We start from the raw sequence: 71,851 nt of genomic DNA on the forward strand, positions 1-71,851 counted from the left end.
CAAGTAACCAATGAAAGACCATTATTCATGGGCATGAAGTAGAGAGTCAGTCCAGTGGCTACTGCCCGGCGTCAATTGACGACGGGCAGTGGAATCCGTTCCTGCCCGTCGTCAAGTGACGACGGGCAGTAGAATCCGTTCCTGCACGTCGTCACTTGACGACGGGCAGTGGAATCCGTTCCTGCCCGTCGTCACTTGACGACGGGCAGTGGATCCAGTTCCATCACCTTTGGCTTTGAGCAGGCAGGACCGCGCTTTCCAGCCCGCGCTATTTGATCTGTCATTGGTCAACTCCAAGGCGACGATCACGTGACATACGGGAATGACTCTTTACTCAGTAATGGCAGCTGACTTTATTTTCGGAGAAACACTACTGGAGTGTCATTGTAGTAAAAAGCAGGGAGTCGTAAAAGCCCGGGAGAGGACACGCCACACATTCCCAGAAAACATCTTTGCCTCGCGCTGCCGGGGAACGCTGCCAGGGAACGGTGTTGCGAGGCAAGGAAATTATTATTTTCGAAAATTGTGATGTCTTCTTTAAATACTAATTGGGACATTCTCCGATTTCTCTAAGAGCACGGAGACGATTGCTCCGTCGAGTCTTCTGATCTCTATTTTCATCCTCAATTCTTCCAGCTGCCTCACTCATTCTCTCTCAGTTTATCGAAGTTAATTTATTCTGAGGGGCTGGAAATGCAAGATAAATCCCTAATTGTACTTCAATTTTATTTGAGTTGGGGTGAACGAAATGAGATTTGTGGAAAATGACGCCACTTCCCGTGTTAGCCGCTGGTCGTATCATACAGCCCATATTCCATTACAGGTGATGGGCGAACGTTCGTGTTGAGATCCGCTGAGCTTCCTCGTACTCGTAGAGTTGAATTTGTGGCAGAAATTGCACTGAATTGCAGTCAAATGGTTGTGAATGAAACGAGATTTGTGGAAAATGACGCCACTTCCCGTGTTAGCCGCTGGTCGTATCATACAGCCCATATTCCATTGCAGGTGATGGGCGAACGTTCGTGTTGAGATCCGCTGAGCTTCCTCGTACTCGTGGAGTTGAATTTGTGGCAGAAATTGCACTGAATTGCAGTCCAATGGTTGTGAATGAAACGAGATTTGTGGAAAATGACGCCACTTCCCGTGTTAGCCGCTGGTCGCATCATACAGCCCATATTCCATTGCAGTTGATGGGCGAAAGTTCTTGTGGAGATCCGCCGAGCTTCCTCGTACTCGTGGAGTTATGAATTTGTGTCAGAAATTGCAATTAAATTGCAGTCGAGTGGACTTCTGTGCGTGTGTTGTGAGTGAATCGCAACGGCTCCTCCCTTCCTTCAGCATCGTCAAAACACAACAAAGAGCATTATTACGCACTCGTTCCATGATTCATGATATTGCCTGGATTCTTTTAAAAACAATCAATGTGTGTTCCCTATCTATCTACATTGTACATGGTTGCAGGTCGTTATTTATAAATCTTGATAATTTCAACACTTTTCTACTCGTACACTGAGTACGCGGTGACTTTAGCTGTTTAGGAAACGGAAGGCTCAGCCTCCAGGTTGGCCAGAAAGGTTCTCAGTGAATCTAACCGAAGTCTTGGCGAGTGTACAAAAGGTAAACCTATCATTTGTACTTCATAACGGAATTTTGCACAAAAATGCGCACACACGCACGCACGCGCGCGCGCGCACACACACACACACACACAAACACACACAAAAGTACAAGCACATGTGCACATACACACGCCCCCCCCCCCCCCACACACACACACACTCAACTCCCCACCCCCTGTACCATGTGTACTGATTTTGACAGACAGACAAACAATCATGTTTATGCTTCCTTCGCCACCAGTTTTGGATACCGGTAATGGTGTCAACAACGAGTTGTAAAATATTGGTATTTTAGGACTCCCTGCCCTGAAGACGAGCGAAGCGTCGTGGATCGAGCAGATCCGGCCGCGCCGGCCTAGCGTGCTTCACTTTCTGGCCGAGGCAAACATCGTCCGCGTGCGCGCATCCCGTGTCCTCTCCCGCGCGCCCGGGCTTTTACGACTCCCTGCATGGTCGTGATCGTACGCGCACGCGGACGTGTCTGACACGTGAAACGAAAAGGCATGCTATTAGTATTAGGCGAAGGACTAAGTAAAGGGACCGTCACTTAATTTTTGCCGACTTATCGCCAAAAAAATCTTTCCTAGCATGCGGCGGAGGTACATTGAAAAAATAAAGGACCGTGCTTATATTAGAGATAATACGGTATGCGGTATGGACTTCTTGATCGAACACCACAAACATGAGAGACACATGTACAGTGTGGGGTTGCTTTCAATGCTTTGCATGCATTTTTTCACCCAGAGAAAGTGTGTACAAAATTTTACAAGTCAGTAAAATAGGGTCTAACATCAACAAATATGACCTAAATGTGACAATAAGCTTGCAATGGTAAATCAAGAAACATCTGAAGCAAGTCATGCACATGCAGAGAAAGCAGACTGGCTTTGCAGGTTGCCCAAAGTATTGGTTTCTGTACGTCGTCAACTGCGGTTCAAAACGATAGGGTATCTTTGACCGCCTGCCGGCATTGTAGAGCATGAGCACGCAGACCTTATCTTGCTGCTCCATTTCTTTCAACTTGCACTTGCAGTGCATCCTCATGCGTGAAATAACCACTCTAAGCAAAGATACCATCCATGATGCGCGCCAGCCGTACCACGACAGGGTGCTTTCGTGCATCTGGGCCACCCGGCTCGCCGAGCAAATACCGGTACACTTCAAGTCGTGACTCCAGTCAAGAATTAGGGGCTTTAATTAACACTCGAGAATATTCTCGTCAGCTGGGTACTTCAGCAGTTCAATTCTGTGCTCCAGTCCTCTTTATTCTCGTGAGTTGTGTACTTGTTTTGCTGTTTGTTTGGTTTATTTGAATTCGCACAGTAAACGTGTACTTCAGCTATTCTCTCCTCCCTCTTTTGAGTTTGACTCTACGCTGGCCTTCTCTCCTCCCATCCCCTTACATTGTATTGGGCCTCCGCAGCAGATTCATCTGTCTCCCCTGTGAACAGATACGACCTCTGCCATCTTGGGTGCCTAAAGATCTACCAAACAAGACAGCTACAGGAGGCTAAACAACGATTCCCGGAACACAGTAGAGACTCACTAGAGACAAGTATCAGGCAGCATGAAAGCCTGCGAAGTCCACAAAAACAGCCACGACCGCCACAAAAATTGGCCTATGGGCGCAAAAAAAATTGTCATTGCGTTCAGTACTACTACCTAGTAGTAGTACCGTCTTGAAAGGTGAAAGTAACAGTCATCCTATAACAATGTCTACGTATACCTTTAGTAACCTCCCACAGCCCGCACGAAATACCTTCCAAACAATTCCAGGATGCAATTGCAGCTCCAGACAGGAGGAAGAAGAACACCGTAGAAAATAACGGGAACGATGCCCAAACTCTCGGGAAACGGCTGGAGTCTTCCTGAAAATGTTAACATTGAATAGCCATCGATTACCAGCGTGGTTTGCAGACTTGGAACGAGGCGATATCTCTAAAATTATGTATTTTGGTACCTGTCAAATACCATGAATACGTGGGCGAGCATGCCAGCTGACTGGCTATGCATGAGCATTAGGCTCCGGCGGATTTTGTAGTTGTAGAAGTTTATTAATTTTAACGTCGCACCACAAACAGGCGATTTCGCCTCCTTTGATACATGTGGACGACAGATTATGCTCGCGAAATCATGGAATTATGCTTTCATGGATTCTCGCATTATGCTCGCAAAATCCTCGTATTATGCTTTGGCACGCGGGGATACATATTCACTTTGTTGTGCTTATGGAGCCTCAAAGTTCGGGAAATTGTGCCTTTTTCGTACTTGCAAGTGGCCATACGTGCAACAAAATACATGTAAATGAGTATCCCCATACCAAGATGTCCATGCATGCTAGAGATCAACATAGAAAAGAAAAAAAACACTACTTCTTCCATTCATTAGTTGACTTCTTTTGTAAAAAGATTTTTTCATTGCCAAAATAGTTTGAGTTACCTTTGAAAATGATCAACTTCAACTGTCTTCGAAATCATTGTACTCGTCCAACCGATGTCACCCTCGCCCTGCGAAACATCAGCTCACCTCTCCCGTAGCTTCACCTCTCCTTCCATCATACCCGGACATCAGCTAAACCTCATTTTTTTTAATTATTAGAGCAATATCTATAGCCTGCACAGTCATGGCTGCTAAAACCAGAGGTTATGACTACGTAGTAATGTACATTACGTACGCGGAGTTTTGCGGACTACCCGTCTCGTCCGCCCCGGGATACCTGATGAAGGCTGATTCACTCGCATCTTCTGCTACATGTACTGTATCAGTGTGAGAGTGAACTTTGAACTTACTCAGAAGAGAGTTCGAGCACACAATAATGTATGGCGATGATTTCTACCCTGCTTTTCATTGGAAACACTATATGCATGACCTCCGAACCCTTTACCATGCAGATCACCAGCACTGATCAGGTGCATTGTACACAATTGTGTAGCCTACATACTAGAACTGTGGTACAATCATGTAGTTATGCTCCTACCTCCGAAAGGATGCCAAATTATGCTCCAAATTTTCAACCACCAAATTATGCCAATAATTATGCCGGCATAATCCGCCGGTGCCTCCCCCCCCCCCCCCAAAAAAAAGCGGCGTCCCAAGGCCCATCCAGCACTCGGAAACTGTGATTGCATGCATGAGCAAACAGATTTTAGCACTTTTTAATCTAAAAAAGCTCAAAAAGGGCGATATTCACACAAAAACGCAATTAAGGGCGAAAGAAACGGGCTTTTCCAAAAAGGGCGAAAAAAGGGCGTTTGGGAAAGGGCTAGTGGAGCTTGGGCACATTGAGAAATGTTTGAAATATTGACCATGATATTGGACTTTGTCACCTAGTACAAATTTCCTATTGTCACTCGAGCGATACTTGGTCCTCGTTGATAAAGAGTGTCACAATCCAGTACAGGTTACCTGTGACGTTCGGGATGGTTTCTGTGGCACCCGTTCTCTCGTGTCTACCAGTGAGAGTGTGACGATCGTGGTCAACTGTGAGATGAATGACGTCACCAGTTTGCCAGCGTTGACCAAGGGCTGTTCCGGTGTGGTCATCATCAGCAGCATGGCCGTACCAACCAAAACACTGTGCCTTGTCCTGCTGGTATTCTCCTAGGTTCGGCCTACTGGATGAACAGGCAGAGAGAAACATGAAACCATCGCTGGTCTCGTCAATCGTCACCTTCAGTGTACTGCTACCAGTATCAGTTACCATAGGTGTGGTACATGCTGATGACCAACTACCACCAGTAGTTGTCAGTGTGCGACCATCGTTGGTGATCCTCAACCCACCACCACATCGACTGCTTTCAAACAGTGGCTGACTGGCTATAGATGTTACCACGAGTTGCTGTGGACTGCCTTGCAAATGCCTGTATCCAATCATAGCTGATACACAGTAGCGACCAGCTGCCAATCGATCACGTCCAATCTCTACACGGCCAGGTAATGATTCACAGCGATTGCGCACAGCGGAAAATTCATCATTGTCAAGACTGGATACGGAAATCTCCAGTCCGATGTTGTCAAGTTGATCCTGACTGACACTGCATGCTGGAGTATTGGTAGCACTGGCAGTGGCTGCATCAGCAGTGTGTAATGACGTAATCTCAACACTGAGTATGACATCATCACGAGTCGTGGCTTTGTCTGGGCATTCCAGTACAGCATGATCAGCTACATCCAGTACAGTACCAGACTTGCCAATGTCATTCAGTAGTTGTGTGATGTCAGTGCTGGAAAACACAAGCCCACTGGACACACATGGCACTACATCTTCTTCAGCTGTTTGCATCGTTTTGTTAAATGACTCGTCGACCCATGTCCATATACGGAGCAGTTCCGTATCGTCAGTGAATGACTTCACAATATTGGCTGCACTCTTCTCTTGCAATACACACTCCTGAAGTCGGTTTTGTTGTTCCTCCAATGCAATCATCTTCTTAGATCGCATGTCATCCAGCTCTGCAAGGAGTTCATTCTCACGCTTCACAACTGCCTCTGTTAACAGTTTGGAGGACTCGGTGACTTTTGCTGAGGCCAACTCGGTTTGGTCATTGAGGTTTTGAATGTTGGTTTGAACATTGCTCAATGCTTGGGTTATGATCCCATCACATGTTGATGTACTGCTGTCAAGCTTATCTGCTAGCATATCCCGAGTCTTTTGGCCAGCACTGGCAATGTCCAAGACTTGATGATCTTTCTTGAGTAAATGTGCCTGCTTGCACTTTGGACACAGCAACTCGTTACACTGTGCGCAGAATCCATCAACGAACTCACTTGTATGCAGTGCACACCTGTGCTGTGTAGCAGCAGATCTGCTGGTTGATCCTGCAGAAGACGAGGCCCGCCCCATTTGGGATAATGGTTGGACGGTGTGTCCCTTGGTGGCTTTGAATAGGGGATGACCAGCAGCATGAATTTCGCACATTTTCACCTGACAGTTCTCACACCGGCTGGTGGCGATGGTATCATCTCCACACTCTTCACACATCGGTTGCCCCTGCGTCTCGTCTCCCGCCACGGCGTCTCCACTGACCGTAACACTCGGGAGCGATCGCATTGGCTCTACGCCCACACGCAGCGGAGTGATGGACAAACATTTCGGACATTTGATTGAACCGTCAAAGGAAATACTGTTCTGCAAACAGGGTACGCACAACGTGTGCAGGCAGGAGATAAATTTCAGAGCTGCGCTCGATGAGCCACAACCGTTGCACTGAAGAGAAGACATTGCTGTCGTCGTAGCGATTCCTGAAGACTATACGTATAGCGTGTCGACCACAGGCACAAGAACGTGTACATCTAGTTTTGAGAAAATGGGCAGTTTCTAGAACATCGGTTAGTTGATCCACAGTTGCACTTTTGCAGTCATGGGCCACTATCACGGTATCAGATTCGTCTTGATACCAGGTATGAAGGTAAACATCGGCATTCGACCGTTGGAAAATCTGCGCATGCACCGTTGTAGCCTGTACCCTGTAGCGCTCTGCGGCCGACCAGACACACTTTCAAGACGTGCTTACTGAGTACTGAAATAATTCCGTCTGACAGATGTTTCGGTCATCAAGACCTCATCTGTCATATCAGAGCAGATCAGAGAAGGTTCAGTTGTTTCTCAGAAATGAACGTCAGCACAGATAAAATAATTTCAGGATCAGATGCCAGTTTTGTGTAGGGCAAGGGTTTTCTACACAGAGTGCGGCGCATCCCTCCTCTTCCCCCCCCCCTCCCCCCCCCATAGCCTTTGGCTAATATTGCTGGAAAAAAATTGGCAGATTCTGCTCGGAAAGCAGTGAAATTGCCAGAACCATACGAACCTAATGGCAGGCATATACTTGAATTCTCTGCCATTTATCATAATAATAATAATAATATTTCTCTCATTTTTCTTTCTTTTTTCTCAGTCTTCCTTATTATATTTTCTTCACATACAACAGCAGTACTCCCCATGGTCTTAAATGACCCGGGATGCTGCATAATACAAACACAAAACCAATAAATCCACCCCCATAATAATAGTACATACAATGTACGTTCTATAATAATAATTAATAATTATGGACTACAGTACATGTCATGAACATGTACATAATTATACTCAATCTGCGGACAGCATGCTGTTTCGTTCTTTGTGAACTCCTCAGCACAGCACGGAGAAAAATTAATGAGGCCGAACCTGATAGCAATGAAAATAAAATTTCGAAAGCCAGATTTAAATCAGGCCCGAACGTACCTTGCCAGAGTGCTCAAACTGACAAGTCAGTGAGCGCTGCATACATGAAACAAACCAGAAAAGGTACTGTCCGTAACCGAAGAATGTAGCGGCGAAAAACGAACAGGCCAAGCACTGCATACTGCATACACTGCATACTGATAATTAATATAATTATAGACTAGAAACAGCCTAGGCTACCAGTACGAAGCTGCTCCCCCCCCCCCCCCCCCCCTCTCACGCACACATTTTTTTGTTTCCCATGACTCACACCATGCCCTCTACTATACTAGATCGTTGTCCAGGCTACAGCCTCTTGCGATATGCAGGGGTAAGCGGATTTTGCCGGCATAATTTTTGGCATAATCAGGCCCTTTGTGAGAAGGAGCACAAAATGATTAATGACATCCGAAAAACAAGGTCAGATACCCAATGAGGCTGTTATATACACACCTGCTATTGAAGGACCATACATGTACATGTACATGTACATACATGTACATGTACATGTAGCGCATCTTGTCGATTGGGAATAATGTTTTAGCAGCCACTATAGGACATCTCCCAAAAGTTCAGCGTTTGCTTGTGAATTTGGTGTTCCTCTTGCATAATATTGTCTTGTACATGTACTTCCCGGGACAAAGCTTCCAGTCCACATCATGACAATGGTCTGAGTCTTTTTTTTCATGACGATTATCTGTTCTAATAATCTACGTGGAGATAAAAGTTTAATAATAGCAATGAAAAGTATGAATGCCGCAGACATCACCACGCAACATGACAATTTGTTCAAGGTTTGGTTTTGTGTGTTTCCAAAATCGATTTTCACGTTGCGATCATCAGTGGAAATACGCAACTAAAAAATCGATTTTGGAAACACACAAAACCAAACCTTGAACAAATTGTCATGTTGCGTGGTGATGTCTGCGGCATTCATACTTTTCATTGCTATTATTATCTGTTCTATTGGTCGTTTTGGTGAAGCATATAAAGCATAATTGGCTGTGTTCTCGAGCATCTTGCGTACCGTACTCACCCTCTTTTGCAAAACAAAATGGCATTGTATGCAGATTCCGTTTTCTTCATTCAACTTTTTCACGCACCTACCTAGGCTACCCTGTAAAAAACATACATACAAATACATGTATAGTCTCTGAGGATCGCCCAGGCAAATAATGTATACAACAACAACAACAACAACAACAACAACAACAACAACAACAACAACAACAACAACAACAACAACAACAACAACAACAGCAGCAGCAGCAGCAGGAACAACAACAACAACAACAACAACAACAACAACAACAACAACAACAACAACAACAACAACAACAACAACAACAACAACAACAACAACAACAACAACAACAACAACAACAACAACAACAACAACAACAACAACAACAACAACAACAACAACAACAACAACAGCATGCAGCAGCAGCAGCAGCAGCAGCAGCAGCAACAACAACAACAACAACAACAACACCAGCAGCAGCAGCAACAACAACAACAACAACAACAACAACAACAACAACAACAACAACAACAACAACAACAACAACAGCAGCAGCAGCAGCAGCAGCAGCAGCAGCAGCAGCAGCAGCAGCAGCAGCAGCAGCAACAACAACAACAACAACAACAACAACAACAACAACAACAACAACAACAACAACAACAACAACAACAACAACAACAACAACAACAACAACAACAACAACAACGCCAGTTACTAGTACCCAACTCCAGACGAGTTGACATTTCTTCGCGTTGTTCGTGTTGCAGCTACATTGTACAGTGTAGGTAGAAGGGACGGCGTGCAGCTTAGGCAGAGAGAAAAGCGAGTTCGCAAAACTCACAGAACACTCAGGGGACAATGGAGAAGGAGAGTGGTTCGACGAGGGGAAGTTGGATGAAATGAAAGAAACGTACTCGTAAACACTGACCAGACGCCACCCCTGTTCATGCTGTAGACCCGAGTAAATATAAGTACATGTACATAATAAGTTGGTCCTCTTCACTTCAGCAAAACCCCCTTCACCCATCCATAACCGCAACATGTACATGTACCATGGTACAGTACATGTATGTTGCAACCATCCACAAGATGGATCACTGAAGGCAAACCACACGCGCAGTAGCACTGACATAACCATGATAACGGTTCATTGAGAAATCCGGTACGGTGTAACCTTCCAGAGTCAATACCCAAGGGCCTTGCACGTGTGCTCCCCAGACGTCCGAGGTGGCCTCCTTATCCAGGGTCATCTACGTGTAAATGCCATGGTATTCCCGGACCCCACGTCCAAGCAGAGGTCAACCGAGAGCAAGTCTGCGATGATACCGAACACGTCTCGTCTAGACAAGGCCATACATGTACATGTACACGTACAATGAATCTACAGTCATGTACATGACATGTAGATGTACATGTAGATGATTGCACATAGTTCCAGGGAGGAGACTCCGAGAGTAGTAACAATGAAGTAACTTAGTAATAGTGAAGTACTAGTATTAGTTAGTTACATGATACACTCAGCAGCGTACCAGTAACTACATATCATGTAACTCCAGATGAGAGCCTCAACACCAACGCAGTGCTACTGCTCTGAGTGAGCTGAGGTACAGGAGATTTCGTGAAGATTCTCCTGAATCTCTTGCCGACGAGATCTTCGCACAAAGTAATTGTTCTCCGAACGGTATCATCGCAAACGGGACGTGATCATTATGAGAGTCTGCGAAGGAAACAGGAGTACTAGTAGATTGCGTACCCCGCTGGTTTTGCCTGGGTGTCCAAAACAACCAGTGGTCAACCTCGAAAACGTCACACTTCATGAGATGTTGAGTAGCAGTGAGCTGCGGTGTTTACCATGGTTTACCACAATCTCAAACACCTGGTACTGTTCGACTTATAATATCTATAATTTTTTTATTAATACTCGAAGTAAGATGACGGCTACACCTTAGCTCAGTGGTTAGAGCATCGCTGGCCTCAAGCGAAGGTCCCTGGTTCGAATCCTGGTGGTGACAGTCAATTCTTTCTTCAGAAGTTTCCCGTTTGTGTCTTTCCCTCAAACCAGTGGATAATCATATTCAGCCTTACAAATCGACTGATTAGCGTAGGTTTTTGATCATCAAGTCACACTCAGCTGGATTCTGCTCAAATATTAATTCGTGATCTAGTAATAGCAATAGCGACTCAAGAGCTTGAGCAAAAACTGAGTCGTGCATCAGCATTGTCATTCCACGTGCGACATTTCTACCTCACCATGCACATGTATGTACATGTACATGCACAATGTACAAATTAAATTATCAACTCTAGTTTTTTGCATACGACTCCTGATGCTCCTGGCTTTCAGATAGTACCACTAACACAAAATTAATATGTTTTTTTTCCATTAAAGGTCGGTTTTCGCATCTGACGTCTCCAATGATTTACAAAACACGATCGCCTAGAATCCCTGGTGTGAAGACGCAAACGCTCGAATCAATCAAGTCAGTAAGTACTATACTGCCACTGCCGGTAGTCGCACTATTACTACTACTAGTACTAGCGCTGTGATTGTGACAGAAACGTGACCCAAGTGCCACTTTATCATTTTTTCGCACTGACGAGAATTCCTTGTTACCTTCTCACTACAGCATTTCCAGGGAATTCGGAAACAGCTTTTCGCCAGTGCGCTGCCGATATGCGTGATATTACTAGCCACGTGATGTTTCTGGGCATGTCCTGTCAATTTTTCATCGCATATGGACAGCCTAGCCGCCCCTACATCTAGCGCCAAATGTCTGCTGCACGAGGTGCAGACAGTCTGTTGTATTACACACCAGACGGGTCGTCCCTACGAGCCCTGCACAGACAAAGACCATAGTCTATAGTGCACTGATTATGAGTTCACCGTTCCGACCTGCGCATTTTTAGACAGTCCCGCGTGTCTCCGCGCAGTTCGCAGCTCCAGACGCTCGTTTTTAGAAAACGCCATCCAGAAATAGAGAAGTATTGCGAACATAGTAACTAAGTAAGTTCCAAGGAAAGTAACATACCTAGATTCGGACAGCAGTATCACGTCGTATGTATCACGTCGTATGTATCACGTCGTATGTATCACGTCGTATGTATCACGTCGTATGTATCACGTCGTATTCATCATGTCGTCGACTCCAGCAGCAGAGTGTTACGACTCAGCTGCCCAGTATCTGCGTTGCATGGGGGAAAGGCGAGGTTGTTAGCATGTCGTTTTAACATTTGAAACAAATATAAGCTCTCATCATGCTCATGGCGGATGGCTTGTAGGCTTTTTGTGTGTTTGTACTCACTTTGTAGGCATCATCTGCGCATGTACATGTATGTACATGTAGTTATGACCACGAAAAGACTTCGACGCCTGCCTAGGCTATAGTATTTAAATTTCGAGCTTGCCAACAATTATCACGAGAACTCGGCAAGTTCCTCTTTCACTAGTAGTAGTCGCAAGCGACAGTTTGGTGCCTGGACTCAGGAGATCTCTCGTTTATGTCGCACATACTAGTATCTGATGCGATTCACAACACTCAACAGGAGAGTAATTGAAACACCACCTACATTGTAGTACATGTACATGACTTTGTACAATACCTGCAGTTTCCTTAAAGTTCCTCTTTGTGTTATGCCGAGTTTTTCTCGTACTGTAGTTTGTCATGTGCAGACATGCAATCAGTCATTCAGTATATCACCAGTATTGTGTAAACTCTAGTTGGACAATCAAGTACTTGTCAGGAAGTTGGTGTCTGGCGCTACACATTATTTTGTCACAGCAGTTCTTGAGTGATGCGGAATGCAGCATGGTTACTGTTAGAATTGCTTCAGCCTAAATGAAAAAATATCATTGTCAATACATCATCACCACCTCATAAATCAACATTGCACTGTGAAGTAACGTGAGTTTGGAGAGGCTTTCGTCTGCAAAGCCACTGCGCTGGAACCGTGATAAACCCTGGCAGCTGCGCTGGCATGGTCCGATGAAAGGTCCGGAAATGAATAACCCCACTTTCGCGTGCACCGCACTACACGCGTACGCGTGGCTAGCTAGCTGTTTTGTGTTATGCTTGACAATCTGCAGCTTATCGTCGAGCTTGTACCTGTCATGCATGCTGACTCTAGACACCCCCCACGCGCACGCAAGCATGCAGCCCGCGAGCAGAGACTCGCCACCAAATGAATGAGGGGTTTCCCCAGTCATGCTGCTCGAGTGTTGCTGAAAAACTGATCTGCGCCTAGCGCCTGGCTTGTGCCGTGTGGTCATCGTGGTTGTAAGATCGGAGTAAAAAGGAACGACACGGAAGCTATCGACAGGTAGGCACAGTTTTACGCAGGAAAACTGACGTCTTCTCGGTCCATTCCGTGGCAGTAGCAGAATCAGCTAGTCCGTGAATGCCTGGTGTGCATACTGCAGTGCTCAGGCGCTGCTCGGCTTTCCTTCTCTGTTATCTCTCCGGAAAGCCAACGCGTCTGGAGAAATCCTCAGGGGCCGTAGGCATTTCACTATTTTAGTTACAGCATTTCGATATTCGCCGTCCGAACCAGTACGCCGCTGAAACTACATTCATCCCTCTAATCTTCATAATTTGTTTGCTGCTGTGGAGAATGGCATGTCTGTCTTGAAGAGGAAATATTTGTCGCAAAGGGAAGAGATTTGCTGGCTTGAACTGGACTGGAGAGAACGGAAGAGTGCCTGACGACCGGCGATGAAGGGCAGTCGAATCCCAGCGTTTGTGGCCGCTATTAGTATTGGCGCAGCGGTGCTCTCCTTAGTCCATGGATGTCATGGTACGCCTTTCTGCCAGTCACTGAACACTAAACTGCAGACTGCGTCGACAGGCTACCCTTGCCCATCTCCAGGTATGGTGCCACTGTTGTTGTTGGGTTGTTGTTTGGGACTGGCATGAAAAAATGAATTACCTGCGAGCGTAGAGGTCGCCGCGGCTGATTCAATCCTCATGCGCGGTCGCACATCTGACTGCGAAACCCCCCATGCCGCCATGGCACATCTCACCAGATCAACGCATCAGTCATCATGGTCATTTTCACTCAGTAGAGAAGAATCGAGCTCTACTCCCGGTACCGGCTAGAGGCGTGGGTTCCCACCGCTGTAATCATGGTGATGCTGTATGGTAATTTCTTGCCAGTGTCTCACTCCTAGCCCTAGGCCAGGCTGCACGTAAGACGAAGTCAGTGCAGTGCAGCCATGCGGGGCCGAAATATAAAAACAAACGTCCAAAATCCTATAATCGTCGTTCTTACATTCTACTCGTGTATGTCTATAAAATTGCTTATAACTAAATTAGTCTTCCATGTGACTGTATTTTAAAAAAACATCCAAAGAACTGAATTTTATTGGTTTTCAGTGGTTGCAGTTATTGTCAGTGCCTTACATGCAGTAACTGCTTTTGCCATGAACCGCAAACTCACTGTAGGATGCTGCTTGGAACAACGCAGCATGTTGGGCTTTCGTCCCCAACTCACTGTCGGTGTTCTGAACGTGCCCATTCGCCACACGTCCACCGTGCCCTCACGCCCGCGTTTCCCCTCCACTGCGCCGCTGTAATCATCCGTATGCGCGCACAGTGTGTGCCAGTGTCTGCTTCAGAGCCGGGTCAGCCGGGTCAGCGACCCGGTTGGGGGGGGGGGGGGGAGTACTTGTACCCGTTTGGAAAAGGAACACCGGGTCAGTTGGGACCCGGTTGGGAATATATATACAGTATACATCAGGGAGTCCTAAAAACATTTCAACTCCCTGATTAGATGTACACGCAGTAGCCGCACTTGAACGGACCCGGCTCTGACCCGTTTTCAAGGGTTGTGCCAGGTACAAGTACACGTGTGCCCGGTTGGTTTGAAATCCTGGAGCAGACGCCGTGTACACGTACAAGCAAATGGCGGAGGATTCCCACATGGAGATGATTCTGACGTTGAACATTTGTCCGCGTAAAAGAAAAGTTAATGCAAACTATTCCACTACCCACTGTCCGAGGCATGAAAAGAACTGTTGAGTTAAATCAAAAGGCCATGAAGATGTTGCTTCAGGGCAGTTGTACTTCTTGAAGAGAAAAAAAATGTGCGTGAAGGTCCAATGGCAGCTCAGTTCCTTGTAACGTCGCTCGAAGAGAATCGTTGAAAACCATCTCATGACACTGTTGCTGGATGTACACATGTAGCAGATAACATTCTGGCTTTGGTACTGTGAGCAGGAGGAGCGAGTTGCACAAGTTCCTGGAACTGGCAGAAACCATCAGCAGCCTTGTAAAGCTCTCACAGTACCAAAGATATATCTATGTGATGTCGCACTGCACCTGCACTCACTGTGACATCCAATGTTGGTGTGTGCCACATAGTAATTGTCTACTTGAACGATTACTGCTCAGAGCTTCTTGAGAAAAGCAATCACCGGTTGTATTGAGTCGCGGCATGTCCAGATGGAGCACTTACTTTTGTGTCACGGAATTTCTCCGGTTTTCAAAAATTATTAGTGCATGGTGCATAAAATAGGGTTGGTGTGGGGGGAATAGTAGGAGAAGGATTATTCAAAAGTATTATACAATCGTATCTCTCTTATCCTGACCAGGAAGTGACGGGCACTTCGGTCTACCGAGCACCCTGTGTGTGAGTTTTAGTGGAAATATTACTACTCGTTTGCCAATTTTTGTGAATATACATGAAGTCATATTCCTGATAACTGGCCCTTCGCCATTGAAACGTACTCGTGATTCTGAGTTGCTGACATTTCGAAGTTATGCGCAGTGCCCGGTCCCGGGCAACCAGAACAAGAGAGTTATGAATGGAAGTAGTTTGTTACGGCGCATATCTGAGGCATGCTCGGTGATCGGTGCTGTTTTTTGGCGCATGGCAATGCATCAAACAGGGGGATTGCCTTTCCTCCCAATCAGTGTACGAACTGCAGCCTATGGCAGATTCGATGGACACGTATATGTATTTCCTGATTAATGTCTATTATAATGAAGAAAGGTAAAGGACAAAATGTTACGAGTTATGACAAACTGTCCACCAACGTAACCAGATCTTATACAGTCAGTAAATGCGACAAAATGGCACAAAACTGACATATTGGCTCACCATCCGAGTTCAAATTTGCACACCTAATGTCCATTATAATTATTATATTATTATGATAATACTATCAGTATGTGCTTGTTTGCGTAGACATCAGAACGGCCTGTAGCTGTATCAAAGGGCATGCAAATCATGCATGCAAGCCAACCAAAAGTGCTTGCATAATTTCTAGTGCCTGAAGGCTGTATAGATTTGCTAAATATTTTGCCAGTACCCGTCTCCCTACTGGTACTGACATAGCTTAGCATGGCTGTGATACGATGCACGAGTTATGTATGTCTCCAGTCAGGCTTTCGTCAATTATGGTTCTTGATGCGTTTGTTGATGTGTCTGTTGATGTGTTTGTTCAATCAGGGAACATCGTAGTGATGAAGGCCGGTCCTGTTCCCGAGCCGCCGATGATCTCGCTGGATACCAATCTCTCGGACCTCACCCTGTGTCACTGCGCCGATGACTCCGGCAAGGCGCTACACTGCCAGTATCGCTGGGCACCGGCACACGACACAACTCCGGCGGACGGCGAACAGCCGTCGGTCACCGTCCAGTGGTGGAAAAATGGCCGACAGCTGGCCAGCGCCAATGCCACCGCGCTCTATCCGGCCGAATGCACGGAGAGTGCGCAGAGCAGCAGCCGCAGCAGCAGCAGCTGTGTCGATGACGCCGCCGGCTTCTATCAATGCAGACTGCTGGTCCGCCAGGGGACGCGCTCCGGTGTAATCTACAGCAACACGGCACACGTCACCACAGTCGGTAGGTGTCTTGGTACTCTTCAGCAGCATGCATGTACAGTGAAACCTGTCTAAGACGACCGCTCATGGGACATTCAAAAGGTGGTCTCTGCTACCAGGTGGTCTCCTTATCCAGGGTCATTTGACTGGAAATAGCATCCCTCGGTCCTGGTAGCAATGGTCTTCTGGAACAGGTGGTTGCCTTATCCGAGTGGTCGCCTTGACAGATTTTACTGTAGTTGACAGTGTGCACTGCCATACTTTTCAGAGTACACGCCGCACTTGAAACAGTCATCATTAATTCAACCAAAAAAAAACTCGATGCGCCATATACTCCGATGATCAAACTAACGGTGATAAAATAGGGCAGATGTCTGTATTCCGTGACAGAGAATGCGGGGGGCGCGGCCTATACTCGGGAAAATACGGTAGTTGTATTAATGTTGAACGGTCGCTGCTGTGATCATAGCTTAGCGGTACTGTAGGACCAGATATTTAACGTCGATTAAAGTTAACAATCTCCGGATTTTTTCAGGTTAGCGAGGTGAAATTCTAACGAATTCTGTCTGAAAACGGCAAATGACTGCACAGGTGCATATCGTTTTGCACATAACGACTTCAAAATGTTGAAGATTCTTTCAAATTCGTTAACTCGTTAGAATTAAAAGTTGGTTAACATTCCTTGTCTAACAGTAGTTTGTCACTGGCCATAAGCGAGGATGCCTGGTTTGATTCCTGGTGGTGACAGTCAGCTCTTTCTCCAGACTTTTCTTCCCCGTTTTCAACTCCCTCGGGCTTGCGAATGCTGTGTTAATGCATACACTTCTCTAGTATCCTGGTAGATCCCCGCGACTTGACTCCCAAATTGTACTGAACATGCCTGAGATGACTTCCCGATCCTTTCTGCTGCCCGTGCATGTCGTCATAGGGCAAGAAGACAAGATGTCGTGGCGTTGAATTTTCATTCTTAAAATTCTCCGTGCTCGTTTTGTGTAATACAGATACTCCCAATACCGTGTCAGCTGCCGTACAATCATCACCTTCATCGTGTGATTCCACCACTGCCAGCGTGCAATGTCGTATTACCGACTCTGCCGGGGAGGTTGTACCGATGGCGCAGCTACGGGGCATGGCTCTCACCTGGAAGCTCCGCAACAAGCAGCTGTGGGGACTGCAGTCGCCGTCTGTACAGTCAACGCTTGGCGTGATGACGCACTACAGCGTGTCACGAAAGACGATCGGCAATGTGACGGTCGAAGCGTCACCTGACGGCGTGCTGCTCTTCTCCGGCCCTGCGCTGCATGAGCTAAGCGACACAGCCTGCACTTGTCAGCTGGGCGATAGCACTACCAAGCTAGTCATTCTGAATTTCACTGCGACAGGTAAGTAGAGGATCTGTGATCCTGACAGTTCACAACCTCATCCTCTATGCTACATGCCATGTATCAACGTGCATAATGCTGGGTGCTCAATGACCGGTAAACCTTCTCAAGCCCATGTTTGAAGTTTGTGTGGACATGCTGTTCTGCACAATAACATTTCCTGCTTGTCAGATGTTTTTAAGCACCAGGTTAACATGTTGTGCTGCTCGGAAATATTTATATAGCCCATCGCCCAAGGGACACTGATCTGCTTTAAATTATGCATAAGTTGAACATAAAACAATGGGAGAAGAGGATGAGTGGTGTCCATGGTCTCCCTTCCCGTTCTTTTTCTTGTGTTGTGTTTGACTTCAGAACACTTGGAGCCGGCGTGTACACACCAATCTCCGCCGTCGTTTGCAGAGTCCCTGCCGGGTACTAGTCTGGCCGTCAACGTAGGAACTACTGCGGTGCTGCGCTGCTCGGCGCATGGCTTCAATCGGGTAATGTGGTATGTAGGTGAGACTCTGGTGCAGCGAAGTCTTGCCCAGGACATCTCCGGCGTGACAGCGTACCTTCATCCCGACAACACGCTCCAGCTGCTACCCCGCCGGCCCGACAGCGCCGGAACCAACGTGTCCTGCACCATTGTGAACACGCTGGGAATGCCGCTGGGCAAGATTTCCACGGCTACCGTCGTAGCACACGGTGAGACTTGTGTTTCCTGTGGAAAAGTCTGGGATGGTATCTTGATCATGACCCGTACTAAAAAACATTTCATGGTTCGCATCAGACTCGGCTAGAGGCTGAGTTTTCCGCATCCGTAGGAACGCCACCACCCTTCAAGGATCAAGGCGCAGATGCAGCTCCTAAAGCTGTACTAAGGCAGATATTAAAAGAAAAAGAAGAAGAAAAACCAAACTGTGCCAGTGTTCCCTGATTCACATCGAATCCACATGCGTGATCAATGTTCATTGTCGGATTTGATATACAAAGCCTTCCCCACACTGGTAGTTCATGCCAACCTACTGCGCATTAGTGCTCCGTCAGGAACAACGTGACGCATTTTCTCTATTCCCGTCTATCCCTGTTCCATTTATAAGTAGCGGGTAGCAACACCTTTGCTATAAGTTAGCTAGCAGATCACGCCTTGGACAGAATGTGCTCATACTGTGATTAAAACCAATGTCCACTGTAAGACAACTTTTTTTGCCCTTCTCTGTTAGTATGCAAATAAGCGACGTGGAGACTATAATTTAATGATTAAATTACTCTCTGTCAGTGTAAAAAAATAACGGACAGGCAAGCCTGCAAATAACAATCCTCGACCAGGTATGAGAAAGGTGCTGGTATTCCCGGGGTTGGAAGTATGCAGTCGAATAGTTACTAGGTCTGAAGATATTGTTGTTGTTCGGAAGCTGGTGTTATCCCCAAGGTAGTTATTCATGAGTTTGATGGTATGTTAGTCTTAGATTTCTCGGCAGATAGGCAGCTGCGGCCAACCACCCTTCAGTTTGTGTGCTCTTGCCACTGTTGCCTATGTGCACCAGCGTATGTGGAACGATAAGTAAATAGTGCGCCTGTACGTTGGATGATGTCACCTGTACGTTGGATGATGTCACCTGTACGTTGGATGATGTCACCTACAGTCCATTCATTGGAAACTCGCATCCTAACCTTTTGGTATCTCCCGCACATAGTTGTAGAGACTGAGAAAACAACAGTGCATTCTGCATTGTATGACCCGTGCAATTACTCCTTGCCACATTCAAGGCCAGAAAAGTCCAAGAACAGGGAAATTGAAATTCAGTCAGGTTTTACAAAATTGGGACAAGTATGCCATGGCAAAATGTATGGAGAAGCGGATCCTAAACCCAGATTTTGAGATTTCTAGTGGGTTTTCTTTATCCTCAATTCGTCCGAGATCGGACTTTCAAAAGCCAGCAGGACTGTTTCCGATGAATCGACTGTAGTCCAGCGCACTCTTACTGACCGGTGTCTTTCTTTTCTATTCTCCGTTAGCTCCACCATGGCTCACATCACCTGCACCACATCTTGACAAAGTTTCGCTCGCCACGTACGCGGAGCTCATCTGTCCGATTGACGTTGACCGCTCGTCGCCACCGGTCGCGATCACGTGGTACGAGTTCGGTGCCAACGGGACTGCACGTTCCCTGGACGGCTCGACGCTGACTGTCGTGAAGCCCGGCCTCTATCAATGCGTGGGGCGAAACAAGCTTGGCTCGCGGCAGCACATCTTTCTAGTGCAGGCCAAAGGTATGGAGAAAAAGCATTGCAAATATCATGGTTCTTTGCTCACATGACGGAGAAACACAAAAAAATAATGATCACAATATGCGAAGAATAACTACTGTGCAAAATTTAAACTCGGATAATGAGCCAGTAATAAATGTAAAAAAGAGAAGAAACACATGAGAACGAGTTATGCAGCAACTATCCACGAGTTTTGTGCCATAGTATCGCACTTTCTGACCGTTTATCATCTTGTTACAGTCGTGGATAGTTGCTGCATAACTCGTTCTCATGTGTTTCTTCTCTTTTTTACATTTATTACTGGCTCATCCGAGTTTAAATTTTTACTGTAAGTCTACAAATATTTGCCGCAAATTTATTTTTGGCTACTTCGACCTGATCATATTTGGCCGAAAATTTCTTGCAGCCGAAATTTTGTTTTGCAAGGTACAGTGTGACAGTGTATACAGGCAGCAGCAGTACAGGCCGAAAATGTGTTGTAGCCGAAATGTGTTTTAGCCCTGGGAGGCCGAAAATTTGAATCTGGGGCCGAAATTTGTCGACCTACAGTAGTTGCATGTGGCGGATTAAGGGCGGGTCATGCTGCATTTCCTTGTGTGCAGTATAGCCTTGAGGATGTATTGCTCGGGCTGTGCAGAGCCGAGCTGTTGTATTTATGTTAGTCGGGAGGCCAGGTTTGGCTACCGACGGTGTGTCCCGTTTTTTGGATCTTTGATCACTTTGCTGGTGGGCCTGATCCATTCGCCTCCCACCGCTTTAGGAGGTGCATTTGAGCCTTGATCCTTGCAGGGTGGTGGCGTTTCTGCTCTGCACATGTGGAAAACTCAGTGTAACCGATAGGGACCGGCGGATTCTGCTCGAAAAGCAGTGACATTGGCAGAACCATACAAACCTTATGGTGGGCAATTCCTCGAATTCTGCTCCATTTCTTTATCCACATACCAAACATGCATGAAACTTACCAGAAAAAGTACCGAATTCTGCCAGTTTTTCTGACGGCATAATCTGCCGGTGCCTAGTAACTGAGCCTCGCGCGAACTGTGAACTGTTTTGATAATAGTGAGGTTCTGCCTCACGGGAAAACATACCAAAGTACGTATGGAAACCTTGCCGCGGTACGGGATCAAGTTTCATACGGATTTGTTCATACCGTTTTCCGTGTGAAGCGCGCTTCACACGGACTAGTCTCCGTGTGAAAACTGAGCGGACAGGGTACATGTGGCGCGGCGGGGAGTTCGAGCATGCTACGCAGAGCAGAAGCGATGCAACGCACGAAAAATCCGTGTCAAACTTCACTGCAGTTGACACGGAGTTTGTTACGTATGTAACCCGTATACTCTCAGCACTCAAAGCACATACTTGTAGTTACGTAAGTTGTTATCATTCGTTCATTGTCTCACAAGGAGAAGAAGAAGACCAAGGCAGCGCGAGTATGCGCACAGCTATCCATGCATTCCTATGGTGTACTATCAAGTTTATGTGTGTACAAATTACGTCCATGCTACACGTAGTTCTGTGTAGCAGTACCTCTCTAGTGTGTGCCCTGGGTGTTTGAATACGGTGTGTTGTGCTGGTTGTTTTCCTCAGATCAGTCCCGCCGTGTTTTGGTGAGCGGCGAGACCAAAGACGGCACAGTGCTAGTTTTCCAGCCCGGATTCAACTTCTCCATTCGCATTGCACCGTTGAAGAAGCCGTGTTTCGAGTGTTCACCCTCGGATCATGTAGTGATATCCAACAGCACCGGAACGAAAATGTGCGTGTGCGGCTGTACCACGGACACGTGTTCCGTTGAAGGCAACGCGCACACTCTCGGGCTGCGCGGCATGCTAGGCCAGGGTACCCAGTGCCGCGCCAGCCTTGCAGTAGCACTGAACTCCATCTATGTCTGTCTCACGGAATGGAATCTGCCATCTATCCGGCTGACCTTTCCAGGTACGGGAACCTGGTTTTGTATTGTGTTGCCTTTCTGGCTCTAACTCGAGCTCCGATCATAAATTTTAATTTTAAAGAGTCTAGCGAGGTGATGGGACAGGAAATTACGAGTGCGACTAACAACAAACAACCCTGGGTATAACCACTCGCGAGTAACCGTCGACACAATTTTCAGAGCTGGTGAACAGTTGACTGCAAACGTTCGAACACACGAGTACTGACGAGTGGCGTATGGCGACAATTTTTACATGCACGATCGAGATTCGTTACTCACAAGGTTGTTTGCACTTGCGCGTGGGCAAACTGCTCAAACGTGTACACACCAATGTTAGATTTCACACCTGCCTACCGGGTAACGAACTTGGCCTACAGTGAAAGCGTCCGCATTAAAAAACACTGATAAGACCAACTTTCCCTTCTGAAGAACCAATATCCATAACTCTTACTGGATAGAGCAATATGTATTCGCTCGGTATAAAATATGGATAAGACAAACTCCCGCTATTGCAAATAAATGCCATCGGTACCCTTGGTGTTTGTTCTAAAGACGTTTGCCTGCCATTTCTGCTTTGAAATGTTTTCGCGTAGAGTGCGTGTTAGCACCCAACGCTCTGAGTGCCACTCGCAGCGGTGGGAACATCGCCGTCTCCATTGCCATTCCGTCGCAGAGCTGCGCGGCCGGCCTGGGCCTGGTCAGCGTGCTTGTGCGGGTTTGGCAGTGCAAGTACGCCAACTGCACCGTTCTGTACCCACCAGTGGTAAGATTATTCTTTTTTTCTTCTTTTTTTTAAAGATTAGGAAAGTAGACTACGGCATTTCCCCGATTTTAAGTCACATTCCATTTTTAGATCTGAGCCAAAAGGTTTCAATACATTCACATAAGTAATAGGTCACACTCGATTATAAGTTGCACCCCCTCCTTTGCCCTCCGCACCTTGACCGCCATGGAGGTATATCCGATTATAAAGCCAGTCTCAGTCATAAAGCCATGGGCTTCAAAAATGAAATGACATTTGAAGTGTGTTTTGTAAAAATAAAGTAATAAGTACTATACTAATAGACTTACAGCCCAGCAGGAAGGGTGAACAAGTAGATTTAGATTGAATTTCTGTGTGGACTTTGACTTTTATGGCATGGCGTAGTGGGTGAGTCATTTTGTATCTAAAAAAGCTATGAAAGCGGCGGTGTTTCGAATAGAAGGCCATGGCTTTTAACGGCACTGACACACGGTACATCCGGGGAATACAGTATATACATGTATAATATATTCCGGAGCATAAGTCGCACCCAGATGTTTTTGCCTTTAAATACATACATCCACCCTGTATGTCACCGTTCATTGACCAGCGCAGTATAAGCCGCATTGAACTATTTTTCGGTGAAGAAGACTGAGGAGGATGGTTTATTTTTGGAGAACAGAGTAGTTTCGCCTCCTTGTCATGTGACAGCGTTTGTGTAGAAAGTGATCATGGCATGTGGACAGTGGAACCAACATGGCCGACATCATGTGACCCACAGAGGCAGGAGTTGACTGTAATTGGAACCAACATGGCTGTCCCGTTTGATATCATGTGACTGATATGAAACCACTCTATAAGAATGGTCCTGCCAAGAACCGTTTTTTTTTTCAACGTACATGCACATCAGTGATATGGATACTACTGTATAAGCAGAAATATTCGTCTGGAATTTAATTTCGTCTTTTTCGTCCAAGGAGCTTTGGGACTAAATTAAATACCGGACTAATGTCGATTTGTCCAGCTTTTTAATACACTCTTGTGATCCATGGACGAAATTTTCAACCTGACGAACTCCCTTTTTTTTGGAGTTGGACGAAATTGTTGACCGACGAAATTTTCTGCTTGTACAGTAGTGACCGTTGACATGATCCACTCTCGTTTGTTCAACTAGTGTGTTTGGTTGTCTTGTCTTGTCGTACAGGACTTCACTGTCGCAACGCTGTCCGACGCCAGGGTTCATGAGCTGACCGTGTCCGCAGCAAGCATCTCAATGCTATTGAGCGCCGCGTCCTTGTCTGACCAGAACATGTACCTGCTGAATGCAATGGTCTACACACTCAAAGGAGTTTCAAGCCTGAAAACAACACTCATGCCACAGAGACCATGTAAGAGAGAAGAAAATCAGTGTCTGTTCAGTCCTGGATCTCACTGCCTTGTAGATGAATATGTACGGTGTGGTGTGCATATGCAAACGAAGAGTTCTTCAAAATGTTCAGCAATGAAGGATTCCCCTGCTACTTTCCAAGATTGTGCCAAGTACCAGCAACTCCGATTGTCAACGGTTGAAATGCAGGGATCCTCCACTTGTCTAAAATAACCAGACATGTGTGTGTGTGTGTGTGTGTGTGTGTGTGTGTGTGTGTGTGTGTGTGTGTGTATCTGTGTGTGTATGTGTGTGTGTGTGGTCGATTCTTCAGCCTTGCAAGCTGTTGAATGGTGCAATCCCAGCACAAGTTGCTATGACTTCTGCTGTAGCATCGCTATCATCGCCTCTGGCGATTGGCGTCAAAAGGAGAAAAAGTGTATGTGTGTGTGTGTGTGTGTGTGCGTGTGTGCGCGTGTGTGTATCTGTGTGTTTATCTGTGTGTACAAGACTCAAAAAGGAGAGTCCGCAGATTTGAGGTTTGCACCCTGTTTTCATGGATCCGGTGATGATAAGCTGACATAGCTAATCAAAGTGCTCTCTGTTTCATGAAGTAGCAGTTGTTTTTGTGTGCATGTGTATGAAGCCTCTTGTACAGTAAATCACTAAGAATGCAATTATGTGACTATGCTATGTCAGATCCACATGACCCGGTGAAGGATGTAAAAGCCAGCCGCATCACCACAAACTCCGCTCTATTAACTTGGACGGTATGTGCATTCGGATAGCGTTGCCATGTGCAGTGTTTGTCAGAAGGGTCTTGGAGTATCCTTCCTGCCCGGCATACTTGGACAATGTGTAGCTGTTGCGTTAGCAGTGCAGTGCAGAACTAGTCCTGTGTGGCACGGTCGGGACAGTTCTTGCCGGGTTAATGGCTTTTGAGTTTTGACCCAAGCCTAAATTGCCATGAAAATTATGCTGTCTTCAACCATCATGTTTGTAATATTATGTACGTATGGGAAATGCACTGACGAAATGCTGTGAACAATGTTATTATTACAAGACTATTCCAGAAAGATTACGGCGTAACCAGCTCCAAAGCTGCTAACAATCAATGTATTGGACTTTTCTCGGTTTTCATCACCCTCGTCGGATCGGACTAATCAAGGTGGATAACTGAAAAGGTGTAACGCCTAAAAGAAGTGCATGCTCTGCGACTTTATTTGTTGAAGGAATGCATGAATTGGGTTAGCACGTGTAGACTTTGGAGTGCATGATTTATGTTAGCACTTGTAGACTTTAACTCCGGTTTAATTCCTGTTTTGTGTGTTATACATGTAGATGCCGGCAAGTAGCAGTTGGCGAGGCTGGGGGATAGCCAACGTCAGCGTGGTTGTTCGCCTTACCTACGGTGCGCTGAGCAAGACGTGGTGTGCCGACGGCTGGAACACCGCCAGCCTGTCGTCTCTGCTGCCCGACAGCAAGTACCTGTTCCAGCTGGTCCTGGTCTCCAGCACCATCTGCCAGGGAGCAACACGCTTCGATGAAATCTACTGGCAGTCTGCTAGCAAGCAATCACTGCGTATGTGTTTTAATTAAAACTGAATATTCTTGAAGGTTGAAACAGTGAAAACAGCTGCCGTATTTTCCAGAGTACATGCCGCACTGGAGTATCCCCTGACCGGAGTACAAGCCACATCCCCATTTTTTTGCCACGAAATACAGACATCTACCCTAGTTAGCACTGTTAATTTGATCACCGTAGTATGAGCCGCACCCCCTTTTCGGGTGAATTTTGAGCGTTCAAAGTGCGACCTCTACTCTGGAGAATACGGTAGCTGTCCGGAGATAGCCGAGTAGATCTATTGATATGGACACGCGGCGGGCTATCTGAATCTGATTTTAATATTTGAAACTAGGATGTTGAGCCAATAATAAATGTAGAAAGGAAAAGGACATATGGATGCGAGTTAAGTTGCTGCACTTTCTCACTGTATATTGTATCTGGTTAGAGTGGTGGAGAGTTGCTCATTCCTGTTCTAGATCATAATCATAGTACGCCTCGTAGGCAACTGCACGGAAAATAAGGCGGCATCTGATTATCCGAATGACAAGCATATCTCAACCGTGGGCTGGAACCAAAAATAACCGTGTGATCCCATGCATATAGAACGCTAATTTGTACAACACTGTGTACGTTCATTCTCACCGTTATGTATTATTAGATACATTGCCTGTTCCTAGCGACACGAGCACGATGACCAGTGAATCAACATGGACAAGGACACCAAGTGGCACCAGTCCACCTAGCACTCAGGCAGCTAGCAGCAGTTTTGGTGAGCAGCTAAGCATACAGATTCGACCCACTGACCATTTAACTCTCGCTTTCACTCCCATAATTTCTCTTCTCTACCTCTCACTTTCTCTTTCTTTCTTTCTTTCTTTCTTTCTCTGTCTCTCAGTCTCTGTCTATGTCTGTCTATCTGTCTGTCTTTCTGAGTATGTCTCCGTCTGAGTGTGTGTGTGTGTGTCTCTCTCTCTCTCTCTTTTGCTGCCCCCCCCCCTCCCCCCCCCCCTCTCTCACGAAATGGGACCCGCATGAAATCGGGCCATGAGAATGCACTAGCCACTGCTTTGCGCTACAGCTTTTCGGGCTGCATGAAGATCTGCTATACTCATATTCCCTGGTTTCACTTGCCTTTGCTATAGATGTTGCTGGACTTTTCACTATGCAGAGCACAACGGACAAAAGATCATTTACCTCCCCTCCCCCCCCCCCCCCACACACACACACGCCCGCTCTTCCACAGGCTGTGTTCGGCAAGCACTATTGACCACCTGGAAAGTCCCTTCCCTGTTGCTAGTCAGACCCTGCAGTGCTTGTAAGTTGGGTTGCATCACACATGGGACATGCTTCCTCACCTCATAATAGGAGGATAGGGTGTGCATGGCTCAGCGTTGGAAATCGTAATGAATGGCAGTTCTGTATGTGTGTGTGTGTGTGTGTGTGTGTGTGTGTGTGTGTGTGTGTGTGTGTGTGTGTGTGTGTGTGTGTATGTGTCTGTGTGTGTGTCTGTGTGTATCTGTGTCTATTTGTGCGGTGTGTGTACGTTGTCACAGAGTTCACATACATATTGGCTTCAGGAGCTGGCTGCTTTGTCCTGGGCTTATCTCTTTGCCTGATTACATACTGTGTCAGGAGAAGGTGAGTTGACATGGCCGACGGGTATGTTCTGTGCATGCCTCCATTCTGCAGGCACCTGACAGAGTTTTTAGAGTCCTAACTATGTTGACCTGAAGTACTTGTATCAGGTGTGTCAGTTCTGTGTAGGGAAAGTCCCTGGGCAACCGGGGGTGAGCAGGACTGATATTCAGATTTAAAAGCTTCGGAATTTAGTATGCATGGGATGGGTGTTTGCTTCCCACACCGGAGCACGCCGCGGTTTTTCTGCCGACTTGACTGACTCACGACTGCCATCCAGGGCACACGAGAAGTCCATCGAACCGTCGACTCGGCTCAGTCGGCGGGAAGGGTCGAGCTAGGGTGTGGGGCGCAAACGCCTTTTCTACGTAGTCATCGCCAAAGCCACTACCCCTATATCGTAATTCAGTATGAAATAAAACATTTGGAGAAATTGCTCAAATTTACGGGGCATTAATTTAAGAGAATTTTGTCTACAGTCGACCGTGTGTTTTTAGCGTCCTGATGATTTGGGATGCTTTGTGTCACATGCACTCCTGCACGTGCACCCAAACACACACACACACACTCTCTCTCTCTCCCCATCTCTCACGCACACACACACACACACACACACACACACACACACACACACACACACATGTGCACTCGCTTCCATGCACATTGTTCACACACACACACGCGCGCGTGCAGGTGCCGAGCTAGGAAGTATGGCAGCTACAGCACAGTATCCAGCAGCGAGCGACCAGACTCTGAGCCGAGAGCGGAGATGTGCCTGCACCAGCGTCCTGACGGCCTTGGCGTTCATTACGGCGAGCGACTGCCCACGTCGGGGAGCGGAGAGAGACGGCGACAACACACGTACACACGTCCGTTTGGATCGCGCTCACCGGACTCCACGGAACTGGACGTCATCATCCGACCGGGAACCGAGTCCTTCTCACCGTCACCGGACCTCATCGAGACAGCGGCCAGCAGCGACGGTGGAAAGATCGTCTGCTTCCCCGACAAAGCCAGCAGTGCGGGCAACCCATCGTCATCCCTGGAGTGCTCATCGCTAGATGAGGCGCCCGATCAACAGTATTCCAGCGAGGGCAAGTACAGCCAATCCACTGATGGGCAAGGTAAGGGCCGCAACGACAAAGTAGAAATTACAACACATACAAGTACTGTACCGTCTTCTGGTGCAGAGGAAACTTGACTCATTGCGAGTGAGGATTGTCCTGAAATGTACACGGTTTTATTTACAGTCAGCTTCGCTAATAACGACTGCGGATATAACGACAATTCGCGAATAACGACAGAATTTCCATGCCCAGAGCAAAGTCTCATCCAATTGTAATACATATAATGAGACTTCGGGTACCACGACACTTCGCGAATAAGGACACTTTTCTGATGCCCCGCCGAGTGTCGTTATACGCGAAGTTGACTGTATTTCACGGAACAAATGCAATTCAGCAAAGTGTTATCAATACTAGGGCAAGATGTATGGAAAGGCAGGTTCATAACCCAAATTGTTCAATTCAAACTGGGGTTTAAGCTTGAGTTCAGCCAAAATCTGGCTTTCGAAAGCCAGCAGCACTGGACTTCTCAACATGACTAGACTATAGCATTCTACGCCGATAAGCAGTGCTGCCTAATGAAATCCGATTGTGTTAGTCTAGTTTGCACCCCCCCCCCCCCCCCCCCCCAATTCACCTCCTAGTGCTCACATGACTGGGGCTGCTGTAGAGCACCCAGCCCAGGCCCAGTACTTCACTTATGCGGTCGGATTTCATTGAGCAGCACTGTGCACTGTACACTGTGCACTGTGCACAGTGCACAGTGTACAGTACACAGTGTACTGTGCACACAGTGCACTGTGCACAGTGCACTGTGTGCACAGTGCACTGTGCACACAGTGCACTGTGTACTGTGCACACAGTGCACTGTGCACAGTGCACTGTGTACTGTGTACTGTGCACTGTGCACTGTGCCTGAACTCAGGCACTGTTTGATGATACCCACTGGCTACTGCTAGTATAGAAAAAAGAAACAAAAAAGAGAGAGAAAAAATCCCTTGCCTATTTGCCACCCACTCCTTTTGGCCACTATATGGCGAGAAATTGATACTCGAGTATTCATGGTGGAACTCTGCTCATGATTATCTATGGTCGAACCCTAGCAATGAGCGTATATCTGCTTTGCTTGTCCCTAGGTACATGCGTTGGGTTCATCTCACAAACACAGAGTACTCTAGACAGAAGTTCATCTGACACGTACTCGCGGCGCTTGCCAGATGGAAAGCGGATGCAGCCACTGGCAAAACCGCTGAACCTATCACAGCCACCGCAGAAGCAGCAGCAGCCGCGGCAACTTGCTGATCAGCGGCGCGAAACTTACGAGGATATACGGGCGTCACTCGACAAGCAGGGCTCATCTTGCGTAGTTGCTATTGAAATGTCCAGTGTGGAGCAGCAATCACCGAGCAAAGGATCAGCAGCTTGCAATACATACGAGCAAAGACAGCCAGCAGAAGCGCCGACTCACTTGATCACGGTGGGCCCAACGCGTCCCAGCGTCCCACAGCAATCACGACCGGTCATCGCGCGAGCAAGCGACGAGGAACGGCTGGACGGCTGCGACGCCCCGCTGATTTCTCTACGCTCCCCTTCCGATTCTTCTGCGGGCCGTGCGGTGCCTGCTTCGGGCAATGCACTGTACTCAATAGTCCAGCAGCCAGTGAACACAGCTCAGAGCGTAGCAGTGCAACGCCCACTTCAGTCAACACGCACAAGCAGTAGCAGTAGCAGCAATTCCACAGCAAATGGCTACAGAACTGTAGATATAGCCGAGCATCAGAGCCTGCAAGCACAGCAGCGACGAAAACAACAGCAGCAGCAACAGAAACAGCAGCAGCAACAGCGGCAGCAACAACGGCAGCAGCAACAGCAACAACAGCAGCAGCAGCAGCAGCAACAACAACAACAACAACAACAACAACAACAACAACAACAACAACAACAACAACAACAACAACAACAACAACCACAACAGCAGCAGCAGCAGCAGCAGCAGCAGCAACAACAACAACAACAACACATGCCCACCGGACAACGCAGTGGCGTGCCTGATGAATTCCCTGCTGGCAAGCCATCTCAGCCAACATTGAGTCTGTGTAACTACAAGGACTTGCCGTCACTGCAGCACAGCTCTGCAAACATTGCCCTATCGCCTGTCAACTCTCAAGATACTGACCAGCTGCTCCCGGCCGAGGACCTCCTTGCGAGCATACTGGGTGAACCTCGACAGCAGGACTCCCCATCCTCTAGCTCCGACACGGCCAAACTGCAACCCACATTGCCGGTAGTCGGAAACATGACATCGCGACTCGTTGAAAACATCCTGGAAGAACCAAAGCATCAGACAAGAAAAATTACCCCACCATTGCTAAATCCTAGTGCCGATTTTGCAGTGCTGCCGTTGTTAACTTCACAGAGGGATTCACCGATATTAGTACAACGGCCAGTGCCGTCGAAAGACGAGATTGTCGGAAGTGTCCTCGACTCCATTGAGCAGCCGCGAGAGACATCATTTACGCTGGACATCCCGTCATTGCTGCAACAGCCTGTACCCAGCAAAGTTGCAGACCGCCTCGCTGCTGAATGCGACAGAGCTCCCTTGCTGGCAAACTCCTTTGACCTAGACCTGTCGTCATTGTCGCAGCAGGCTGCTCCCGAAGTAGCAAACTCCGGGCCCACTGAATGCACCAGTGTTCCCCAAGTGCCCACCTCCTTCGCCCATGATGTTTCGTCTGTACTAGAGCCGGTACCTCCAGTAGTGGCAAACCATGTATCCCCTGATGTTGGCAGAGGTCCACAGGTGGCGAGCTCCTGTACTTTCGATGTTTCGTCATTACTGGAGCAAGTTGCTCCGAAAGTATCGGACCCTTTGCCGTCCGATGCCGACAAAGCTCCACGAGTGGCAAGTGCATTTACTCATGACGTGTCGTCATTATTGGAGCAGGTTGCTCCGAAAGTATCGGACCCTTTGCCGTCCGATTTCGACAGAGCTCCACGAGTGGCGAGCACATTTGCTCATGACGTGTCGTCATTATTGAAGCCGGTTGCTCCGAAAATAACGGACAGCTTGGCCCCTGATAGCGACAGAGCTCCGCAGGTGGCCAGCTCCTTCGCTTTTGACGTGTCGTCATTATTGGAACAGGTTGCTCCGGAAGTAGCGGACCCTGTGCCCATTGATGTTGACGCAGCTCCACTGGAGGTTGCTGGCAAGCTGCAGACAGCTGGTCACACGCCGGCTACTCTGCCAGTGCTCCTCGCACAGGAGAAGCCACCAGCTACCGATGAGGCGCTGGCTCCAGCGGCAATAGATGTGCACGTGGTGGGAAAGGACAACACCGTCTTTGACCTGCGCTTGCTTGGCGGGTACAGTCCCGGCTCGGAGGACAGCCTGGACGAGGAATCCTGATTGCTGGTCGTGATGGATTCCATGACAACCTTGCCTTATGTAGTGCTAGTAGCCGTGTACAATGATCTGACTGTCTATTCGGTCTGTATCAAGACTGGCTTAGAGTGGTATGTTTTGAGTGCACTGTTCTATACTAAAACGACTTGTCTGGCAAGTTGTCCCCAATTCAAGTCATTAACTGTTTTATTCTCTGGTTCACAATGTTGCCATGGTTACGAGTGCTAGTGTGATATTCAGAACGCATTCAGAAGTTGATGCGTGACTTTTTAAACCCATTCCTTGATTTCCTTTGCTTTACAAGCAAATATTTCTTGAGAGCCGTGTTTTAATTTTTTTAAATATTTTTTAACTAGCATTAAATTAAGTGCCCCAACAGTGGGCTTAACACATCTCTGTATGATATGATATTTGAGATTTGAGATTGCAAGCTACAAGTAGGACGGCCTGCTGGCATTGTCAGAGGTGGAAGGTTGGTGTAAGTTATTGACATGTACTCCTAACCGATTTCTATCACTTGGAAGAGCAACCGTGTCAGTCGGATGCAATGTCATGTGGCAGAGATGTTGGCCTGCTGGCGTTCAGCACTTGCTGGCAGATTTCTAGCACGTCGCTTCCAGTCGTCTAGTATTTGAGAGTGCAGAGCACCGTGCATAAGTTGACACCCGTGTTGTTGTATCACGGTATTTGTGTATGTGTGTGTACGTGATAGGTATGTGTTGTTGGTGCATGCGGGAAAGTCTGTCGCTGTCTGTAGTTTGTAATGTCCGGTTAAGTTTCTGTTGTCTCTTTGCAGTAGTCCTACATGTAGCTAGCTCGTCTGATTGTGGTGATGACATGGGCTAGCTGGGTGCAGCAAGGTTTGGCCTGTTGCCATGGCCACCGTTTACTTCACACTGTATACCATAGATCATGGTTTTGTTTGTTTGAAGTTTTATTTTACATCGCAAACCAAACAGGCATTGATGGTCATGCACACCTGTGGCTAGTTTAGATCAACCAATGATACCACCATCCACCGGGTGCCACTCTGCCGTATTCCCATACACTCCATCTCAACGCGTGTATCGTAAAACAGATTGCGCCCCCTTGCATCACCGGCCACCACACACAAGCACCATAGTTTGCGAATACAAATAATTCAATTGTGAAGAGAGAGGTCTCAACATTGCATTGCAACCACATGTACCATCACGTACCATAACAAGTAGTCCCTCTGTGAGATGATAAGCATGGCAGAAGAGGCAAGTTCATAGCTAGTATGTGCTCACGACGTCACGGCACAGCTCCAGCTCAGTGAAAACGTGAAAATCATAAGAATTATGCAAAACATTGCTCAACACAATCAGCATGCATCGCTACTGAGTTAGGCGAACTTGATCCTACCCCCCCCCCCCCCCCCTTGGCGTGCTACCATGCTTCTACCCAAGCGGATCAACTTTTATCGTACCAGCGGTCTGCAAATACACGGTGAAAAAATACAGACCTGCGCCCTGCACAGAAGGCAAATAGGCGGCATACTATTCAGCTGTTTCAATAGGAAGGCAGGAGCATGATTGTATCCAGATATCGTACACGGCTGTGTTCTGCGCTTTGACGAAGCCCAGTTGCCGCTAAAAAAATACTACACATCAAGCAGTCTCTCAAATTCTTGGATGCAAGGTAATCAGCAGTGCTACTGCTGTGTGTGCACATGTTGACGTGCCGTCGCTACATAGGCTGGTCCACTGATCTCCTGTAGTTGCTGAGGAAGGCGTTCTGCGCCTTCTTGCGCCGCTGGTTCAGCACGTTCTCCAGCTCACTGCCGCCTGCGTTGGCCGCCGACGCCGCCGCTGAGCCGTCGCCAGCGCTATCTCTACTGCCGGCACTGCCTGGACGTCCTATGCCACTCTGTAGTCGGAGGGAAAGTAGAAAGAAAGCAGACCGGCCATTAGAGGATGTTCTTTTGTGCATGACCTGGACAATGTATTTCAGAGTGGAATGAGCTCGGATCCACGCCTCGCATACCTACGCTGGACAAATAGATCGAGTGAATGCCATTAGGTCAAGGTTGTTGGTGATGTGATCCGCTGCATTCTCTTTTTCACCCAAGAGCTACTGACAACACTAACTTTACTCGCAGAACCCGGCCCAGCGGTGCAATTTGGCACCTTGGGCTACCTGTCTGTAGCAATCCTATAGTGACAAGATGCGAGGATGCGAGGATGCGAGGATGTTTTCACTTCAAATGCTGTAGTGGTTTTTTAATGAAAGTGAAGGAAATTATTTAAGTAAAGGAAGGTTCCAAAAACTCCAAACCATACATCTCTAAGTTTGATGCCATGGCAACAAAAACAAGGCCAGCAGGTGTCAATGTAACTGTTACACAGCATGTAAAGAGTATAATCCGGGTCGGCTGACGCCTGTCTTTCATGCGTCACCTTATTAATGCAATCTTACAAGGTCTGTCTTGCTGTTGGATAGTAGAGAATGAAGAGCTGCAGAAAAGCAAAAAAAAACAATATCAGAGAGAGAGAGAGAGAGAGAGAGAGAGAGAGAGAGAGAGAGAGAGAGAGAGAGAGAGAGAGAGAGAGAGAGAGAGAGAGAGAGAGAGAGAGAGAGAGAGAGAGAGAGAGAGAGAGAGAGAGAGAGAGAGAGAGAGAGAGAGAGAGAGAGAGAGAGAGAGAGAGAGAGAGAGAGAGAGAGAGAGAGAGAGAGAGAGAGAGAGAGAGAGAGAGAGAGAGAGAGAGGGAGAGGGAGGGGGGAGAGAGCTTTTAAAATGCTTTTTTGGGAAGGAAACAAGAGCCCAGCATTTAGCGTTTCGTTTGCGGGCAAACTGTATAACTGTTAGACACGCAACATGCCTTGTACGTGCACACCAAGCTCCAGGTTGAGGCTCGGTATCAGCATAAGCAAACACAGAGTACGTGTTCCCCTCCCAAGAGTGCAACAGTACTCCATCTCAACACGGGTTCAACAGACATTGATTGCAGAGGTGATCTACAATGATGAGGAACGCCATGGTTCAAGACGGATCAAGCTCCAGGTTGGTGCAATGCGGCTCAGCGAATGCCCTCGGCGATTGTAACGCGGACGTGCAAACTTTACTCTGTTCTTTTGAACACGTGCATGGTGTACATGAGGTGCAGAACATTGCAGAAAATTAAATCTTACCTGTGGAACTACTGCTTAGTGAGATGCCGCTGTCCTTCTCTGTACTCTGCGACCGTTGCTGCCAGGACTGTCGTTTCTGAGCGATGGACGTGGACGGCGTTGTTTCCAGGAACCCGACCTGGTCTTCTTGACCCATGCCGAGCAGATTCGGCGGAGCCGCCGGCGGTGGAGGTACAGCCGCGGCAAACGATGCCAGATCTGCGTCGTCAGGGTCCGCTGCAGCCTCCGAGATCGGCTCAGTGTGGCCCAGCTGACCCCTGGACGGCTGCGCGGACTCGCCCACGGACGCCAGCGAGGGACGGCGCGTCACCTCGTCCAGGGCGGCGTCCGACGACAGGATGGCGGCTGCCGCGCTGGTGTCAAACGCTGCGCTGCTCTGCCAGGCCACAGCGCCTTCGCTCTCACCTGTGTGTGTGTGTGTGTGTGTGAATTAAAGAACAGCAGTAACAGCCATGCCAAGCTGACACTCGCACATGGGTGTGCATGAAAGAACAGCAGTGGCAACAGGCATACTGATGCACTGCTATCACAGATGCTAACCACGAATCGCTGCAAGAATCCGGTTTTCCTTGTAATCCAAACACTCTTGAAGTGAGCAGGATGTACTGGCATCTCCCCACATCACACCTGCCACTATTTCACATGGTCGTTAGTGGGGCTCAAACGAATATGAATTTCACCTTAGAAAGATGCCGGTAGCCATATTGAATTAAACCTCAGAGTGCAGTCCTTACCACTGGAAACAGCATACTCGCAGTGGAAACTGATACAAACTTCACAAAAACAGGGTCCTTTGGTACATTTTAGATACAAAATCCCCAACGAGTAATACACGTAATGAATAGTTGATCTGTGTAAAGAGAAAAGGACCCACCTTGGTGGACTGTTAGTCTGAACTAGTAACTTATAGGTCCTTTCCTCTCCACATAATACTATTGGCTCAAAATCTGAGTTTTTGAATATTTGATTGTTGGGAATTCACGATCCTTAGTCATAAGACTTACGTTCATCATAGACCATTGTCTCACTGAGGACCTCTGCTTGACCGGACAGCTGCAGTGCCAGTGCTAGTTCCGACACGCCAGTGTCTTCCTCGGGCCTCTTCGCCTTTCCACCGCCGCCAGCACCAGTGTACATCTGCGTAATGGAATCGAGCACACACACACACACACACACACACACACACACACACACGCACACACACACACACACACACACACACACACACACACACACACACACACACGCACACACACACACACGCACACACACACACACACACACACACACACACACACACAGATCAGTAGCCACTTCTTACAGTTTGGCACACTGTGATTAAGACCTGCTCAAGACTCCAACATCAGCACTATATCCGGTAGATAAATCACTATAGACTCTTGCCTATGATCGCCTGTATTGCCATGGTAAGTTAAAACTTTACTGCAATGGTAAGTTAAAACTTTACTGCAATTGTAAGTTAAAACTGTACGCTATGTCACTCAGCAACTACTTCAAATGTGAAGGTACATGTGCATTGAAAGGTTCGGCTGAGAACTAGATTCTCTTTTTCCGAGTGAACTTATGACATCCATCTATTGAGCAGCAGAGAGTTGATACTGGATGATGGACTTACTGCAGCGATATCCCCATCGAGATCAATGGTAGCCTGCAGATCGTCCAGCACCGCAGTCAGATCTCCCGTCTGCATCTTGATGTCGGACTCCCACTGGCCAAGGAACTGCAAGAATACCAAACACACAACGTTAAAAGAACATCGTGTTGATAATCAGATATGGCTCGGGTGTTCAAAGAAGCTCACGGACAAATCTTTCGTAGTTCTATCAATACACCAAAACGGCTATGGATCCACACAAAACCGGGTCTAAGTGGATCCAAAAGTGAGCGTTTCCATGACTCCGGGCTGGATTTAATGTAGCACTGTAAAGCCCAATATCATACGTCAAGCACATGTCGACAAATTTGATATCATTCCTAGACAGTAATACTACCCGTAGACTGATAAATTAAGAACTCAGATGGTGAGCCAAGGAATTTATTTAATTGTATTACATGGAAATTGTGGGCACAAGTTATGCGATCGAGTCCAACCAACTAAACCAGACTTTGAACAGTCAGACGTGCACAATCTTGCGCGAAACTGACAAGGAGTACTGGGACATTCCACAGCATGAAAGTCAGCTGATAAATTAATTGACATTGATTTTCCTCGGGCAAGCACTCACCTCTTCTGTTCTCTCAGCATTGGCTGATTCAGAAGACATCGCCGACTGTCTCTTCTTCTTCTTGGCTTCATCCTTAGACACCTTGCGCTTGCGTACCTCGTTCTCCTTTTGCAGCCGCTCCTCTTCCTTCTTACGTTTCTTCTCGTCGGCTAGGCGCTTTTTCTCCTCTTTGTCGGCCTCCTTCTTTCTCTGCTTTTCTTCTTCCTTGCGTTTCTTCTCATCCAGCTTCTTCTGCTTTTCGGTTTCCTTCTCTTCCAGGACTCTTTGTTTCTTCTCCTTTTCTTCATTGGCTTTCTGCTCGGCCAGCTCTTTCTTCCGCTGTTCCTCGCCCAGTTTCAGGTCCTGTTTGGACTGCTTGCGCTGCATGAGCTCCTGCTGCTTTTTCTTCTGATCCTCTTCCTTCTGCTGACGGCCTTCGCTCTTCTTGCGGCGCACCTCCTCTTCCTTCTGCTCCTTCTTACGCTTCTCTTCGTCCTTCTTGGCACGCTTGGCAGCTTCCCGGATGGCTTTCTCCTCTTCCCGGCGCTCAAGCTCTTCTTCGGCTTTCAACCGTTCTCGCTCGGCCTCTTCCTTCGCCTCTTGTTTCTTCTTCTCCTCACGGCGGACGTCTTCTTCCGTTTCCCTCTTCGGTCCCTGCCGGTTGAGCGATGCAATCTTGTCGAGGTCCAGTGGAGCAGATTCCTCGCTGCCCCAGCGCGCCGAGGCTTTGGACTCCATCTTCTGGTCGAACTCCCAGACACTGGACTGCTGTGCATCCTTGGCGTCCGGGTCTAGTAGCTCTGGTGAGCTGGACGCTCGCTTGATGGAGATCCGTCGTGACACAGGACGCGCCGCATTCCCACCGGCACCCTTGGCCTGCTCGTCACTCTTGGGTGCTCGCTGAACAACGGTGGTGGTACCTGAAGATAAGAGCATATCAAACACACGTGTGCACACACAGACACGGAAAGACATACATGCAAGCGTTAGCATACATTGGTTAAACGCCTCAGTTGTGGCAAGGGCACAGTACCAAATATGGTGCAGATTGATTCAGTCAAAGAGATTACTAGTCTATCCACAGTCCTCATCGCCCAAAAGCAAGGAGGTAAGTTCCTCAGGTAACACCCTGCTATGAACATCCTTCCCAGCTTACCCAACTTCAACAAGGATGCAAACATGCGGAATGGATGGTGGTAAAATCTCAAGACTCTCATGTAGAGGAAGAATCTAGTCACTCAGTACTCTGCACTTTTTCTCAGTCAGGAACAGTTCGATAACAAGGAAGTCAGTCATCCAGGTGCCGCCGAAGAAATTGGATTTCTCTTCCGGCACCTGGATCTTGACTTGATTGTTGGGCCTCGCTAATTTGTGCAATAAAGTGCAGAACACACTACAAGGTCTGTATTTCGTGCGGTGCTGTGCCACAGCAGAAAGTCAGATTTCCTCGGTGACAACTAGATGTGTTGATTATTGAAACCTGAAATGCAGTCCATTTAGCCTTTGAGTTTCGCTTGATGAGTATGCATTCTCCCACGTGTGTGTGTGTGTGTGTATGTGTGTGTGTGTGTGTGTGTGTGTGTGTGTGTGTGTGTGTGTGTGTGTGTGCACTTACTGCCGTCAGTCGTCTCCACGGTTGTACGGTTCTCGCGACTCTTGGCCTTCTCCTTGGTGGTGGCTGCACTACCGCCGCCCAGGCTGAAGTTAGCCACGGCGCGCTGTGCGGCGTTGGCCAGCATGGGCATAATGCTCTTCCTGGGAACAGCCGACACGATGCTCATGCCGATCACCGACGTACACAGAGCCATGGCGATCAGTGTGGAGCCGTGCTGATACGACTGGTCGTCGAGACCGATCATGAAGTCATTGCTGCCCATGAGAAGGGTGCCGGTTGACACCGAGCGGCTTCTGCTGGACTTCATAGGAGAGGCGCCGACTGATCCACGCCGTCCCATCATTCCGTAGTCGCCAACGGATGTAGACGACTGTGATGTGCCGAGGCCCTTAGGCGTCGATGCCGGCCGATTGAAGAGCCAGCGCACAAAGCCGACCTGCTTTGCCGGGCTCAGTTGTTGCTGCTGTTGTTGGCTGGCCATCATGGCTTGCTGTTGTGCCGCGTAGGGGCTGAACGGGGAGAGCGGCACGGCTCCCATTGGCGACTTCTCCAGTGTGTTCATGGCCGTCAGTGAGTGGCTCAGGTGATTAAGGCTCTGACGACGCTGCCGCTGCATCGATGACTCCTTGCTCGGTGTTTGGAATGCACCGCCGACCGTCTGCAACACAACAGAACAAGCAGATCATCAGCCATCCACAATATGAATATGCTCGCTGTATACTAACAGTGACATCATTGTAGTGCAGGAAATGATCGCAGTCACCTATCTGTGCCCATTAGCTCCAATATCGCCACGGAAGCATCTATGCAGACAAGCATAGTTCCGGTTATGACTCCGAGACGGTCTCTGTCAGCTGCAGCTGGGTTGGCCCCACTCAGTGGCACAGCCGCCCTCTCCTGCTTGCCCTGCTTCATAATCAAGTTGCAGGGTTGTGTTTGGGTGCAAAAAGTAGCACAGCATGGACTGCTTCATTATACGTTCACAACAATATCAAAAATACTCTAACAAATGCTCCGTTCGATGTGCATACAAATACCCTGATGTACAAGAGGCAAATTGGCTGAAATTTGGTGAAGAAACCCGTAACCTTCCAGGACCGCCAGAAGCAGGTTTGGATTGGTCCGGTAGTGTCATGGCCGTTCATACTTGGCATATGTTATGCCAGGTACACATGCCCTCCACAGTAGGAAACATGACATGGTCGTGTTGGTGGCCGAAAAGTTGGTCCGGTAATAACCTGACAAATAACCTGACCAACCGGTTCCGGCAGGCCTGCCTTGTGATAGGAATCATAGCATGCAATGTAAGTACTTGTAGGGAATCCGACCAGATGAGTACTCTGCCGAAATAGCATTCACATCCTGAGTATTCTGAATGTTGAGTATACATGCTCATTGGTTCTTGAATAAAGCCCATTCCCAAATTACTACCGTATTTCCCCGTAAGTAAGTTCTCCCCAATGACTTAGTACCCCCCCCCCCCTATAAAAAAATACACTTTCCACTGCCGAGGTTATCACCCCGAAAGATAGTAAGTTCGTACCCGTCCTACATGTACAGACACCGTACAGTACATACATCATATGCACGGACACTAGAGTTGCGCAGGCTTCCCACTGCGTGTCATTTACCCCCGATAAAAAAGTACTCCCCGAAAGACAGTCCCACCCCCGAAAGTTAGTACTCATGTGGCTGCTAAGTTCGAAAGTTAGTACGTACTAACTTACGGGGAAATACGGTAATTTTCTAAAATAGAATGAATTCAACTATCCTGCCCGAGCTTACCGTTCCTGTGTCTTCGTTCTCTTCTTCCTCGTCTTCTTCTAGAAATGTTTCGTTCACGGACGCTAGCGACTTCATGGCAGCCATGGAGTTTGGCGTCACGCCAGTCGCAAACAATGGTAATCGGCCGGAGTCCTTGCGCTGGACCTTGCGTCGCTCCGGCGGTACAATACCGCTGTCACTGGACGCGGCCGAGTCGCTGGGACTTCCTGGTCCAGAGCCGCCCGCCGACTTGGGCGACTTGGTGCGGTTGAAGCCGCCAGGGGACTTCCCTCTGGCGCTGCTGCGCCGTGCGTCCTTGGCAACGGGCATCGGCATGACGGTCTGCGCTAGCATGTAGCCGTATGGCGTCATGACCGGCTGGTACACAGGCATGTACTCATAGTGCGGCACCTGCTGTTGCAGCTTGCGACGCTTGCTGCGCCCTCCGCCACCGCGAGCCTGTCGCTGCTCACCATGGCCGGACGGTGTAGCCGGAGCATTGCCGCTGCCGTCCTCCGACTGCCAAGCAAGACCACCGTTTCCCTCTGCTGGCATAGTGTCCGAATCGGCTGCAATGTTCTTCGCAGCCTCTTCTTCCGCCGCCGGGGAAGTGAACCAGTCGTTGACTTCTTGCGATAGCGGGCCTTTCTCTTCACCGTCTGGTGATGGCCGACTATCGGCATGATCCTGGGATTGTTCCCTATGATGTGATGGCCCGTTCTCCTCCGTCCCCTCTACTGTATCTGCAAGCAGGTCGGGTGGTGGAGCCGGTGGAGCCTCGGGCACAAATGCGGCAGCCGGTCTCAGGTCTTTGAAGCTGGTTTGTCGCATGGGCCGCGTGCGATTGTCTGTTACCGGTGGCCCACTGCCGGCCTCCTTCACCGACGTCAATCGGTGAGCCATCACCTCCTGCTGAGCTGCTTGGATCTCGGCGGTGATGGTCGTCAGTGTCCGTATGCCTTTTCCCGATCCACCAGGGAAGCCGCTGCCTTTGGGAATGATCGGGTGATCGTCACCGTCACCCTCTTCCGTTGTGGAGCGGGGTATGGTCGGATGGATGACATGTGCAGACTGGGACGATGATGACGACCCAGGTTTCTTGGCCATGGCTGGAATGGTGAGGCGTTTGTCCTTGATGTACTTCATGATGTAGTCGCCCATGTCCTCCGCCGCGCACTCCATAGCCAGAGAGTAGGGACTTATACCATCCTGGAGTGCCGGGTCAGTGCAGTAATCACGTCACAACCCATACATGTACACACATACACACATATACATACACACATACACACACCCACACCCACACACACACACACACACACACACACACACACACACACACACACACAGGTGCACACCGCAGGATTCAAACAATGTCGTTGCAATCAATAAGGTATTGCACAGCATGTAAGTTAGGTGCATGGAGGTTCCCGGCAACTGCTCGGCGACGTCACCCAGAACAGGCAAGTCAGAGAGAAAACCCGTCCATTGTGACTGCAACGGGCTCTGTGTGTCTACCAGTCACTTATGAAGGTAATGCATGATCAGAGACTGAGAGTAAAGCATGTGTTTCAAGATCATCCTATCTTGCCAACACTCAGCTTGAACACTTCCTACAGTTTCGATACTTTGCATTCCCGTTTCATGGAATCGTGTGTATTACGGGCACCTAGCTCAAGACCAGCCTAGCTCTGGGCAGTCAGCTGTTCTCCCACAAGACTCTTACCATGTACAGAGAGCACTCCGTACCATTCATTCACTCGTTGACGCATTAGGACTCTGGAGGGTATGTTGGAGAGTTTGGATTAAGTCATTGGCGTATTGTCAACAAACTGACTCAATGACCATCTCGCTAGCAACCCTCCCCCTAGCCTCGTCCCAATGCATATTCTCGACATGCACCGTTCATCGCACATGCAACGCACGAATGGCTAGCGCACAGTGCCAATATGGTATACACAGGTACACATGTACACAGGCCACGCACTCTTACCAGATCGCTTGCAAACAGGTCACCGCCGTGTCTCAGAATAAGCTTCAAGCAATCCAAGTGTCTTCAAGCAGTGACAGCAGCGACACACACACACACACACACACACACACACACACACACACACACACACATTACTAGTTCGTCACAGCAAAACGGGATACAAGACCAGGCCATGACAAAGCTATGCACAGGTGGTTACTGATGAGGGTACTGGAAAAAATGGACAGATCGCCGACATTCATATAGCTAGGTTGCCAAAGCACCATGCGGCCTTAACTGTCTTTGACCTCAAGCCAACTAATTTGTATCTGCAGGGGCGTGCTCGGCCCCCCAACTAGGGGGGTGCACGGGAGCCGAGGGGAGCCCCCCCCCCCCCCCGGCAATTTTCTGCAATTTGTTTGCAACCTTTCTTGAATTTTAGATCATATTTGCATACATTACAATTGCAATTACCCAGATTGAAAATTTTTGGGGGGTGCACGTGCCCCCCGTGCCCATCGCCGAGCACACGCCTGTATCTGTAATTCTCAGTGAGAGAAATCAGTCAAATAGCATTTAGATGCGTATACACTGGGTGCTAAATTCATCTGTAGTAAATCTTAAGATTACCAATGATATGATCTGAAAGACCTACCCGTAGTCAATGGCATCGTGTAATGGCGTGGAGTGCATGCTGTCCTTAACCAGCGCCAGGGAGCTGCCGTTTGGTGTGCTGAAGAACCAGCGCAGCAACCCCACGTGTCCGGCAGCTGCACAAACCAACGAACAATGGAATTGAGAACGGAGAAGCCGTCGATGCTCAGTCCAGTACGAACCAGAGCAAACGCCTTTTTGTGGAGAATGCGAGTGTACCTCATGCTCTCTCTCTCTCTCCCTCTCTCTCTATCTATCTTTCTATCTCTATCTCTCTCACCCCCCCCCCTCGCGCTTGCTCGCTCTTTCCTGCTTTGAAATTCGCTTCCATAGAATTGGGCACCATTGCCCATTTGGCCTTGCGAAGTAACATAAAAATCAACAACAACAAAAGCCTGGAAGATCCCTGTAGATATGTGCCACATACGGCTACCGGCCGCTCTGCCAATTCCCATGGGTCTACCCAAAGAGAACGCTACCCGACATAGCGCGTAGTAATGAATGCAAACCGAGCACAACTAATGTGGTGGCAACTGCAATCCTACCTCAGCTCGGTGCCCTCACACTGCAAAAACGCAGCACACGCTTGTACACTGCCAAATAGAGGCCGCTGGAATCGGTGCTGCGCTCTCAGCACGACAATCAGGGGTCGGATTTCAGTAGCCACCATTGTAGATACTCGTACTTCAGTGTAATGCAGACTCACTCCGCCGATATCTTGAAGTGACTTACCAGCGGCAAAGTGTATTGCCGTAGCACCGTCATCCGTCGTCTCCATCAGCGCCGTTTTACCGATTCTTGCCACCAGCCACTGTACATGCAATATGCATCACAAACATAAAGAGTACATACGATGGGGAGCCCAGTAAGTTTCCGGCCTCCAGTCGCTGTGTATTGTTGTATACTGAAAACCAATGTGAAGGCGACTAATCTGATAAGGCGACCACCTGCCCTAGAGGACCACAAAGTCCAGGACCAAAGGGTGTCAATTCCACTAACATCAGCTTGCAAAAGGGACCGCATTTTTTAGGGGACCATGAATGGTCCGCCTCGACAGGGTTCACTCCACCGTACATGGACAACAAATGTCGGTGACAACAGCATGTGTAATGCCATGCATTCTACAAGCAAACCCAACCCAAAGAGAAGACCAGAGGCTGCCACTGCCAACCAGATTGCTACACTTGACCACACAGACCACCACGTGCCGGGACTGGCGGAAGGAGGTTTGGATTGGTGCGGCCATACGCTAGCCTGTCATACAGTTTGTGTATGATATGGACGGTAGTCACATGACCTCCTCAGCAGTAAACACGCGCTGGTGGTCCAAAAGCTGGTCCGGCCATTGCCTGACCAACCGGACCGGTTCCGCCGGGCCTGCGTGACGGTGCTAGTGTAGATGTTCTGCAAACGGAAGTCTACCGTAGCCATACCACTGGATACGGCATCAGTATTGGTAAAGGCTGCCTGGTAGTGCTCCACGACACAAACATACTACATCCACTGTCACCAAACATATGCTAAAGAAACTGCCCCGACGTAACATAAATATTTCGACTGTCTCACTACACACATTGCCATGGCATTAGTGATGCAAGTCATCAGATGACACCCTCCTGAACAGAGCATTCACAATTACAGAGCCGAATCTCCTTACGTGGACCACTTCCTCGTGTCCGTTCTGAGTAGCGGCGTGCAGTGGTTGCATGCCGTCGGACGTCCTGCCCTTGGGATCTGCGCCACACTCCGTCACCAGGTACTTGATGGCCTCCAGCTGGCCGTCCTGGGCGGCAAAATACACCGGTGTCGCATCTGCGGAACACGCAAACAAAAATAAAATAAGTAATGCAGTGCCATCCAGTACCATCCTCATGTTGCCTGATGATTGCGAAAGCATGAAACTCAGAGTAAGTTAGAAACTAACTAGCCTTGACTCACGCTGCTATCTGGTGTTCACGAGATGTTTGTCGCGCTGGAAACGGAGCGTCTCTGTACGTTTGTATCCCTGGTGATGCTTGTGCCTGGAGAGCAGTATAAAAGTGGTGCTCTGCAGGCACAATCTTCCTCAGCCTACTCGAGCTCAACTGATGAGGGGTGAATTCCCCGAAACACTGTGTATTGAGCAGGGTGTGGTGCTTTCTTGCAGGTTTGCCGAGTGGACGGTTCGATGGACTTCTCGTGTGCTCTGGGTGGCAGTCGTGAGTCAGTCAAGTGAGAATTCAAGTCGGCAGGAAAAGCACGAGCTCCCTTGTAGGGAGCAACACACAATTCCCCACGTATCGCCGAAGTCGCACCAACCTCTTCTTCACAGAAATGCCGGACTATGGATATAGAATACCTCGTCTGTGAAGTCTAGAATTCCATGTCTCTTGGAGGTACATGTACGCTGCTAGATTCATGTAACTTAGTGTTCCCATCACAAGCAGGTCGCTTACTGTTCTCATCCGCCGCGTTTGCTGCATTTGTCCCAATGTGCTCGGCAATGAGCCGCAGGATACCCATCCTCCCTATAATAACATGGACACATGCACACGTACATGCATACACACACACACGCACATACACACATGAACACACATGAACACACATAAACACACACATGCACAAGAGAAAGGTCACATCAGGCGATTCAGGTGGTCAAAGCAGATCTGGTAAACAATGCCAGTGCTGCGGTTGAGGACGATAAGTTCAACATCCAGCCACCATCAGGCTGAGGATAGCTACATATCTCCTCATCCCACCAAGAATGCATTAGATGAGAATGAAACATATACATTGGCTAGCTGGTCAAGTTGACACTGCAGTATCCCCACAGCTTGGCCAATGAACTGTTCTGTCCTATTCCGATCCCCAGCATGTATTTCAGCTGTCGTTCTGGACTCCACCACACCCGTGCTACTTCTAACAAGACCATAAAAGACTGATCATATCAGGTGGAACGTGCAACGATTTCCTCTGCGAGTTACATGCTCCGACTTGGACATGACCTGACCCAGCTAGCAGAGGCCACCCACGAGAAGGCTGTCACATGATCATGGCTCAGGGAGCAGTGCCACACGCTCGCTGACAGCACGCTGCGCCACACGACACCCAGCCGAGCCGCTCTAGTAAAGCTGCATTCTCTCTCGCTCAGACTCACACACGACAGTAGCAAAAGGCGGCCTCGGCCCTGTCAGCTTCTGGCTGCAGCCAGTCGCCCCAGCTCTGACATCACAATCTGAACTAACAGTTCTTCTGCCTGTATGTGTATAGGTGCCGCATGAGCCTGTTAGATTTGCCACATGCGTGTGCTGGAGTTTTCAAAACTATTTCAGTGCAGCACATCTCAGCAAAGGAAATGTTCACTAGTATCATTATGCCGTGGGCGACAGTCATTCGAGCACGAATTCACCGGAAAATATTTCCACCATTCAAATCGAGCAAAGCCTTCCTTCTTTCTCCGGACTCCAACATTTATACAGCAACCCAAGATCAGCTTCCGTTGGGGTGTAACTGCATAGCGTTCATGCAATCGGTGGTACTACCTGTGTGTGACCTGCACATGGTGTGAGGACAGGTCAATTCCCAGTGTGAGTACTAACGAGTCGAAGATCATGAACGTCGAATGCATGCAGTGCATAATAAAATTTCATAATGCCAATGTCGTGCGTTCGTCGTGCTTCATCACACGATACGTGCGCGAATACAGACAATAATTTCGTTCTGGTCTTTGATCCTCCCACCTTCACCTGCCTCTACACTTAGTTTTACTCGCCACATCACGGAGCCACTTTGCGGGCGCTGTAAAAAGTGCAAGAAAACCCCATCGCCTCACACTCGACTCACACAGTCACTTCACACTCCGAGCATAGGCCAGGGTCATCGCACCCGAAACCTTCAGTCTTCATGAGTATCAGTGTTACTGTTAGTGATTCACAGCCCAGCCTTACCTGCTGCCGCGGCGTAGTGCACAGCCAGCGAACCCTTCTCACTCAGGCGTAATCTCTCCGCGCTGAAATTCTCCACGATCCATTGGACGATCTTCTCATTGCCACGAATGATGGCGACATGTAATGGATTTAGACCCTGCAAGTCCTTGTCGGTGACCATCAACGTCCGACGTTGTGGATCGTGTTCCACTATCACCTCGAATCCCTGCAGCCAGCCTTCAAACGCTGCCAGGTGAGCTGCGGTTTCGCCATTCTTCGCGCGCGTCTGCGGGTCGATGCCGCTCTCGGCCAGCAGCCATTTCAGCGCGTCCAGTCGCCTGGCGCGAGCAGCGGCGTGAAGCGGAGTCTCGCCGGTCTCCGGGTCGCTGCCAGCGGACGGTCTCTTGTGCAATGGACCGCCGGCTTTGAACATGCGCTGCAGTTCGGTTACATCTCCGCGGCTGGCGGCATTGCATGCCAGTTTCGTCATTGTTACTGCCCGGTTAGGCACGATCCTGGTATTGCTGCCGAAGCAGTTTGCCTAACTGGTAACCTCCACCATTTGGCACAAGACCAACCAGCAACGAACAGGGAGCAAAGAAAGCTTTTACAAACAACCGACTTCGACAAGCTAGGTAATTTCGACGACACCGTTCTTTCTTGGTGTCCAGTCCAGTGCAACCGGTCCGCGCTTGGAGGATTCTAGTATGCGGGACTGGTAAGTCAGTAAGTGGGAGTGTGGCAATGGTCTACGAGTCCAAGGCGGACTTGGCTGTAGGCATGACCTGATGACAGGGACTGTCGGTTGTGTTCTAACCAACCTCTACTGCCAGATAACGAGTTACGTACAGCGCCCTGGAGAGGGGGAGTGTAGCTTCGACGGTGAACCTTGGTCTTATAGTTAGAGGCACTGCGGAGTTACGAATGCCCCGCCGACCAATGAGCGAATGAGTCACGCAGGCTGCTCTTCTACGCCGGAGAGACAAGACGACTGTCATTGGCGGTGTCAGTGCGTTGACATGCACACCCGCTCATGGATAAGCGCCATACTCATCTTTCACAGTCGAGTCTTCGGTGATGTCTTTCGGACTCTACCATACTGACTGACTGTATCGCAGTGATCCTATGTTTGTGGTGTGAGTTGTGGCAGAAGTCTGAATCCGTATGGCATATCTACAAGTGAAGTCATCTGGTCATTGTAGATACATGCTGCATGCGGGCTCTAGACTATAGCCTTGACTGCTTCAGCCTTTCCAGGTGGCCTGACCTGGTACTGATGCGTTTTCAGCAGGACACCGTGCCCGGCCCAAGTCTACATTGCGTGCTACTCGGTCCGTGTGCCTGCTGACGTCTATGCTGCTCAGAATCAGCTCAAAGACCAGCCATTGACATGGAGGTAAGTGCATTCGTATGGGGCATGTGTGCATGGTGACCATGAGGTTTTGAGATTACGTCATCAGTTGAGATGCTTTGGCGGAGACGCGGACTCGCAGCGCTGCACTTGCACTGGCGACTCGCGTTGCGTACTTAGCGCCCATTTGAAAATCCGCTGACTCACGTGTATACTTAGGGGCCGTCCGTAATTACATGTATTTACTTATAAACTCGGAGGGAGTTGTGGTTGCTCGTGAGCGTGCTCAATACACCAAGGTGCAGAGCCTAGTACACACGCACGCTTTCGATCCCTCTCAAGTGTGTGTATTTACTTATAGACGTCTATAGAGAGGCGTTTCTGGTGGGTGGGTTCGCCTGCAAGGCGTTTCTAAAAAATACATTTTGTGTATGTACTGGTACATGATGTAGCACTGCTACAGCCAGTACGGGTATAGGTGTTGAGACGCACTCAGTCTACGCTGCACTGCACGGGTCACTGCAGAGTGGCCAGGGAGCACAGGGCCTAGGGGGAGACCGTTCGCTAGCTACATGATTATAAAGGGTCAATTTTAATTTTGAATGGGTTCAAGCAGGGACGTGGACAAGGGTTCGTACTAGTAATACACGTTGCTATATCACGAAATTTGCTATAATATGCGAGTTTGTTATAAGTGGAGTCATCTGTACTGTATATGTGTGCATGACGTTGGTATAGTGGTTATTATGAGTGGTATTTTGGCTACTTCGAAGTATTTTCTGCATTTTTGAGCGGCGTTTCTGGGATGGGTGGGTGGGTCAAGAATTCGAAACGCCTCTTAGAAGTCTCAAAGCAAATACATGTGTTTACGGACGGTCCCTTAGCACCCATTGAGAAAATCCGCCATGAAATCATTCACGTCACCTCCATAGGCTCTAACTCTGACAGATAAAATCCGAGCTCACGACTGCAATGTCCCGTAGAGCAGCTCAGAGGACTGGTGCAAGGCCCTTGCAATAGGAACAAGGGAGTAGTACAGTCCTGCTCGATGAAATCCAGTCGCGTCGCTCAAGTTAGCGCCGTGCACCTCTCCGAAGCCCAGTGTTTGCAGGTCTAGGGCCGCGCAACGCCCGGCGTGTTCTTGAGTGACGTGACTGGATTTCATTGAGCAGCACTGTAGTATGGCGAGCATCTGCTATATTATTCATGAGGTTGGATTTTACGTAGCACCACTGTAGCTTCACATGTACATGGAGTGTAACGCTCCAGCCCTCATGAAGCCTATAGCGGTGGCATCCTGTAATTCCAACATGCGTTACTTGAAACACACCGATGCTGAGGTAGTGCATCACGTTTCGTCAATGACAAAGCTCAGTGCAGGATCATTGTGACTGTGGTGTGTGGTGCATGGAGTTCTATGTTGCTGACTGTGCACTGGCATCGCAAACGCCGCAGGCCGTTTGTCGAAAGCTGGGCTGAAATCAATGTATGCGGGAATGTAGTTAAACCCCACGCAGCTACATGTGCCCACTGGCATTGATTGCTAAAATACAAGTTTTCGAGATTGCTTCCACAAATTCCCGCAAAGACAGTCGCGGCCACACATGCACAGAATACCACACCTCCACCAACTTCTACAAGTTACAGCCTCAAACCGGGTAGATGTAAGTAGAATCTACCGTTTTGTGTAGAAAAACGAATACCGGTACATCTACCGAAAGAAGTACAAGTAGTTTCTATCTAAACCAGCCTGGAACCTCTGTCTTATTTTTATTTCTAAACCCGTAGGCGTAGTTAAAAATGCAAAGCCTCCTTGACTTCGACCACAGTGGAATTTCTTGTCAATTTAATTTTCGAATGGTTATCTAACTTATCTTGCCAGTGTACATGTAGACGAGTGCAGGTCTCTCCAAGACTGTTCACTCCCATTCAGTTCATGATGACAAAGGGATCCTACGCGCAAACTCTATTGTCATAATCCTGTCCCCCGTGAATTCCGCGATGCCGCGGATTGCAGAATTTCCGCAGGATCCAGTGGTGTCCGCTGAATTCAAAAAGCCCCGCAGAATATTGCAGAAAAGAGAGAGAACCTGCTTTTTCTGGAGACTTTTGATGTATTTCACAGCCTAACCAACCTGCTTGTGACTTTCAAAATCAACTTGCACGATTGGAGCTTTGGAGATTTGGAGCTTTCAATTTTTTCTTCAGGCCTACAAGTGCAGTAGAGTCGCGCGCCCAAGAACGTTGTTTCCAAGGGGTGAGCCTGGGACGTTCTTATTTTTCAGCAATCTGGCTGCGTTCTCATAGCACGTTCTTAGAAACAATCCGTACTGGATCATATGTATCCCACAAGCAGCCAGAAAACCAACACCGCCGTTCTTAGCTTTAGGCTGTGGCGTTCTTAGAATGTCAGGCTGGACGTCACGAGTTCTTGGGCTCCACGTTCTTCAGCGCGCGACTCTACTGTAGTGTGAAAACTTGCAGAAAGCGCCGCAGATTTTTGATTTTACTGCAGAAAATGACGGAGAATTCCCCCCCCCCCCCCCCCCCCCAGGCCCTGGCGGATAATGCCGGCAGAATTCCGAGCAGAATATGGGTTATATTCAGAAAGTCTTGCCGAAAAAGCGAGTCCATACGCCGGCGTGCTGTGCGCACACGGATATTATCCAACTGCATGCCCTATGTTGCCCTCTGCACGTGCGCTTTGCTACAAGTGCGAACCAGGGAGTAATAAAATACCGGTAATTAACTACTCCCTGGTGCGAACCCTTTAACCTTGCTTCCGTGCCGCGCGGACAGTTCAGGTTTCTGTGCCTTATTCTAATGTCTTCGCTTGTCCAGGCTTATGAAATAAACAGCAAACAGTCCTTGTGTTTTCGGGCAGAATCCGGCAGAATACGAGTAGAATGGGGCAGAATACGAGCAGAATGTCGAGCAGAAAACGCTACTTTTCCAAGCATTATCCGCCAGGGCCGACCCCCCTCCCCCCCCCCCCTTTCCCCGTGGAATTTTGAATTCTTGGCCACGTTTTTCCAAAGGGACAGGCTGCGTTCTTAAATCCTCTCGGAAAAGTAGGAGACTCTCGGAAAAGCTGTTCTTATATCCTCTCCGAATTTTAGGAGGCTCGCCAAGCTTCAGAGGTGGTTGAAACTTGGAGATTCCGGCGGTTTGGGATCAGCGCATGCGAACTACAGCTAGAAGCATGTGTTTATGATGAGTGTACGCATTTCCCTTTTTGCATACGCACAGTGTGTGTGTACTACATTTGTGGCACTCAAGATCACGGCCCCTTTGGTGCTTCATATTGCCTAACATGTGCAAAATATCTCCGAATTCTTCGAGACCCGTGCTTGCATTATACCACTTTCTTCAACTTCTCTTTTCTTCTTCTCCGAGAAGCTAGAGAATAATAATAAGATCACACCCTTAGGGAAGGGTTTGCAGAGTTTACTGTTTTCAGCCGCAGAATTCTCCACGGAATTTCTCATATACATGTACCGTAAAATCCCGCCCCTCCCAGAGTTCTTGTCAGGGAAGTGATTCTTGTATGTATCCTCGTATAAATGTGATGCCGTACTGTACTGCAGACACGTCCTCGACCCCGTTGGAAATGTACGCAACAGTGCCCACCCTCTTGATCAGGTGTACGAACAATTTTCAGAGTGACCACTTTTCCATGTAGTACTGAATGCATGCGGTAAGTAGGACTAACCTATCCGCCCCTCCCCACCTGGACCTACTCGGAGGGTGGCGGAGGTAGGGGCGCTCTGGCGGGATCCCCCCCCCCCCCCCCCCCCCCCGTTATGCTACTTATTCAATATCGCAAAAGTGGAGAACCCCTCGATAGGCTACCTGCCTCTGGGTCATCCCTCAAATAAAGATACAGTAATGGAGAGGTTCCGCACTACGTCAAGTTGAGAAACTTTACGTTAGTGGGCGGGAAAAACCCGTGAATTCGCGAGTTTGCACTCCACTTACGGAAAGTTGTCTACGTAGAGTACGTAGATAGGGCTCTGATAACGTAGCTGGTCTGTAAGTGGATTGGGGTACACATTTATGACTCTCTCCCCATGTCGATCTGGTCGTACACTGCCGCGTTCGGAGTTGCCAAGGGCAGCTACGTGATTTGAAAACTCCGTATGGCGGAACCCAGATGCGCATGCAGTTTACGTAAGACTTTCCGTCGATCGACTACATTTTTTACTAACGTAATATGCGGAACCTCTATTACCGTACTTCCGCACATATAAGCGCATGTGCTTATGTCCGGACATAAGCACACCCCCCCCCCCCCCAATTATAAGCGCATGCGCTTATATGTGAACACTATTGGTGAAACACCCGGGAGCTGAATATACTGCTAAGCATTGTGATAACATAGTTGTTTAGAACACAGACAAACCTTTGTGGCACATATAAGCGCATGGGCTTCTACGCGAACATGTTCACACAGCAAAATCTTTTTTGTAGCAAATTTTCACTTATAAGCCCATGCGTATGCGCTTATATGTGGGGAAGTACGGTAATAATAATTCTGTCCCTCCAGGAACTTGCGATTCCGCGGCTGCGTTGTTTTCCGCGATTTGAACACAAGTCTGCGCGATATTTCGAAAAGCAACAGCGATATTCGAGTCGTTCTTCGATGTTGTTTACTTCTGCTTCAAGCTAGTCAGTAGTTTACTTGTGAGATCGACACCAGAATGGAGAAGTCACAAAATAATGCTCGCGAGTGTTGTCCGAGGATGAAGGAAAGCTGTCTTGCAAGCTCCTGTCAGGCAGTTGAACACAGTCGCAATTGAGTACAGTGCAGCACACGTTCTGTTTTGTCATGCATGATTTATGCTGTACGACTCGTGCACCGTATCCCATCACAGTACAAGTACCAAAATCGGCCGCAATTAATATTTTACCACAATAATCCCGCGATTTGTGGCATTGCCTCGCAACTTCCGAAATGTATCTCCAAGTTTCTGGAGGGACAAGGGATTGTACGGTATATCCAGCCGCGGAATTCACAGGGGACAGCACTGCGATACAAGGAGGGTGAAAAACTTGCAGTAAGTGCCCTATAGTACTGTAGCGGACATGGAAATCCAGTCGATTGACCGGGGCCGGCGCCCTCAGAACGCAGCGTGAGTGCACACGTTGATTAGATCCGATGCGACCAGCGCGCGCTGCAGCGCATAAATGCATGTGTGTAGCCACGGCTGCATGGCCATCGCCAAGAGTACGAGCATAACCCCCCAGAGTGTGCAACTCCACTATGGGTGCTGTCCCGACAGAATTTCAAGTTGACGTCATTTTGATGATGCAATGCGCACTTTACACGGATTATCAGACGAATCCGGAACCTGTGGTTGACCGAAGCCGATCGATCCTGTACAAATTATTGCAAAGAAAAACGTGTGATGCGTTGACACCCGTACACATGTTGTAAATCACTGGTGCAAGGAGCATTGCGTCATCAATAATGACGTCAACTTGAAATTCTGTCGGGACAGCAGGGTATGTGGGAGTTGCACACTCTGGGGGGTTATGTACTCTTGCCATCGCCCTGGGGCCGCTAGATGTGCGACCGGACTTCCATGTCCACGACAGTAGATTGCTGATTTTGCTGCAGAAAACGCTGTTGATTATCCCCCTTTTCCCTGCAAAACTTAATGTGGATTTTTCAGCATTCTGGTAATGATCTTTTCCGGTTTTTCCAAAGGGCCATCAGTACTTACTACGTGAGAAGAGGGCATTGAAATCCATGCAGCAGTTTGCATACTGTGGGGTTTTACACTCATGGGCTTTTGTTTGCAAACTGTGGTTTTTGTACACTCACGGGTTTTTTTTTGCAAACTGTGGGTTTTTATACACTCATGCCATGCAACTACTGGTATGTTTCTCATGCCTCGACCACACAATAGCTTTGGTTTGCACCCCCTCTTGGATCAGAGACACACGCAATGCTTGGAACGGACGCAATGGGACGACTACAAACCATACCCCACCCACAATAATTAGCCACAGGCCAAGTGTTCCACACTTCATCATCACAAGTAAGATTATGAAAGGCCAACATTTTATTGTTGTTCGTACTTCATCCAACTCTTAGTCGAAAAGACCGAAACCCATGTCGTCGTCGGACTCCTCCTCGGGCTCTGGCTCAGCAGCCTTGGTCTCAGCAGCAGCTGCTGGGGCAGCGGCAGAAGCAGCTGGGGCCGCAACAGCGAAAGCCGATGGATCAGCCAAGTAGGCCTTCATCTGTATAAAACAGAATAATAAACCACAAGATTAGGCAAGAGAATGTAGGAGAGGATTGTACATAAACAGAACACCAGTTTATAGAGAATGACACAAACAAAAGGGCTCCATCTTGAAAGCAAACAGAATAGATGTCAATTGCATGGTTTATCTCAACTGTAATGGCCACAGAGTGACTACAGAAAGATCACAGAATATGCAGCGGGTCTCAAATCGTCTGCATGCAGCAACACCAAAGCAGCTGTACGAGACTGAAACGCGACCTTTCTGTACGACAACATGGAAGGGGAGACACCTCACAAGCACCAAAAGGTTCGGTTCCCAACGCCACATGAACAGAGCCTACAGGCTGCGAAACCCGAGGATGTTCTTGTCGATTACAAAAACGCACTCTACAACCAATATCTACACTACAAAGAAACTGTAGAATATAGAAAAATGCTTACCTTCTCAGCCTCCTTGAAGGTGATGTCAGTCTCAGCAGCAACAGCCAACAGGTTCTTGAAGCCATTGACAATAGAGTGAGGCACGGAGGCAACAGTTGGGTAGCCAATCTCCAAAGAAGTGGCAGCGACATTGCTCACACCCTGAAAAGGAAGAATTCGACAAGACAAGAGTCAATATTATGCATGCATAGACTATCAGCCATAATGCACACCACAGCAGCAGTTTTACAAAGGCTTTGATCATAGGCTAAACATATACACTGACTAGCTACTGAGCATAGACTTAGGCTGATGGCAAAACAAGTGTCAATTGCATGGTTTATCTCAACTGTAATGGTCACGGAGTGACTGCAGAGAGATCACAGAATATGCAGCGGCTCTCAAATCGTCTGCAAGCACTGCATCATCTAAGCACAAGGCTTCAATGAACGGGTGAAAGAGACTGAAACAAGAGCTTTCTCTACGACGACATGGAAGGGGAAACACCTCAGATGCCCAAGAGGACTCAGTTCCCAACGCCATATGAACAGAGCCTACAGGTGGCAAGACCCAAGGATATTCTCGTCGAACATGTACAGACAAACAAAAGCAATAGAACAAATCGAGATGATACACGTGGCTTTGACGAACACACAAATGAAATGTTATCATCGTAACTTACAGACATGAAGGACTTCAGCAGCTGGTCATCATTGATGTCCAGAATGCTGGGGTCATAGACGGAACCGTTGTCGAACACTGGAATAAGAAAGAAGAGAATGCGACTGTTAGGTACAATGTGGGATTACATGTACACTGCACATATACATGGTATAGCCTGCTGGGTGCATTCAGGGAATTGCCAACAAGCAGTAACCTGAACTACATGTAGGACAACCACAAGGGAGCACACAGTACTAAATGAAAAGGAACAGGAATACCCTACCCAGTGCCCTACTGCAAGAGCTGACAATCACATACAACAGAAGTAACAGTGTAAGCATAACAAATGAAACTTACCCATCAGGATACGGAGACCATAGCTGAAGGGAGAGATCTTCAACATGTTCAGAAGAGTGGCTTCTGAAGCTCCGACACGCTCATCAGCCTTGATGAGATGCACGTCATTCTGCAGAAAGGCACAAAGGAGAGCAGGAGTTCATTAAAACTCAAATCTAAGAACTGTAATACAATACATGAATGGACGGCATAGTTCCAGAAGATCAATATAAATAAATGCCATTGCGCTAGTTAGTTCACCCGGATAGTTCACAAAAGGGTTTAAGACACAATAATGAACATGGTGAAGTTGACAGCCCAGCTTACCAAGATTTCAATGCAACCACGGGCAATCTTGGTGGTGATGGACAAAGCCTGGAAGAAAGATGTCTTCTCGGGACCGAGGGGGGTGACACCCTTGGGCACAAACACATCGATGGGGGCGAGAGCACCAGCCTTGGCAGGGGCCGCAACCTTGTTGGAGAGAATCTTCTCACGGACATCGGAAAGGTTCTCCTTGCAGAAAACGAAACCAACGTTTTGCCTGATGTGGGGCAGAAGCCTGCATGACAGAAGTAGACACAATAGATGGTTAGGGTATGCACCAACTTAGGAAGCGATAAAAAAAGGCTACACTAAAAAAATCTTCTGCAACAAAAAAGCATCCTCAGCACAATACACAGCAAGTAAGGATGTCAGAAGAACACACAGGTGAGGGAATAATTTAACCGGTATCGCATCGCAGTTTGCTATGCAACTCTTCTGAGGTGATAAGCAACTGCAGATGTGTCGCAGAAAACTGCGATGCATGTTGATTTTTCACTGTACCCTATGATGCACTGTGTACATGCCGGGTGTATCACTTAGGGATGAAATAGATGCACGAAGCTTCGAAAGTGCCAAGCTATGCATCCTGGCACCAGGCTAGATTTGCAACAAAGGTGTTACAGTGTACTTGTGTTCTGAGCTTGCACTCTGATCAGCTCTCCAGAATGACAATGTTGTCAAGTGTTTAAGAAAATTGCTTTGTGTAGCAAAATTGCTATGCAAACGATTGAAGTTATTCCCTGAAGGTAGTGGGTACATGTAGTACACAAGGTGTTAGAATACTACACAGGCTAACACTTGCTTCTAATATCGCAAAGAGGCATATAAATACTGCATGTAGTGCACCTACTTCTCGAGGGAGGGGTTGCTCTCAAGATGTCCACGGATGGCCTTGCGGATCATGGTGTTCTTTCCCATGAGTACAACTGCAGGAACGGCACACGCAAATAGTAAGATTAGACCGACGGGCATATTACACAAACAACTTGTGGACGGGGAAAACACCAAAAAGAAGAAATCAAATGATGAAGACACACTAAGGCACTGCCCTCGAGACTCCGCGAGAAGAAAATTGAATTAGTATAGAACATGCGGTGCGGGCTTCGTACTAAACAGACGAGGAGGGTGGAATGAACACCCGGATCGGCATGACGCAACGCAGCGGACCATGCATACAATAATATTTAATCTATTGATGGACCCAGACATGGAATAGCCATACAATGTATGTCATGCAGAGCAGAGTCCTCCGGTTCAATAGAGTGCTCAATGCGGAAGCAGAGCAGTAACACACAAGTCACAGAGTACCACACGTCTGGATTGCTGTAACTAATAGCTACAACAATCCAGACGCGTGGTACTCTGTGACTCGGGCAATGTACGTCATATAAAAATCCCCGCCACCAGTGCACCTAGCACCTACCGGCAGAGCCACGGAGGGCAATACGGATCTGCTGCATCTGCTTGGATCCGACATTGTCGACGTTGACGATGAATGCCTTGGGGTACTCGTTCAACAGTTGCTGTACAGAAAGACACGACAGGAGAAAATCCAATTACAGTACGACTTAACATCCCTAATGCCATTTACCAAAAATTAATATATTTTCCATGTTGTATCCACACGCAACAGTCTGGAATGAAACAGCAAATAAATTGGCCCTGCAGTCTAAATCGGAGAAAAACAGAGGGCTGCGGCCCGCCTCCATGAAATGCAACTTCGCCTGACAGAGCATGTTCATTGCGATGTGACATAGGCCCACGCGTTCAAATTGGGTTGAAAGCAGAGAGACATGCGACCTGGGATAATGGTGAAGTCATAGAGGCTATGCACGCACGCACGCATCACCTGCCAGAACAGGTAGAGCAATCACGGCTGGGATACCAAACTTACAGTGAGTTTGACGAAGTAGTTGGCCTTCCAGGTGGCCTTGTCTTCCTTGCCCATATTCGATTGATTGGTGCAGGGATGGAGTTTTAAAGACAAGACCTACGAGACGATGATCAAGAAAAAGAAGGAACAACAACAACGACAAACAATGAACTCAAACCTAAGTCATGCGGAGTGAGCCGAAATCCTACGTAAGCCATCATCTCTGTGGAATCAGCCAGCATTACATGGACTATTGTAAAGTGACCAAGAACACCAAGAAGAAGAGGAAGAAGAGGAACTTACGTTATCAGACAGAGACTAAATTCTCTGAAATGCTTCGAAGCCGTGAAGACTTGAAAGAGAAAGAACGCCAGGAGACGCGTTTCTTTTGCCGGTTTCGCAAAAAAATCGATCTCCTACTTTTGTACGATCGTACGATCCCATGTCGACACGTACGTACATCACATGTTGCGAATGCATGTGAAATCTTTTTCTTGCGTCATCAAACTGAAATCATGATCAGGGAGTCGGATTTTTACGACTTCCTGATCCAAGGCTAGACTTCGAGTACAGTCTACGAGTCAGTACGATTGACAGCATGAAACAAGGTGAAGGACACTGTGTTCGAAAACAGTGGCCTTATTACTATAAGTATAAGTATAACCTTCCGCGGTTGGCAGAGCCCCGGTCCCTGCGGACCATTTGAACCATGGGTGTTGAACCCAGTTCTGACCCTCATTATGCTAGGGGAGTTTCAGGAGTTTTCGACTTCTCCTTACGTCCGTCACGCCGCACGCGAGTCATGTATTCTTTGAAACTCCCCTAGCACATGATAATGAGGGTCAGAACCGGGTTTAACACCCATATGGTTCAAATCATGGTCCGCAGGGACCGGAGCTCTGCCAACAGTGGATGGCTGTAGTAAGGCCACTGTTTTCGAATACAGTGTCCTCCACCTTGTTTCATGTCAATCTAACAATACTCAGCTGGCTAGTGCATGAACTATAACAAGGCTTATCTAATACTGGTTCTGAACCAGTATTGGGTTATACAATGAGTCAGTACTGGAGTACAACAAAACAGAGTACTAGAGTGCGGACTGTAGTGTAGAATATTGTAGTAAACACTATTTACGGTTATAAATACACTGTTTATGTCACAGCCGTGTGTCATGCAGTAATGCACTTGAAGTAATTGAGTCTTGATGACAATCATGACTGCTCAGTATCAAACTGGGCACAGCTGTATCACATAACATGCACAATCATGGTGAAGCACTTCTATAGATACATGTACATGTGACGTAATAGGGCTTGAAAGTGATGACGTCAAAACGGCCAGGGAGTAGTAAGTTGACATCAGATTTCTATTTTTGGATCCACTAAGGTGTGACTTTGCTATTGCCTAAGTATGTGGGTGCATAGCAACCAACTCATGTCGCATGCAGGTGTGACTTTTATTTCGCCACCAGTTGTAACCCCGCCCCCAGTAGCCAAATCAGTCAGTTTCACTGGTTACATCACCTTGCTGAGAGTAAGACGGCTTGAAATGTGCTTGGATCCATACAAAAACTGGATCCAGGTGGATCCAATTTTTGAATTTTTGAAATTGTTGCTATGCTGTGACGTAGCACTTTCAAGCCCTATTGTAATCTCAGCTGAGTTCTACAGGTCATGTATTCGATTGGCCTGTGGGGATTGCTCTATTCAAAATTTAAATAATAATACTTCGAAGTAATAATTATTATTATTCCCGTAGCTATGCAGAAGACGTTACTTCAGTAACGTCTAGCGCTAGCCAGGGTCGACACAGCTTTAATTTGGTATTTGTGTGTTTGTGTGTTTGTGTCACGCCTGGCGCTATCCCGTATCTGTCCCGTACCGTACCGTACCATCAAACACAGCTGGCCACATACAGCTGGCCGCAATATTCAAATAGGGCTTTCAAACGCAAGATCATAACGTGAAGCAACTTGGAAGAATGGGTATGAAATTATGAATGCGAAGTGTATGGGGGAATGCATGTAGGGCGTTAGTGCGGGTTCGAATCCCAGGATATGCCTGAAAAAATAGGAGAATTGAAAAATTTATAACATCCCTATGCTTTTTTTGGCGTCATCAAGGCGGTAGACGGTGTCGTATTACCCTCGATCGTACCTATCCCGTACCGTACCGTACCATCAAAGACGGCTGGCCACAATGCATATTCAAATAGGGCTTTCAAATGCAAGATCATAACGTGAAGCAACTTGGAAGAATTAGTATGTATGCGAAGTGTATCGGGGGATGCATGCAGGGCGCGCGATAGTGCGGGTTCGAATCCCAGGTTATGTCTTAAAAAAAGGAATTTTTTAAAGAATTTATAACATCCCTATGCTTTCTTTTGTCTAGGTCATCAAGGCAAAAAAGCATAGCGTAGGGCCCTGAGCTTCCAAGCTCTCTCGTTATTATTATTTACTATGACTCAAGAGTGGCACCGGAAGAAACTACGTACCATCATTGGTATCACGTACCCACAACGAATCTCGAACACAGCGCTGTATGCCAGAACCGAGCAGACCCCACTATCCCAAGTCTGCAGGCAACGGAGACTGCTGTGGTTCGGCCATGTAGTGAGGGAAGGCGAAGAATCGTCCTCTTTCCAAGCCCTCCTAATGTCGATCAACACAACAGACATACGACGACCCCGAGGACGGCCACGTCTGAGATGGATCGACGTTGTCAAGAAAGACTTACAATGCATTAATCTGTCGCTTCTGGATGCTGTGCAATCTGCTTCTGATAGAGCTGCTTGGCTCGAAATTGTTAACAGATGCGTTGACCTCATGCAATGAGTGAAATGCGAACTGTCATTATTATTATTATTATTATTATTAAGAGTACATACCAGTAATTAGTAACCGTTCACCCACAGCCCCAAGTAATCTTGACTTTTCCACCAACAGTCCGTCTCTTCATAGTGCATACTTACATGTATTACACGCGGAGTGTACGTGTGAGAAGCTCAATCTTGGCAGAATTTGCTACTGTGACTCAGTTCAAGTTTTCAGTACATTCAACGGTATGACGGTTCCATGCATATTTGGTATGCGAATAAAGAAGTGGAGCAAATTGTAAGGAAGTGCCTGGCGTAGGGTTTGTATGCCTTGTGTGGCTTCTGCCTATTTCACTCACGGCTTTTTGAGCAGAATCTGCCAATTTTCGAGCATTATCCGTGACTAGCTCAAATTGAACTTCCGAGTCACGGTATCGACGTAACATCTTGCCGGAGCATTTCAGTAAGACTGGTGTACGCATGACCACCAGGTTGTATCATCCTTCTCAGGACCGGACACTCACGACAAATACTATAGTCATACAGTACTCGAAGTACATGGACTTGTAACGACGCAGTATTGTTAAACTGTCTCAGTCCGTGACATAGCCACGGGTAGTGCAGCAATAAAGCAACGGTCACGGTATCAGGGCCGCCGGCACGGAGAGGATGACCGGGTAACAGCGTGAGACTAGGGAGTCGGGAGACGACAAGAGACCCTACCCGACCCTAGCCAAAATGATGTGCGTTTCAACTTCCAGCCCCGGATTTGGAAGTTCTACGTAATTTGTTGCCGGCCTATGCAACCGAGTCGTGATCTCGTGCATGGCCTTCACTGAGTGGCCAGGAAGTCGTCAAATAGGACTCCCTGGTCTTGACCTGCTGCCGGACCCCAGGGCTTGCATCAGCTACCCTGTTCATAGTGACAGTCGTCCCTCTCTAATCCAGCACTTTATAAACCAGCACCTTCGATAAACCAGCACAATTTTCAGTAGCCAAAATGTCCCCTTTATGCACATTGCAAGAGTACATCAGATTTGTTAATCCAGCACCATCCCTAATCCAGCAGATTTTCTGGGGCACAAATGGTGCCGGATTATAGAGGGGACCACTGTAGTACCTCTCTCTCTCTCTCTCTCTCTCTCTCTCTCTCTCTCTCTCTCTCTCTCTCTCTCTCTCTCTCTCTCTCTCTCTCTCTCTCTCTCTCTCTCCTCCTCCTCCTCCCCCCCCCCCTCTCCGGCGCCTTTTGCAACGGCACTGATGATTTTTTCTGCTGGATAACAGTTAAACAAGGGTGCTGACTTATCAAATCTTGCCCTCCAACCCGGCCCAACTGCTAACATACATCTTTGTCGTACGTCAAAACGCAGGGATTCACTGTGTCAATCCAAGCATTTTGTTGAATGCATGTCTATACCGTGCATAGGTACCACCTACTCCGAACTCAGCCGGATTGGGCCAATCGATCACGCTCACCTGGAGTGCACTTGCTCGGGATTCGCCCAATCGATCATGCCCTAAGTGTGCCGATCCCCCGGAACCGGTGTGGTTGGTCGGGCCATCACCACACCAGTAGGGATCTCAGCGCGTGAACTGCGCAGCCAGTCTGCGCAGGTGAGATTTTCGATCCCAAACGCGTCCAGTGCAGAAATCGTGGAAAAGAACATTTTTTTCGAAATAAATCAAGTCGAAGAAGACAGTAGAAATGGCTGAATATTGCGTCCAGGAAAGCACGTTCTACGGCCATCTCCAAGCTACCTATCTCCCAGACACTCTCTCAGAGGAACTATGGAGGGTCAAAGAGCACAATCTTTCACTCTTGGACGCAGCGTGAACACCTCTTCTACTGAGCGCGATGTCTTCTCTCCGAGTGATAATGGCGGCGATGTTCGCGATGGCTGATGCACTGAAAATCGAAGTTAGGACAATCTAACCGGAGAAAACGTCTGAATTTTTGACTGAATCCTCTCTGAAGTGGGTTCTTGCCGCATGGAAAATTATAGGAAAATCGACCGGGGCAATATCGCCGCGGCCACGCTGTCCTTCGGCGGGAATTACAAAGTATGTTCGAACGACGATGAAGATGACGATTCCGCTAGTGTCCACCGCGTCCCCTAGTGTCGAAAATCGACCGTCGCCATTTTTCTGCTGTGTCCGCGAGCTGCACTCAAAACTCGATGACGCAATGTATGCGCAAACACCCTGCGCACTGCACGCGCTGAGATCCCTAACACCAGACCAACTTTCAAATGATGTTGGCCACCAATGCATACTTAGTAATTCACTGTTGTACCAAGAGTACAGAAACCAGTTTGTGTACTCACAGAAACCAGTTTATGTACCGTAAAGTACCGCCAGAGCGCCCCACCATCTCGTCCTTTCGTGGTCGCCTTGTGGAGGTGGATTCCTGTCTGTAGGTCATACGACACGGACCTTGTACAAACATTGCACATTGTGCAGTCAATCCGTACCCAGTTTACCTTCGAGCTCTACATAAAAGCATACCAAGTGTGACCTTAGTACACGAAGGTTCTCACATCGTACAAATTTAGTAGCATTCTGCCATACGATTTTCTTCCCTTGGCTGTAAAATCAAGGTGGGGCGCTCTCGCGAGACGGGGCGCTCTGGCGGTACTTTACGGTACTCATGTCAGTACTTTTAACTACTGTCGTGGACATGGAAATCCGGTCGCACGTATACAGTAGCGGCCCCAGGGCGCTGGTCATGCAGCCGTGGGTAAGCGGTACACACATGCATTTATGCGCTGCAGCGCGCTGGTCGCATCGGATCAACATGTGCACTGCACGCAGCGTTCTGTACGCGTTGAGGGCACCGGCCCCGGTCAATCCACTGGATTTCCATGTCCGCTACAGTACTTTACTAGTGACGGTTGTGCCAGCCTGAATGCTAGTACAATCTGCTCATATATAGTCGTGGCCTGTATAACCATGACAACACTGATAATGATGATGTGACCTGCCTGAGTTGCTGAACTGGACTGAAGTCCCTATGCAGTTCTATACTATAAACATGGTAACCAAGTAAGTTTGCCTCACCTTCCTCTGGCATGTTTACTGCTCGCCCATGCAGTGCGCCACTCTGGCTCCATGCTCGATGCCAAGACGAAGGTAAGTGTACTGCACGTGACGTAGTAGGTGGAACTCGAAGAGAAGACCTCTCCACGAGGAACGAGTGTCCAGAAGCGGTCGAGTCGAGCGGGAAGTCGAGTCTTGAGTTCCACCGAGCGAGGGCTGATACTTCGCGCTAGCGGCTCCCGCATCTACCTCTGATACACTGCTGTGCATCTTCTAGTTCTACGCCCAGTAGATGTACAGTGCTGCATGGCGACTTCTTCTCAAGTATTTACTGTAGTTTGGTTACACGGTTGTAGTTCTTGCCCACCATGCACGCACGTCAAACCGATATACCCAAAACTGGCACTGAAAGGCCCGGGGTTGGCCGGAAATATCAAGTAACAGTTGCTTTTGCTTGGACGACACTGCACTCTACAGGAACTGCAAGGCACTACAATTATCATGATTGATTATACTCGCGCTCTAGTCTAGTGCAGCTGCACTGACGAATCAGGGAAAGTGTCTGACAAAAGACCACAGTGCCATGAAACAGTGTCGTAATGATTCTAGCACTTGACAATAGTTGCCATAACTCACCAAAACTCTGTACCATGCATGATTACTACATAATCATTACTATACTTCATGTAGTATTACTAGGCCTTAGCCTAGGTCATCGACGTCAGTTAGGAGTGGCGGTAAGTAAGGGCCGTCCGTAAATATCGATGTTTTTTTAGAGACGATATTGGTGCGTCTGGGGGGGAGGGGGTTTGAGCCATGTGCGTCTTTTCGAGCATCAGAAAAATATCGATGTAAATATCTGAAGTTTCGCCGATCCCTGCACGCGGACGTCTAAATGGCTATACAAGAAATGTGAAACCAGCTTCCGTTCGCGGAGCTAAAACTCGCGACACAAGAACAAAATCAAAAATTGGAAGCTGTACGCCCATGGCGAATTTCAAGAGCAAAAGAATGAGCTATTGATTGTGGAAATCGGCCGAACGATGCCTGCAGGAGACCTTTTTCAAGACGTAGAGGCAGTGCGAACAAACACGGACGAACTCCACAAGAGTTTCCAGTCTTCACTGTCTGAACAAGGATTTGAAAAAATTCAAGCCCGAGCGTAGCCGCTTTGGCTACACCAGTACACGATGGCTGTGAGCACTGCAGCGCCAACCCGGTTCGCTCCCCCCAGGCGATGCAGCTATTGCGTGAGTGCGGCGGGATTTTCACGCCTACACCGGACCCTCAACATCCTGGGCACTTCATGAGCATCCAAAAATATTGATTCCATGATCTAGATGTACATGTGCGTCTTCTGGGGGGAGGGAGGGGGGTCAAGGGAGAGAAGCACCAATATCGTCTCTAAAAAAACATCGATATTTACGGACGGCCCCAAATACCTGGTAACCATCGTAACTGGCCATGTGAAGCAATATGAGTGCCAGCATGCATGTCTCACTCTCAGTGCCACCTAGTAGATCTACCTATATGGCCTAATGATGTATTCAGATTTTGTATTCACAATACTACAGAAGTAGATCACCGTAAAGCCTCTTGTACGGGCAAGAACAAAGCAACACAGCTAGCGTGTGTTGAAGAAGAAAAAATGCGGAAACGCACTATGCTGTGAAACACGCATGAGGCACGATCAGGGCAAATGACAGCTGAAAAGATTGAAAAGAAAAGGAAAGAAAACAAACACACACACACAACAACAACAACAAGTTGTGCCATACGCATGAATGTTAACGGCCAACGCCAAGGCCGACACCATCGCAAATTGCCAGTCCGCTGAGACGACGACGTGAACCCCGGAGACGAAGGTCGACAGCCCGGAAAACAGCAAACTGATGGTGGATCCGCACCCAGGACATGACGTTGCTGTACTACAGTAAGTTAGTTTACTTTACTCTTGCCATGGTACTACATGTACATGTAAAATTGTACAAAGAGTACATGTAAGTAAGAGTAAGTTGGAATAGGCTGGGAGCTTATACTCTTGATTGTACTATTACTAGCCACATCGGATTATCAGTGTAGTGGGACAAACAAATGTGTGCGTCTGTGTGTGTGTGTGGGGGGGGGGGGGGGTACATGTACATGTACCTCATTACTGACATTAGTAAAGTACTAGTACTCCAGGCAGCTACATGTAGTTTCGACCTCACCAGAAGAACTCAGAGTCAGAGTGATGGCCGAACAGATTTGCAACGAAGCCTAGCGAACAGCAGCATTGTCTTTAACAGTATGCTTTTGGAAGTAAATTATTGCACCATGCCGGCGTACATGTTTGAAACCAGCATCGTGTTCAAGTTGGTGGGTCGGTGCCGGATGTGCTTTTGAAAAAGGCCAGGCTAGCCCAGGGCCAGAGGAATCTCGCCACGTGATACACGCAGGTCACTACAGTCACGGTATTGACCATACCAAGGAGTCGTAAAATACCGGTATTTTACGACTCCCTGGACCATACCACTACTGGCACTAGTCACTTTTCACCGTGAGCACCCATTTTTGTACTTGAAATGCTATGATTATTGGCTCTAAATTTTGACATTCGTATAGCCCTAAAAAGGATTGTCACGAAATAGCACCTACAACAATGGCCGAGTGTACCATCCTGAAATATCGTCTGACGCCCCTGACCCGGATAACTTCGCCATTGCCAGCCACTGGCTATGCAGCTCTGTTGGTGTTTGGTGTGTTGTACGGGCGGAGCACAAAGACGCTATGATTATTGGCTCTGCATTTTGAAATTTGTATAAAGGATTGTCACGAAATAGCACCTACAACAATGGCTGAGTGTACCGTCCTGAAATATCGTCCGACGCCCCTGACCCGGATACCTGGTATTCTACACATACTTCGCAGGACTCCTGTACTGCTTGGTTTGCATCCACATGTTCTCCATGCACAGTGTCGGCATGCATGTTCATGTAGACATAGCGACCAGCCAGACTGCCGCTGTGAATACTCGTCGTGGTGGGTAAGAAACGGGAGCACGATTTGCTTTTCCTCCTCAAGGAAGTGCCCACGAAAGTTAAGGTGCCGTCAGGCTGGCAGTCAGCAGACAGTGTTGTACAGTAAGGTGTCCCATCTGGGCACATCACCAAACTGAGCATCATGATTAAACTGATGCGCGAATAAGTTATAGATCAAGATCATCCTCAATCTGCGGACAGCATGCTGTTTCGTTCTTTGTGAACTCATCAGCGCAGCACAGAGGAAATGAGGCCGAACCTGACAGCAATGAAAATAAAAGATCAAGATCATCAATATACTGTACAATCAGCTGGAATGTGCACTGAGACTTTCCCCTCGCAAAGTAGTAGTTTCAAGAAGAATTGCTTCCTAAAAGTTGTACGCCGCACATCTGTATGCACATTCTTTTTAAAAAGCTTATGTGTGCCACCAAGAGTGCATAAACCAGAGTGTGCAACTGTGCATATCAGATCTGAAACAGCGCAGTTCGTGCACTACGTCACCCTGATGAGATCAGCCAAGCCGCGACTTGCGTAGAGCTCAAATTTTCATGTTTCATAGCCCGGAAATCAGCCAAGTTTGCTTGATTTTAGACGTCCTGTTTCAAGATTTCGGTGTTTTGTGTGACTGTGTACGCTGCGTACATCCACCGACAAGTAAAGTCACCAGGCTATCCGTCTCAAAAAACCGAAATCAGGACAAACTCAGTGAACTGCACCACCGCGACTGGTTACGCAACTTTTCACCGTACCTGTGGCTTACCATGCCGTCAGAAATGACGTAGTGCACGAATTACGCTCCCACAGGAACCATCCCGAGTTGCACACTCTGGTTTATGTACTCTTGGTGCCACCAAGAGTATAACCTCCCAGGGGTTATAAAACTCTTGGTGCCACATACATACATGTAGAAAATTAATCCTCTTTTCCGTGTAGTCTGTAGAAATTATCTGGACCCGAAACACGCGGACCCATAGCCTCATAGGCTCCACAACTCAGACCTCTGCAGTACAGTCAGACCTTGCTTATCCGGTCCTCTTTTATCCGGATCCCTCGCCGTCCGGAAGAGAATAGCTGGTTACAGATTTACAGCATATGGCATGCATACATACAGTATGTGTGTTCGGTTATCCAGTTCCCTCCCCTATCCGGATATTTGTTGTGGAAAATGGAGATTGAACACAAATACTAGTCTGAGTATCTCTGACAGTTACACTACCGATGCTGTGTAGGTGTATTCAAGAGCATCTATGTTCTACAATTATTGTAGGACGCTGTGAAGTGTGATGATTGATGGACTCCTGGTACATGGTACCGTGTGCAGTGTACAAATTTTGTCAAAATTAATATTAAATACTGACAAAATGGACCGACAACAACAGCAACACTCCCAACAGCTTATGCTGACAGCTCACGCAGTTATTACTCGTTTGGCGCAGTAGTTCCAATGATGCATTCCCGACCTCCGCTGGTGTCCAGGTGAGGGGAATGTTAGTAAAACAGATCCAGTGACTCTGAGTCCGACCCAACACTACTGCACAACAAAAACACTGCACTGACTGAGGGCACGTTTGGTTGGTACGAACTAGAACAGGATTCACCAGAACAGCGCGTTTGGTTGGGACTGCACCTGTTCTGGGTCGGCCAGAACATGTTCTGCTTGCTCCGGCCTCGAGGCCGGAGCAGACCGAGCAGTTTCACTTTTTCACAGTGAAACCTGGCGGGAACATCGATTTTGTTCCCAAATGATCACGTGCATACGCTTTTGGGTTGGACTCGTCGTACCGTACTAAGTGACCATGGTGACCCATACACATTTTGAAGAATGCACCAAGTTTGGCACATTTTTCCACAAAAATGTGCTCTGTTTCTGGAGTACCGTTTGGTTGGCATGAGGCTGCTCCATGTGCACCAGCTGTTCGATCCTGTTCTAGATCGTACCAACCAAACGCACCCTGAGTCTGTACTTCGTGCCAGGACTTCTACAAAAAAATAAACTGTAAAGTCAGGCTGTGCAACTGGCATATATATACCGGTATTATTTTTTTGCTGGATCGGAAACCGGCGAAGGCGAAGAAGAGCCAGCAGTTTATTGCTGAAGCCAGACCTTGTACTTTGTAGGAGGACAATGCAGGGCTGCGAAGGACTTAGGTAGACACTGCAGTGCCTCAGCTCAGGCCGGGTGGCAAGGTGGGAAATGACTTCAGAGTCAGCAGACTCGAGTTCTGGTTTTATTTGTGGAGTCAACGCCCAGCGCTGCAGCGCCTCGCATCGTGTTTGTCGTCGAGACGACAGTCGAGATGCACGCAAGATACCGATCGACCGACCGTATACGCGTATACAGTGGTATACGCGTAGAGTCTACACCGTACCCTCGTAGACGTACCCGGTACCCGTCTACCTGTCTACCGGTCCGTCCGTACCCTGCTGGTCTGCGGTATAGAGGTACTATCGTGCCGGCGGATTTGGACTCTAGACAGCTGTACGCACAAATCTGTATGGGTTGATTTCCGGTTTGCTTTTCGTTCACACAGGTCACCTGTTTTTACCTGACATTTCTGTTCTTGCCCTTTTTTGGTTACGCTCTATCGATAATCTTCGAAGCTTCACCGCCGTTTTTGAAGTCTTTTCTTGCTACTGTAGTACCAGTTTGCAGGTTTATGTCTGGTATATTATGCTCAGCCTTTCGATGTTCCTCTCTCATGTCTAGACGTCTGTGCTGCAATACTAGTATTTGCGGGAGCAGCGCAGCGTTCCTGACCATGGGGTCAGTTGGCACTGGTTTTTGGAGTTAGCCGGAGAATCATCATGTTGGTGAGAGCAGAGTAGAGTTCTGATTTGAAAGACGCTGTTGTGCAAAGTGCTAGGGTGCCGGTGTAGCAGCAGCATACCATGGACACTCAAGCGTCACAGTCTTCATCACCGGCCCCGACTGAGGGTGTAGGTGCAGACGTTCCTCAAGGAACACGCCGCGCGTCTCGCACGTCGACGTCCCAATGGTACACAGCTAGACTCGTGTCGCTGGACGACCCGGAGCTGGATCGACAGTCGGAGGATCCACAGGACGACACAACACAGGAGGACGATCAAACGAGACTGTCCAGCTCTGCGATGTCCAACAAATCGATCAAGAAGAGCCCAATGGTCATGCGTGCTCTGCAGCGTGGCGTGGAAGGCATCGCAGAAGATCTCCTGCGAAAACGACGTAACACTGCCACGTCCATTCGTCACATCCTCTCACGAAAGGACAGTACAGGTGTGAGTGCGGATGCTGTTGCATCGTCCCCAACAAGTGTGAACGGGACCGCATCTATGGCTTCCACTGGCAGCCAGCCAGCCGCCAAGTCTTCCACTCCTCCGCTGGACCGGAGGCCGAGTCTTGGCAAGAGGCTGCGGCGCTCGGCGTCCACACGCCAACGGTCAAGCCTGACCGACACTAGCACATTACCCTCGTCGGCTATAAGCAAGGGCAATGGGAGGCAGCACTCTCTGCCCTGCGAACAGTCACAGCACTCTTCGTCGCTGGCCGGCAGCCAGACTTCGCCCCTGGTCGGCCACACATCGCCGCCGCCAGTGACGATCAGCGAGGGCATCCTGCAGACCCAGCGCACGTCCAGCGTCGAGTCGGAGCAGCCGAGCGCGCTGACCCTGCGCAAGCGTCTCGTCGTCCTGCGCCGCTTGCTAGCCGAGCGGCAGGCCTTGGTAGCCGATCTTGACACAATGCTTCGCCTGTTTGGGTCGGTGGGCGCCAGCACTGTGGATAGTGCGAACAGGGAGGCGACACCGGTGACATCAGTACCTATACGGAGGCAGCACGCCACGGCCACGCTCAACAGAGAGTACACGCTGATCGCCGGCAACAAGCTGAGCCTGCTGCCCAAGGGACTCCAGGTGACCGTGTCCGGTCAGATGTGCTCGAACGGGCGGTATCGCTTCACGTCCGCCCATCGCGCCGAGCCAACGGTGCACTGCCTTCGGCCGGCGCCCAGAAATCAGCGCATGTGCAGCGAGGCGTCCAGCCGTAGCACTGAGACACCGCCATCCACAGGCGGCCAGTCCGTGGGAGATCAGCACATAGCGTCCTCAACCTCGGGCATCTGCCTAAGCGTGATAGCCAGTGAGAAAGGGGATGTGCCCGGCAACGGTAGTGATACCACGCGGGCTTCTAGCGGTAGAAGTCAGCGAAACAGTAGCAGAAGTAGTGCCACTAGTGGAGACCAGCTGTCGGATCTCGACACATCGCCCGCGAGAAAAGGCAGACGTGGTCCGCGATCGTCCATTGACGGCACAATCCCACGCACAACACTCTCCCTGACCAACCTTCCGGCCAAGCTGGGCAGTCTGCGGCGCGTGAAGAGCTTCTCCCACCGCGTTCGGTCCAGCGAGTCACTACAGCGTACTCCGTCCGTGCGTCCCATTCAGAAGCGCGCCAGTGTGGTGAGCTGCGAGGCCTATGTGTCAG

The 71,851-nt window shown here is 48.4% G+C and overlaps 3 protein-coding genes across 3 annotated transcripts; 1 reads left to right on the forward strand and 2 right to left on the reverse strand.

Annotated features, from left to right (window-relative positions):
• Positions 1-13,147: 13,147 nt before the first annotated feature.
• LOC135817972 (uncharacterized) lies at positions 13,148-32,666 on the forward strand. The gene is made up of 14 exons (XM_065331270.1): positions 13,148-13,708; positions 16,292-16,687; positions 17,667-18,047; positions 18,402-18,734; positions 20,049-20,303; positions 21,888-22,232; positions 22,821-22,990; positions 24,174-24,357; positions 25,035-25,105; positions 25,677-25,917; positions 26,561-26,671; positions 27,456-27,540; positions 28,231-28,661; positions 29,738-32,666. The coding sequence occupies exons 1-14, from the start codon at positions 13,555-13,557 to the stop codon at positions 32,005-32,007; spliced, it is 5,427 nt and encodes a 1,808-aa protein (XP_065187342.1). The 5' UTR covers positions 13,148-13,554; the 3' UTR covers positions 32,008-32,666.
• A 461-nt stretch (positions 32,667-33,127) lies between these two features.
• Positions 33,128-48,168, reverse strand: LOC135817973 (uncharacterized). The gene is made up of 14 exons (XM_065331271.1): positions 47,317-48,168; positions 45,823-45,894; positions 45,045-45,199; positions 44,120-44,198; positions 43,389-43,503; positions 42,755-42,815; positions 40,783-41,970; positions 38,998-39,655; positions 37,404-38,302; positions 36,794-36,898; positions 36,162-36,294; positions 35,158-35,562; positions 34,444-34,481; positions 33,128-33,894 (listed from the first exon to the last, which is right to left on the reverse strand). Exons 1-14 carry the CDS (start codon positions 47,783-47,785, stop codon positions 33,715-33,717), a joined length of 4,557 nt encoding a protein of 1,518 aa, XP_065187343.1. The 5' UTR covers positions 47,786-48,168; the 3' UTR covers positions 33,128-33,714.
• Positions 48,169-54,696: 6,528 nt separating this feature from the next.
• Positions 54,697-58,921, reverse strand: LOC135817974 (large ribosomal subunit protein uL10-like). The gene is made up of 9 exons (XM_065331273.1): positions 58,823-58,921; positions 58,541-58,636; positions 58,070-58,169; positions 57,497-57,572; positions 56,647-56,881; positions 56,341-56,449; positions 56,003-56,079; positions 55,342-55,482; positions 54,697-54,895 (listed from the first exon to the last, which is right to left on the reverse strand). Exons 2-9 carry the CDS (start codon positions 58,592-58,594, stop codon positions 54,743-54,745), a joined length of 945 nt encoding a protein of 314 aa, XP_065187345.1. The 5' UTR covers positions 58,595-58,636; positions 58,823-58,921; the 3' UTR covers positions 54,697-54,742.
• Between the last annotated feature and the right edge of the window lie 12,930 nt (positions 58,922-71,851).

Source organism: Sycon ciliatum, chromosome 5 (assembly GCF_964019385.1).
Source record: "Sycon ciliatum chromosome 5, ocSycCili1.1, whole genome shotgun sequence".
Classification (NCBI taxonomy): domain Eukaryota; kingdom Metazoa; phylum Porifera; class Calcarea; order Leucosolenida; family Sycettidae; genus Sycon; species Sycon ciliatum.

Coding starts and splice junctions, on each gene's coding strand:
- LOC135817972 (XM_065331270.1), top strand. CDS start 13,555: ATGAAGGGCAGTCGAATCCCAGCGTTTGTGGCCGCTATTAGTATTGGC. Junction 16,688..17,666: donor GGCACACGTCACCACAGTCG/GTAGGTGTCTTG, acceptor TGTGTAATACAG/ATACTCCCAATACCGTGTCA. Junction 25,106..25,676: donor CCGCTCTATTAACTTGGACG/GTATGTGCATTC, acceptor TTATACATGTAG/ATGCCGGCAAGTAGCAGTTG.
- LOC135817974 (XM_065331273.1), bottom strand. CDS start 58,594: ATGGGCAAGGAAGACAAGGCCACCTGGAAGGCCAACTACTTCGTCAAA. Junction 57,573..58,069: donor TGCCCTCCGTGGCTCTGCCG/GTAGGTGCTAGG, acceptor CCGTTCCTGCAG/TTGTACTCATGGGAAAGAAC. Junction 56,080..56,340: donor TGGTCTCCGTATCCTGATGG/GTAAGTTTCATT, acceptor TTCTTATTCCAG/TGTTCGACAACGGTTCCGTC.
- LOC135817973 (XM_065331271.1), bottom strand. CDS start 47,785: ATGACGAAACTGGCATGCAATGCCGCCAGCCGCGGAGATGTAACCGAA. Junction 42,816..43,388: donor CACGATGCCATTGACTACGG/GTAGGTCTTTCA, acceptor CACTGCTTGAAG/ACACTTGGATTGCTTGAAGC. Junction 33,895..34,443: donor CCAACAGCAAGACAGACCTT/GTAAGATTGCAT, acceptor CTCCGACTACAG/AGTGGCATAGGACGTCCAGG.